We start from the raw sequence: 72,089 nt of genomic DNA, 5'->3' as shown, positions 1-72,089 counted from the left end.
TAAAGGGGGCCTACAAGAAAACTGGAGAGGGACTTTGTACAAGGGCGTGTAGTGACAGGACAAGGGCTAATGGCTTTAAACTGAAAGAGGGTGGATTTAGATTAGATATTAGGAAGAAGTTCATCACTGTGAGGGTGGTGAGACACTGGCACAGGTTGCCCAGAGAAGCTGTGGCTGCCCCCTCCCTGGCAGTGTTCAAGACCAGGTTGGATGGGGCTTTGAGCAACCTGGTCTAGTGGAAGGTGTCCCTGCCCATGGCAGGGGGGTTGGAACTAGGTGATCTTTAAGGTCCCTTACAACCCAAACTGTTCTACAATTCTATGAATTACATTTTTCCCAGGCAGGATGTCATGGCATTATGCAGTCCCAGTTGCAACATCAAGAAGTGACATGCTTCATTAGGGCTCTGAGACCTTCCCAGCTCAGAGAAGAAGGTGGTCTCAATGGGAATACCTATCAGTAAGAGCATTAATTTCTCCCTCTCCTTGGGGCAGCTGGAGGAGGATGATAGGCATGGTTTTTTTCTTTCTCTCCTTCTTGGTCTGTGGTATTTACAGATCAGGAATGACTCTACATTTGTAAAGATGTTTGTCCGCAGGACTTCCCCCACCCCATTAGATGGTGCAGGAGAAAAGGTCACATTGGAGCCAGGAATCGGGGTATGAGAAGCAGCACAGTTCTGCACTCTGACCCCATCACTACTCTCCAGCTATTACTGGTGCCTGGGCACACAGAGGGGCAACAGTGGGCTGCTCCCTTCTAGGGATACAAAGGGAATGGCTGCCACTGGAGACAAGGAGGATCACTGTGTGGTGTCCAAGGTCCGCTTGCTACTGACAGAGTTCTGCAATGGACACTGCACTGTGTTGAGCTTGTGCTCCATCTAAGCCCCTCTGTGAAACTTTGGGAATTCACTTTATCTATTATCATTATTTACCCACCAAAATCTTCATATTCAGCACTTGTTTCACCCACAGGAAGATGGAGTATGCATCCCTTTCCACAGAGCACATATACTTGGGCTCATGTCAGGAAGAAAGGTATTATACTGGGTAGCAGCTTGGATGGAAAAGCGAGGAAGGCAGCTAAGTTAATGTGGGATAGAAATCTGCTGAAGGCAGATATTGGATGAGGCACTTGGGGTACTTACGGCTTGTTATCTTGATTATTTGCCATACTGATATCTCTAGAGGTGCTGGAAAGAAGTGAGAGAAGAAACGAGAGGGGACTACCCTCTTCCCTGACAAACTAGAGGCGGTATAAGGCTCCCAAAGGGATTTGGGTGGGGGGTGTGGGGGTGGGGCAGGACACGACAGACTGGTGCTCCTCGTGCTTGGTGTGGTGAGATAAGCCCTGTTCCTCAGCACACAGACATCTCCCTCTTTTCCAGGAGAGGATTGAGATGGTGTTGTAAAGTGGAATGGGATCAAACAGAAACCCTTCACTGAGTGAAGCTATCCAAGGAGTAAATCACAAGGAGAGATTTATTCCTGGATACAGAAAAGAGCAATTCAGAAAGGAGTCTGGCAAAATCTCTGTGTTTAGCCATCTGAGGCAACACTGGCTCATGCCCATGATAGAGGAGGAGAAGCTACTCAGATCACTTCATACATCCCTCTGAAATTTATCCTGTTTTCTAGACTTCTCAGTTGAGCCAGTCACTGCAACAGAGAACAGCAGTTGAAAATCTTTAATCATAATAGCTAATGTGACTTGTAACACAATTATTACATGAACAAAGTGTATTACAAATTTTTGCCCCACTGTAGGTGTGTGGGACTGCCACAGCAATACTAAGCTAATTGAAACCTGTGGGTCCTGTCTTGTAGCAGGGAAATATAAAACCAGCTAAAATAGTTTATTTGGTGTTTTTGCCTAGTTAGAGAGAATGGGGTAAATGTTACCTAGGCAAAATGGAAGTGAGGAAGCTTTTAAACCCTGACACTGAGCCAATCCACTATTTGCAGCCAGCAAACTGCTTTAGTAGGACTTTACCCCTTGACACTTCCCCATGTCGAGTCTCCTGAGTACTCAGCACTGTTCACCTCTAGCTCTCCACACATAAAACTATGTGGTCCTGCTCCCAGTGTTGTGAGGTTTGCCCTCTTCCCTTCTCTCATCTGCAGTCAACAGGTGTCCGTCTCCAGTCTCTAGAATATATTTACTTCACATTTGTCATAATTTAATTGGCTCAGAGATAACCTATAAACAGGTGGAATAATCAGACAACAATAGAAGCTTTATATCTCTTTTAAATGTACACAGAAAACTGAGTATTGTTTATAGTTAAAGTATGTGCAACTATGGTACAACCTGCATATGGATTACCAAATACTTAACACATGCAGACTGTAGTATTACCTTGTAACCATGACTGCACAAGAAGAGAGGAGAAACAGATTCCCAGGGCATCCCAGTAAGGAGCAGCAGCAGGTACATGCTGACCACGGCAGTCTGGCATACTCCACTCCCTTTGACCACCCGACCCTGCGGGCTCCTGGGTGAGGCACTGCAGTGGAGAATTCAGGCCTCTCCCTGGTAAAGGAGACATCAGATCAATTCGAGTCCCTTCTTGGATGGCTCCTCCTGAGTCAGCGTAGCAGGAACCGCTGCAGAGAAAAAGCCCTTTTCTTTTCCTTCCCTTAACCCCTCCTTCTGTCACAGCTCTCTAAGCATCTCATTTCCTAAGTCTTTTGACCTGATGAACCAGAGAAATGAAATTTTTGTGAAAGGCTAACTTAGCTCTGAGAACACCACTCACTACACATCACTGTATGAGGTAGCAAAACTTATCACTAGACCTTTCAAGGAATCAGGGCATGAACTACGGGTCATCAAGACACAGGGGTACTTTTTCATTAGCTGCAAAAGCCTTTGGAGCCAACCGTCAGAACCAATTCCCTTTGCAGGGGGCCATGAGGCCTGCTGACTGGAGAGGGAGCTGGAGCAGAGTATGAATGGGGTGCGCACAGCTACAGAAGATGATGTCACACTTTGCAAACTGGATGGTTTTCAGCTGGGAAAGTTTTCTGAGAGAGAGAGGGGCAATGTGGGATGTTTGATAGGCTGTCCAAAGGGATGCAGTACAAATTACAAAAAGCAAAGTAAATAAAAGAACATTTTTTATTCCTTTTTCTAGCTTCTGTGGGGAGGAAATCACATCCCTGAAGTCAAGAGAACACTAGAGACCCTTTTACATTGTCTATTCTAGTTCAGCTGGCACAGATAAAAGGAATAATATATTAAGCCCTGCTTCAGCCCCTCTAATTCCACAAACACAAACATCCACTAGGAGGACAAAAGTAATATACATTTGTGACTTGGCAGCATGTCACAAGGGTGGGAAGTTTGGTCTACCCTTCCATCTGTTGCAGGTCACTGGCAGACAAAACCATAGCACAACAGATTTTTCTCTCACTTCTTTCCAGCACCTCCAGAGATATCAATATGGCAAATAAAATAACAAGCAATAAGTATCCCAAATATTTATCTTGCAGTTATGTGAAGGATTCTTGCTCAGTACTGTTTCTTATGTCCTAGTTTCCTGCATATTGTACTGGTTGATACCCTAATTTACTACTGATAATAAAAATAATAATTTGCTATTAAAGTGCAGGTTAAAAATTATATTTAAATAAAATTTATGATATCTACAACACTAAAACAATCCTGCAGGTATGCAGAGAGAGTTGCATAACTATTGAAAAAAGCCAAAAGATTAACAAGTTCTGAAAGACAATTTAGAAATAGCAATAGAATTTGTGCCTAGAGAGATTCAAGAAAAGAGTCTGCAAAGACAGGAAGGACAGATGCAGACTATGTATTAAGTGTTTCACTCATTGCACATGAGTGATGAGATACTCTGAAAGGCTTGGGCATTTTGGAAGGTGGTACCAGAGCAGGTGTTATGATGAAATTTGTTTCTCATCATGGGCTCTCACAGAATGTCTTAGAAACATGCCTTCAAAGTGCTACTTAATTAATCTAATGGGAATTTCAGGTTTTGTGATCTACTTGAAGAGGTATAATAAGGCATCTATTAAGAAGGTTTGATGAAGATTGGATTGTCATGGGAACAGAAATTTCCACAGCATAAGCAGTAAGTAATGATTTTATGTAGGGTGCTATAAATCTTAAATACAGGCATGTCCCCACTGAAAAGTGCCCTTGAATCTCAGCGTGACTGGTGTTTAGCGTTTTTCTTATAAAACTGCCATGTAAGCAAGTTACTAGGAGGTAACCTGGAGTGTGAGTTTGTAGTGCTCTGATATAACTGAGCGTACGCATGTTCCATCTCCATGGCTAAATGTCAGGTTGCTGACCCCAGGGCCAGAAGAGCAGGGTACCTTACTTTTACAGCCGGGTTCCTTGGGCAAAGGGCTTGCACAAGGACCGGTGTCATAATATCCATACCTGACTGCTGCTGTATTTGCAGCTCCCCATGGAAAGGCTCCTAGGCATTTCTGTAGACGCTGACAGAATCAGATCATGGAGCTTCCTTTGGAAAATGCTGGAACATGCTAGTACCCTCTAGGATCTATGCCTGCCTCAGATTGCCACAAGTAGGTATGCCACCATCAGCTGTAGGCAGACTAGAGGCATCGTGAGACAAAACAAATACCACAGCTATATGGAAGTTTTCTAAAATTCCCAACTTTGTGCAAAATACAATATTGGAATGAGACACCAGCAAAGGCTAGGGATACAGAGTTGTAAGAAGTTTGTGACAGCTTATAGACTTGTACCTGTGCATGAATTCCATTCCCCTGCTCTTTAATCACTGTCAGAGGCATGTATTTGCCAAAACACTGTTGAAAAGGAATTTGAACCTGTGATCCAAGTCTTCAATCTTGGTGGCATCTATACGAAGGATTAGAGTGCACTTCAGTGGTACAAATGGGAGCTGCCTCAGGATGCCTCAAGACGGTCTGTTACCAATATCTGTGACTCAGAATAATCCCTTTAAGGTGAGAATTTACCATTAACAAACATTCATCACATACATGGCACAAATGACCATAAAAAATTGCAGTTTAAGAACTTTTTTTTTTTTTACATTTCTAAGTCCACACCACCCTGACTATCTTTCCCTTCAGTCTCTCATCTTTTGTGGAAAAATGCCCTGACAAGAATGTGCACAGCTAACTTAATAAAAGGATCTGAGGGTGCCAAATGCAAAGAGATCTGCTGATGTGGAGCACTGCATCTCTGCCCTTCAAACACTGCCAGAGAAATGTGAGAGCAACCATCAATAGACAAGGACCATTCAGGCACATCCAGGGGAAGGCCCACGCTCACATGCCTCTCTTCAGTATCCAAGACAGACACATTTTTCTTCTCTTTGGAAGGTGTTGAAGGCTGTGTTAAATCCAAAACAATGCCTAACTCCCTGAATCTTTCTTTAAGAAGAGTCTAATGGGTTCTCACAGTATCCTTGAAGCTGACAGACGATCCATCCCCAAAGCAAGTTGGAGGTGGTGCTGTGCTCTGCTGTGCATCCAGTTTATAAACATTGCAGCACACAGGGAGAAGATGAACTTTGTTTGTCATTGGGACTATAGTTTAAACTGACTGACAAGACTGGCTAAGTGCTTAATCAAAACAACTACCTCTTAAAGGGGCTGTCAAGGTTTCTTACAACTCATCATTTAGAAGCACAAAAATTAACATTACATTTTTCTTTCATGCTGGTATAAAGCCAAACCTTCACTTGATATCTGTGGAGATGTAGCTCTTATGGTAACAGTGTCTATGAAAGCAAAAAACCAGTATTTTTCTGGTATTTGCATTTTGTCTATACTGCACATATTTTAATCATCAAATTCACTGTAGTGAGAAGCAAAATCTAAAACCAAACAATCATGTTTGTGTCTTTAGTCATGTGCCTTTGCCTTGGTTTGGAAATTATGTTAAGCCCCACCTTAATGTCCTCCATATGCTGCAAACAGCTATGTTCAGATGAGAAGCTGATCCTGTGCTCATAAAAGTCAGCATAACAATTATGCATATCCAAATAATGTAATTAAAAGATGTAAATGCCTAGCAGAATGAACAGCATTCAGCCAAGACTGGGTAAAGCACAGCTCTAGCTCGCTGCAGCGCCCACTGGAGGTAATGGCAAGGGGCTGTGACGCTTTGAGAAATGTCTTCATGTTTTGACTCTGAAAAAGAGAGTAGGGTAACCCTGTTTTTTCCACGGAAAGTAATGCTGGCCTGTGTGGCCAGTCACTTTTGCAAACTCCAGCCCTCCTCTTGGATTTCTCCATCACTTGTTTTTAGTTATCTTCCTGCCCATTTCCCCAGGCACAGCAACATGTCCTGGCTTTCTCAAAAAACGTCTTGCATTGCTTGAGAAGAGTTCACTCATCCTTCTCCACAGTTTTCTTTGAAGCCTTCTTTTCACATGGAATCTAGAGGAAATCTGCTAAGAAATCAGACCTGCTGGAAAGAGCTGACAGGGACTGTTTGACAGGGACTTTCCGTCACATCTGTGCTTGTACATCCAATGTGCTCACAGCTAGTGCTCTGATCTCCCCTCCGATCGGTGGCTCACCAATTTGGATGCTCGTGATCCATACCTGTTTGCATGTATACACCATACATAAAGCAGCAAGGCCCCACTACAGAAACCAAAGAGAAGGTTATACATTTAATTAACAAGGGTACATTATAGGGTCTTACAACATTAGTGAGTGTTGCTGTTGGCAGCAAAAGGTGGCTTGCTGTGTGCGCAGCAGAGTGGCACGGATTTGTGCAGGTGTTGCCTTTGTGCTCTGTTATGTGGAGCTGAAAGAAAGACTTAGGTACATTGGTAGAGTTCACAATGATTTTTGAGATTGATCTGCCACTACAGCCTTGGACTCAGAGAGGCTTGTTAACAGGCTACATTAAATGAGATTAGACTGAACGAATAGGAGGTGTTTCTTTTCCATAGGGAACACTTTATCTCCAACACCAGAAATGTTTCAGCTCAAGCTTCTCAACTGCTGACACACCACAACTCAGCTGTACCAGTGTTTCACTTGGTCCTTCCTGATAAGCTCATTCTTATTCCTGGAAAAGCTCTATGTACTAGGCAGACTTTGGAGAGCGTCATTGCAGAAAGTTATCTTGGGCTGGCGAGACAGCAGGGAGAGTGCATTTTTTCTGCCAGCAAATATTTGTTTGTTTCCCCCAACACCATATGCTGTATTTCCTTTTTCAGAGCAAGAGAGTGTGTTTGTAGATCCTCTGCCTTAATTTGAATTTTAGAGTACTTTTGAGGATCTGCTTGTGTTTGTGTGACTGTATAGTGACTTCATATCAGATCTATTCCCTTCTTACCTGAAAGCTGCAGTCTCCAGTTTACTGGAGTCTCTCCTGAAGTTTTTAACAAATTCAGGAACAGTTACTATTAATAAAGTCAAACTAATAATAAAGAAAATAATAATCTACCTAAACCAAAGGCCAATATTCTCTGCTCCAGCAGGACTAGCAGGCAGTTGAGGTTACACAATACTTTGCAGGGTACGGAAAGTGTAAGGATCAGTTCTAAATCATATTTATTAAACTGAATTGATTAAGTGGCCTGAAGGACCCTAGAGTAACTCCCAGTAAAAATATCCTTAGCTGCATTTGACTAGCTCTGAATGAAAGTGCAGCTAATCCTCGTAATATAAATGTAATATGGGAAAAGAAGCTTCATTAGCTCCACTGCCTGGTAAGGGTCTCCTTTAAGCCTGTGACAGAAAACTTAATAAAACGCAATAATCTGAAGAGTTACTAGGCAGAGATTTGAAGTATTTCCTTAATTAACATCTTAATAAATCCCTAAGTCTGTGGTAGAAAACATCGCAGAAGTGTATTTTCCCAGTAGAAAGTCTGCAAGATCTTCCATGCAAACGGAAACACACGTGAACTGGTAATTAATGTTAACATCAGAAACCATGCAGCAGAAATAAAGAAAAGCATAGAAAAATGGGCAGAGACAAGTTCTGCTCTAGAACATTTCTACTATCTAAAAGTAACTTAAGGGAATCTAAGATGCTTTTTCTATGTATTGTATGACGAAGCTGTTCAAGAATTGCTAATGAATGCCATCGTACAAAACTTTCTTAAGGCTAATCAATAACCAATTTAGAATATATGATCTGGCATTAATATCAAATGCTGCATTTACTTTTTAAAACTATTCAGATAATTTCTCATACTCTAGGATTTTTGAAAATATCGGTAGAATTCAGATTTCTTTAAAAATCAGTCTTCAAAGCTATGCAAAGATACTTAATTATTTCTTTACTCTTTCATGTGCACAATTCATGAGATTACTGATGTGCCAACACAATTGATGCTAGCCTTGTCTGCCTGGGCAGAGAGAAACCAGACTGCAGACATGTAGAATTTGCAACTTCCAGGCACTTCATCACATGCAGTGCTACAAGAGATCTTGCAAGACTTTTCTCCACAATACAGGTTTTCTAAGGAGTACCAGCGACTTTCCAATTTGTGCAAAGTGCTCCATTAAAAACAATTAAAAAAAATAATGGGAGATTATTGAACTCCATACCTTTTCATGTCAAATTCACAGTGAAAGGTCTGAGTTTTGACACCCACACTGTGTGAAAATGCCTACGCAAATGCAGTATTCTGCTTATTTCATGGTGTTTATTATTATAATGGACTGATCACTTGCATGAAAATGCAATATAAGAAGAAGTTTCATGTAAAAATATGTTTCAGAATTGTAACCAAGAGGATGGAAAAAAAAATCAAGCTTTAAATGGTGGATAGTGCAAATGTTTAAAGAGAACTCCTCCAATAAAGAGCCGTTTGTCAGTTACTTGCGCTGTTTAAGCTTTAAATAATATTATTAATAGTAAGCCAAACCTGGAACAGAGTGTGAGCAGTGATACAAATCTAAATCAAACAATGCCAAGCAGAAGAAACGGAAGTACAAACAACTCAAGCAAACAACATTTGTTAGCATGACATTCTGCCTCCTGCAGCACTCTTACATGCCTAATGCCTGCATCCAGCGTGTAATGTTGTTTGTATTAAGGAATGGGAAAGATGTTAAAAACTTGGTGGAATCGATTGATGACTTTGAGTGCAATAATGCACAACAAGAGCACTGTCTCCTCCAAGCTGCAAGCTGCAATTGATTCTTGGAGGGCCAAAACTCATGTAACAGATGTTTGAGGAGGAACGGATGTTAAAGCAAAGACCACTTGGAGTTTCTTTCCAGGGAGTCAGACACAAAGCCCACTGATGCCAACAAGGAGAGTTTTCATAACATGCCTCTGTATTTTGCCTTTAATTAATCAACCTAATGCAGCTGAGTTTCACAAATTGATAATTGTTAGGCACATTCAATTATTCTAACACAATTGCTCTGAGCCTTTTTTTTTTACAGGTGACACCGACTGCAGCTTTTCATTGCTGTCTCTGGCTGTGGCCTCCTCTGTCCCCTGCTCTATCCACAGCCCCCTCGCATTCATTGGCATCTCCATTGCTGCTACACATCAGTGGCAGAAGAAATGGGAGTACTAAAAATTTAAAAAACCTCTGCCAAGTCCTTAGGGTCTGCACACCTGTTGTCAGTCCAGAGCCAACTGGATCTGCGATGAGGATTCTCAGCGAGAAAAGAGAATTCCTATGTTTTATTGGTGACACTGCCTCTGCCATTATCTATTTGGTCACTGGAAGATAACCCCTTCTAGTGCTTAAAAATTGACAAAAAAGCAAATGAATACAAATGCTCATGAAACTTGAGATTTTTTCTCATTAAAAAGCAACAAAAGCATTCTTATCTTGTCCATCATGCTTTATTAGGTGTAAGTTCTGTGTAATTCCATATTTACCTTTCGATAGAATGTCCAGTTTGCATCCATATTTCTATAGAGGCCATTCATGAGCATTTTTAAAAGCATGATGTATAGAATTAGAAAGTGTACCCAAAAGCAAAGAAAAAACCCCAAACGAGAAGACATGCTTTCACTTTTTTACTTTTTTTTTCTTCTGTATTTCCTTCTACATGTTATTTCAAGGGAGCTGCAACATTAACATTTATGCAGATTTTCATTTGATAAGGAAATTACTTTTCAGTAGTTTTCATACCAGATTACACAGGCTCTGGAAAAGAGAAAGCAAAGCATGTTTCAAGTAAAATAATCCGCATTGCCTCTGTACACAGCAGTCCAAGACATTTGCATTCTATAGAGATGGCTGAAAGCATACAGACATTACTTTACAAAGTAATAAGTCATATTCATAGGAGATATTAAATTTACACACACTTTATGAAATATGTACAGTCTTGTAGCTCATAACTAAGCTTTTGCACTCTTGCACTTGGAAACTGATATGAAGCGGGTTGTGTCTTCAGCTGTCTTCAGGTTGCACAGCTGGTAAAGACAGTCTATGATATGTAACTGCTTCTCTCTGTCATAGTTTTTATAAAAAGCAAATACTGTGTGGTCTCCAAGATATTTTTTAGGTATATGTCATGGTAATGGATCACCACGCTTCCTGAATCGATTCCTGGCTTGTTCTAGGCTGACAGCAACTGGTCCTGAACGCACATTCAGAACAATTAGAAGCACACAATGATTTTTCCTCTAGGAGCAATCAACTGAACTGGAAATGACCTTCTGGAGCTTAGTGCTCACCTACCATTCATACAGCTCTTCTTCTTGGAACTGAGATGGGTTCCCTGTGGAGACTCCTAACTGCTGAGGGAGGGAAGTGTTTTACAGTTGTAAAATCAGAGTTTTTTTCAACCTAGACTCAACCCCTCAGATCGTACAGCACAGTATACCTCCTCCCTGAGATGCAACACAACACTTACAGGGAGAAACACATACGACTTTCCCAAAGAGCACCAGATTTCCTTCTGGACATCAATAAATTATGTTCTTCCTACAGGTTGCTCCTTTCATGGCAGACATAATATTACTGTGTACCAGACCAAAGGCCATGACTAGCCATTGCTCTTCACATTCAACCTCTGGCATAGACAGCAAAAGCGTAAGCATTGTAGGCATCAGATTGGCCTGAGAATTTTCTGCATTTGCTATTATCTTCTCCTGAATGAGTCTACGGTGATGAGACATTTTTCTTCTGAGTTTTCCTCTTGTTCAGTCTACTACATAAGTAACCACATGGCACAGGGGGGACTGGACACTGCTCTGTTAGAGTTATGATCTAAGAAAGCTGGAGTGAGATGTCTAGTTATCCCAAAAGATGACTGTGGCCATTAGGGGTGTATTCACAGCAGGTTCCCTCTGTCATGCCAGCAGGGAGACAGACAACCTCAGAGGGCCAGTCAAATGAGCAAACACCTGAATTATCTGAAGGGGTCTCCTACGTACCTCATTAAGAAGACTTGTGAGGCATAAAAGCCCCTTTCTACTTGTTAAACCATCTTAACAGCCTGCTTAACGTGGCATCAGATGGTGGTGACAGGGCTGCAGACAGCAGTTAGTAAGAACAGAAGAATGGGGCATCACATGTGCCCTTCTGCTGGCCAACATGGAGGCACAGCAGGCCAGTGAGTGGCCCTGGGCTGAGACTCAGGAGAGGTGTGGTGGGGACTTGGCTGGACAGACATCAGCCATTTAAAAGCTAGGCATCTAGCCTATGCTGGTCATCTAGAGTGGGTCTGGGTGGTTAGAGATGGGGCGCTGCATCTCATGCAAAGGGAGGTGTCCAAAACAGAAGGTATGATGTACAGTGGATGTGCCTGTTCGTCTCCATGGACGGTGGAGAGAAGATGGTGGCCTGCTGAGGCTGGGTGCCTGATTTTTCAGGGCAGCAGGTAGGACAGAGGTACCCTGCCCCTGGGGACTATGCTCAACTTTGTTGCTGACTTCCAGGGCCAGCAAGCCATCCATTTCTACTGGGTTTGGCTTGGTTTTAGGCCAGTCATAAACCACCGATAGAAACAATGCTTTTTGGGGGCCAAAATTCTTTAAACCCTTTGGACAAGAAGACTCATTTGATGGGCAGGTGTTATCATCTTCATTCTCGGCCTCACAGTGCAGAGACTGGTGTCAAACACACCTCCTGCTAAAAAGCAACTGCAGGGAGATGGCGGTGTGAACAGCAATGATATGCCATCTGGCTCCGGAGCTGAAAGTGCTGACACAAAGCCAAGGTCCATCCACTTCAAAGCAACAACTTACAAAGAGATGTTTAGCATAAGGCAGCCATTTTATCATTAATTGTAATTAATTTACATTAAGATAGATTAAATCATTTATTTCAAAGGAATTCTACGATCAAATCTCTTTAATTCATATCCACTTATGGTAAAATAGTCAAGCTAATCACAGAAATAATCTGAATTAGCTATTATCATAAACAAGCAATTAGGCACTTTAAAAATTAGTTTTGGATGTGATTTTAATATAAAATTAGATGTAGTTTTCATTGATAACCTTAGCATTAAGCTGAGTGCTATTCAGTCTCTATTAAATGATTTTACAATTGCAGTGATCAATTATTATGAAGTCCAAGGTAGACACATAAATACTCATCCAACTGGCTAGCAGTGATAGACTTTCCCAGGAGGGACTCTTTCCAAAGGGAACTCTTTCATCGCTTTTGTGGCACGACCTACACAGACACCCTACCTGGGTGAGTACTCATGGGTTAAGTGTGAATCCACATCCAGCTCCACCAACTTCAAGGTGCTGAGCCATTCAAGGTGGCCTGTGCTATTAAACTTCAGGCTTCCTAAGGAAATTATTACAGAGGAGAAATAAGTTATAGGAGATCTGTAACTTGGACCTAAATTAACTGCACTTGGGGTACCTGAAGTGTGATTTGGAGATGTGTACTGCCTCTCCTTCCAGGGGTCTGGCAGGATGCTGTGCCCCCCTCCTATGTACGCTGGCACTCCTCCCACCTAGCCATCTATAGCCCCAGCTTCAGGCAGAATGAGTAGCGGCAAAACCCTGCCAGCTCTTTTGTGAAGAGAGGGGCTGGGGACAAGGTGGTCTTCCCAGAAGAGATGTGAGGGCACGCAGCCGGCTCAGGGCTGCTGGCTTTGAGGGAGCAGTCTGGCTGCGGCCTGTGCATGTGAGCTGTACGGCTCATGTGCGAGAAATGCCACGTGCAAGGGAGGACTGCAGCAAGAGCAGCTCGTCCGTGTCACCGTCCTCTGCAGAGACCCAGCTGCAAGCTGGCTGAACTCTCTTGTGAGGGGTGTCTGTAGCTACCCAAGCCAAAATGCATTTTACAGACCAACAACAACTTTTCTGTTCCTAAACAAATACCAATTTACAGAAGACCCAAATCAGTCATCTCTTTACATGCACGTTTTTTCTGGCTTAAAAGATAGTAGCATGTGTAAAGACAGTGCCATAAAAATAATAATAATAAAAAAATATGGAGTAAGGACAGTACAAATATTTCAGTAAAGGTGCAGAAAACTTTCAGTTTTGAAAAATGCCATCTATTTCCTTGCCTCATTGAACCGCTGCCTTCTTCCTCTTAGAAAGGGCAATACAAGAAATCTCTAATGATTTATGGTGAATGATACAGGCCCATCGCCTGCTGTGGTTTCCTAGGATGGAAAGGATAAGCTACCCTGTTATCATCATGGTGCCTAGCACTAACAATGAGCCACAGAGTTAACATTCAGGGCATTGCTTACTGCTCAGATAAGCAGCACTGAACTTCTTGCCTTTAAAGAAGGCTGAAAGACAGGTTTTTTTTCCCAACTGAATACACACAGATGGTTTTCTGCTGTAAAAACAAATTGTATTTTGTCAGAAAAATGAGCAAGAAGGTATATTATTTCTGCCAGACCATGCATAAAACCGTAATCTTTCTGGTTTTTAACTGTAACATTCATTCCATATAAATCAATCTAATTGGAAGAATCAAGATTACATCTATCAATAACAGATTTCCTGTTTTCTTATTAGGTAAATAGAGGCTTTTTGAATTATTTTCTTTTGTTTGTTTAAAACAAAATAAAATTCATTACCCTATATATTATTTGGTGTTTTTTTTCCAATAAAATAAATACTTGTGTTCAACAAATATTTCCATAAATAATATATGTCTTCAACAATACAACTCTTCCTTTCCACTATGTTACATTTTTTTTTGCTTACAACTATTTTTGCCATGCAGCAGAACCACACACCTTGGATTTTTCATAATTAAACATGTCCTAAAAGGCAATATTTGGAAACACTGTAACACAAATGACCCTTGTAGGCAGAGCTGCAGAACCCTGAATTCTTCACCTGGTGTCAGTATTAGAAAGTTTCTATACTTTTTGATTCTTCGTGATGATTTTCCAAACTTAAGAGAAATCATTTTGGAGCCAAACTGCCCTGAATAACCTTGAACTAAAGCAAGAACAGCTGAAAGCTGTAATTTGCTCAACATCTTCATCTCCCACCACATTCAATAGGAGCAAAGGGAATTCAGGAATCTCAGAAAATTCAAATTCCTAATGAAGAACAATGTTTTGTCCTATTCAGTTTCTCCTGAGAAAACATGGACATAAGTTTAATATTAGTTTTGTATTTCACACTGATTCATCTAATGGCAGCTACATATTTTTAATAACCTCTGACCTGCAGTACTTTTGACCCAGGATGGAAGCATAGCTGCACTGTAGTAAATAGCAATACTCCCTCGGTGTGTAACGTACAGCATCCTGACCCAGAGACCATTTTTCCCCTACCCCCACCCTGCAGCTGGTTGATCCTGACACAGCTGCCACGTCTTGGATGGGACAAAGCAGAGTGAACCCAAAGGGTTATCTGGTTCAAGGGGAATTTCACTTGTTTCCAGTTTTGGGGAGGCTCTATGTGGACCACAACTGGAGAATACCTCAACCTCCCAGGAGCCAAGCATTTCAGAGCCCTGAAACACAAAGTTTCCCAAACAACGTGGTCTGAGATGCCACCACAACGCTCCTGGTGCTGGTGGAGAGAGCCAAGCTGAGAACCAGAGCACAGAGTCACCCCAGGGTCACAGCCAGGGGCTCTCTCCATTGAGGACTGCAAAGCTTCCCCAGACCGGGCAATATCCAAGCGTGCGTCTCTGGAGTCACCTGCCTGGCCAGGGCTTTATCTTGGGCACTTTGAAAATTTATCAAACACATGAAATGCTGTAGACAACGCTCCAGGTTGAAAGAATCGGCACTGTGCCAGCAAACACTGAGATAGCTCTAGATAAGGGATTAGACGGCTGCAGCAACGTAAAGTACATTGTGTTTTTGAAACCAAGGTAATGAGACAAGGAGCAAGAAACAAAAACAATTACAGCTACAAATACTTCAATTACATGCTAGGATATGGAAGAAAACTTTCTTGAACTCTCTCTTCCCTGACCTCAACTGCTGCATTGGGTTTTTTCATTATTTTAACACAGAGATGAAATAGAAACAATTCCAACCTCAGATTTGCTCTTTCTATGGTATTAAAAAATGAGTGTAAGTTTGTGAAGTACATTCCAAAACACTTTTTTGCCAGGTACCTTTTTTGATGGATTTTTTTTTTTCCACAGAACCACCTAATTGTCTTAAAGATAGTAAACGGGGAGCAGGGATCTGAATAAAATGAACAATGTTAATGAAAATTTACACTCTAGTTTTCATCTCAAAAGGCCTGATCTAAGTTGCTAAAAACTAAAAGAGGGTGTAGACATCTTAGCTTCTGATGAAAAGATTACATTTTGCATTGAACTCCCCTAAGATTTTGCCTATCAGCTCTGAAAACAAAGTGGAAAGGAATACCCAGAAAATCAAGCAATGGTGAGGCTATGACATATGTGGATACCTGCAGTTGCATTTTTGGAAAACACTTTTCAGATCAGAGCCAAACCCATCCTTTCTGTACCTGAAGGTGTTGCTAGCTCTGTTAGGAAGAAAAGGGTAAAATCAATAGCACTTACTTAATTCCACTGTGCCGTATCTTCATAACTCTGCTGTGTTCAAAACAGCTTCATTCTCAGGGAGGCAGGGTCTGTATTCAGCTTAGCCCTGAGGGAGCTGTAACAATGCTCTTTTCCCCATATTTAGGATTTGCTCACATTGTAGCTGTGTTTCCCCCTTTCCCTCAGAAACAAGAATTTGGAAACTATTGGAGCCTCTTGTAAAGCAACAGTAATCTCTAGTTCGTTACTGACCAGGAGGACACATCACGCAGCACAGCTGGTGTGGCTGCTGTTGAAGTCTGTAATTCCTGCTTGTCTTCAATGAAATTCTTAACAGGCTGAAGAAAATATTTAGTAAAAATAACTCGGGCCAGAAATTTTTTTTTCATTTTTAAATGTCATAAACAGCTCAAATCTTGACCAAACTCTCTGAAATGGTCGCATACTGGTCTTCTGGTACCGTTCGTGTAAAGCTCAGAGAAAGCACCATCCTGCTGAAAATTTTAGTAAATGAGGACCTCAGCCCAGTAAATTGAGATTAATGCCATAGCTACACAGTCAGCTAAGCAAGGGAATTGACTCAGCTGTAAAATAACCCCAACCACATTAGTTTTCAGGCTGATTGGGGTGTCGGGACAGGAGGGGGTGACACAGCTGGTGGTGCCCAGGGATGGTGGAGGGACAGGGCAGGATTGCCCTTAGCAGTACATCATCAGCACGGTAGTGTGGCTGCACCCTGAGCTCGCGTACCTACGTGTTGAACCTCACCCAGAGAGCACCACTCTCAAAGGCAAAAGCAGTTAAAGTTTTCAGAGCCCTTTTACAGTCCTTGGAGACAGCAGCTCCCACCAGCATCCCTGGGCACCTGCAGACACAGGGCTGAGTGTTTTTACACCACACACTTGACTTTTTCTACATTCATAGAGCAAGAGCAACACAAAGTTTTGTTAGCTCTCATTTTTCTTTTGCCGTAGTAAGGAAAAGGATCATCATCAAAGAGGATAAGGGCCATTAAAAACTCAATATTCCACTATAGTGATTGGTTTATGGCCTCATTTTGCAGCAGCTTGCTTTATCAGGTGTGCGGCTTCATTGCTTCTTCTATAGCCCACACGCTTCAAGAGTTTGTTATCTGCAGGACACTGTGCTCCTGTTTCCGGAACAGCTGGTGCCTGGCACAGGAACTGCTCTGGAGTGAACTTTACAGAAGACCTGATTCTCCAATCTGTTAGCCAGTTTTGGCACTCGGTCTCCACAGATTTCTGTGAAGATAGAAGGAAAAAAACCCCTGTGGTTTGGAGATCAGACCTTGCATGGCTGATAGCTTTTACTGAAAAACTAAGGTGTTCTACAAAGCACTAACGCATGAAAAATAGCTGTGCTTTGTTTTCTGTTAATTGCCTGCCCTTAGCCAAACCCAACTAAAATTTTGTGGTACCCTTTAGGTGATGAAACATTAGCTGTCTCACACCTTGAAGACAGGAAGAGCAAAACAGTAACTTGGAAAATGCCCTGCTGTCTCCTCTACAGCATGGCAAAAGCTCACACATTTGAAAACTGTAAACATATTCCAACTCACATTTATTCACATTACTACTTTCACATTGATGGGTGCAAGATACTGCTCACTTCAGATGGGGCCACTGACATGCCCCAGTAAACTCTTGACATCTTTTATACCATGAATTAATACTGTACTCAGAACATTAATAAATACTTGAAAAGTCTGTAAATTACCTACACTGAACTCCTTTGTAAAAGTATTTACGTTGTTTGAACGAATTTATTTTGGTGTCAAAATGTATTATATAACATAAACTGCCGGACGCAACTGTTCTGACAAATGTTGTGCACCTGGTATGGTCTTTGTCACTGCTGTAAATCTGCCTGAGTTCAGGATTGAGCAGAAAGTGATGAAGAACCTGCAGAGCCAAACTAGATTTGATCTTAAGATGCTCACTTTGCTCTTATTAAAAGCAGTGGGTCCTGAAGCAATGCTTCCCAGGGAGCTCCTGTGGGCTGGTTCTCAGTGATCTGCTGCCCAGTGATGCCTCAGCCCAGGACGAAATGCTGGATGCTTAAACCTCAGCCCAGGATGAAATGTTGGGGACTTCAAGCTACTCTGAGTTCTCTGAGCACATCAGACTTCCTTGCACACAGGCGCATATGCGTGTGTGCGTATGTGCGCTACTCACTGTCCCCACAGAACAAAACCAAGCAGCCGCGCTAGACGCGTGATGCAGCAGTCTCTGACTGCGCCCTTCAGACATAGCCTTCGTGACAGACGTGGTTGCCATTGATAAGGCTGAAGGTGGCTAGGGAATGGTTGGTGCTCTTGAGTGAGGTCATTCGTGTGGTGCTCCTGCCCATGCTCTGCGACCGGATGAGGAGGCGAGCTCTGCAGCAGAACAGCTGGTTGTTGAACTGTTTCCGAAAGCTCTTGCTAAGCAAGTAGAGAGCAAACGGGTTGACACAAGAGTTAGTGAATGCCAGGATCCGAGCGCAGATGCTGGAAATGAAATGAAGCACTGAGGTGTCCACCTCTGAGTAGTGGTAGGACCGGTATAAGTAGATGATGTGAGTGGGAAGCCAGCAGAAGGCAAAGAGGCACACAAAGACCAGTACTGTCCTGGCCAGCCGCTTACGGGATTCAATCTGGAAGAAGAAAGAGAAATGTAGGTTAGCAGCTATTCCTGGCTCAGACCAGTAGCTAACTGTTTGTCCCAGAGCTGCAGTTTTGGGGAGAGTGTAGGGCAGGTGGCACAGTCAGAGAAGGGCAACCTGGACTGCAGGTGAACACAGTGAAGAACCCTCCTTGTCTCTCCTCAAGCCCCTTCCCCTAAAACAAGTAATTCTGAAAATTTATTACATAAAGTAGTAGTATTTCCTTTCCTGTTTAGAGATAAACATAGCTTGTCACTTAGTAAAATCCTAGCTCAGACAGCAAACACGTGGACACCTGTATTAGTTATCCACCTATAATATAGGCAATCATCTGTAATTTATATATATTAACTTGTTATTATTATGGGGTAGGGGTCTGGGATATTTCACAGACCCCAGAGGAAGGACTTTCTGCCTTGGGGCCATGTGGTATATGTACACAAAAGTGCTGCCAACAGCTCACAGCCCCTATGGACAAAGTGCAGCACTCAGAGGCTGAAGGAGCCACAGAAACCGAGAGAGGAAATTCTGTACTTGGTGGACCCTCCAGCTGAAAGAGCTGGGGCCACGAGGAGAAGGCAGATGTAGGTGGTGAGTAGATGGATGACCATGTCCCTTAGCAAAATTTGAGCTTGTCGGGGAATTGTGCTTTTACCACGTAGCTAGCACACAGTATGACCTTCACACAGACAAGCCACACTTCTGTTTGACTTATGTGTACAGGCTTGGAGTCAACCCAAAGGTATTGCTGAACTGAGGGGAGCTGAGGTGAACTGTACCTTGCCTTTTGGCCACCAGTGCTGCACACTAAGATAACAATGCCACTGAAAAACACATCTTTCTTCATATGGAAGACAAGAACCAAGACGGAGGTCACCCAAAAGGAGTACAGACAGAGTTGCCCAGAAAGACCTGCTGAAACACACTGCTCCCTGGGAGAGGTTGCACAGCCAGAAGTTTGCAGGCACGTAAAGTTTAACACTGCTGACTTTTCAGGGCTTCATAGTGTTCTCCTCTCTGGTAATCCCTCTATCTCTTCCCAGACACTTCTAGGGAATTTGTTGCCACCTGCTCCCTGTATCCGCGTATGACGTGAATGGCCTGAAACTTCCCCCAGCCCCGCTGCCCTTGCTCCTGCCCTGGTGTGGCTGCAGTGCCTGGCCAGGCTCCTGGGACATTCCTCATCCTCACTCCCCTTCCAAGCTGCACAGACAAATCAGAAACTGAGCAGCTCACACAGGCTGATTCTTTCTCAGGACAGCGGCAAGCAGGGAGTAGGCAGGAGAGCCTAACAAGCCCATTTTTGACTTTATTTTGTGCCCCTCTAATGGCACCAACTGAAAATCAGCCATTGAGCTTAGGAAGGGTTGACACGTACCAGATGATAACGTCTCTAGAGAGCGGGCTGAAAATTAAATCCTTTGAGAAAGCGCTCTCCTTGGCTGAACCATATATTCTTTTAAAATGTATCCTTAATTTGATATAGGGCTATTGAGACCACATCTGCACTATAAAGAAAGGAAGGAACACAATAAAGAAATCGATACCAGTTATCTCAAATGGAGACCTATATCTCCTGAACGCACTGCAGGACAGGAATGATGCACTGATGGTGCTAGACTGCAGCCTGGCCTTTTGCTTTCTCTAGAGCTCTCTCCCCAAAACCAAAGGGGGAAAGGACTTCTTTTACTACTCACTTTATCATCACTAATCAAAACACTCATCGAATCAGCAGGAAAATAGCCTGCAGGGGAAAAAGGTTTACGCACATTCAGAAGGGGAAAAGGATAAGGATTTCAGGGATTGCACATCATTTAGTGGGCAGAAAACACATCTTTCCAGCCCTGCTGTTTCACCTTACCACCTGATGGCTGTGTGAGATGATTGCGTTAGGTCAGCCTAAGGTGGAGATGTCAGCTGGGTGTAATTGTATGGACTGTTCAGCTGAAGAATGGCTTGTGTCAGTTTAGCTTAGGTTGAAGCACACCTCAGTTGAAAGGATAGGTAAGGTAAATAAGGTAAATATGTCAAGGTAAATAAGTTGTTTAGAAACAAGTTACCATGCTGTTGCTTTCTTACTTGGACAATCTAAGGTGCAGACGCATTCAAATTTAAGCACTGACCTGAAATACCCAGTTGCTCATGCAAGATTTGGATTTCCCGCTGGAGATGACTTTTTCTCTCTCCAGCTGCTTACAAAAGGAGAAGACAAGAAGAAACAGTCTCCAGGTGAAAGGCTGCGGTTAGGCTGGCCAAATCCTGGGTAAATCCCCTCACTTGGTTCAGGACTCACACATTTTCAGCCACATATTTTCAACCAGAGCATGAAACTCACTTGAAATACATGGGTCCCAGCTGAGCCAGCCCAACCGTGAGCTCTGCATTGGGATGGTTTGGGGAGTTTTATAAAAAAAACACTCAAGACTGCCAGTAACAGAAGCAGCTCTGCTTTCAACAGTACAAAGGGAAGATTAAAAGACTATATTATTCTGCAGAAAACGGCCTACTTATATAAAGACTGTCTTGAAGTGAAACCTGAGGTTACCAGCTATTGGACCAGAAGAAGATTGACTAGAGGGCAAATAAGAGGTGGACTGGTTATTTTGTCCAACACCACTCCCCTCTGGAGACAATAGAAAAAGAGGTGTTTGTAGAAGGAGAGTCATAATGACCAAAGGGTTTAAGGGAAGAAGCCAAGACTCCTTTTCTCTTGAGACTTCACACTGCAGAGATCACACCATTGACAAGACATGTAACTTCAGTGCACCTCTGAGGATCCCACACTGTCCTGCTCTGTCCTCCTTCCCAGGGACCCTGTGCCCACCACTCTCCTTCTCTGGTCTCCACTCCCCGAGTCCCTCTCTAGCCTATACTGATCTCTAAACACGGTGCAGAACCAGCAGAGGATAGCTGAGGTCGTGGTGAGCACAGGAGGCATTGCCTGCTCTCCAAGAGCAGCTGTGCACCTCCCACCCTGACCAACCGGTACCCTGGGCCCTGGGGGGCCCTTGCAGAAGGGGCTTCCCCCACCTCCACTCCCCCATTGCTGTGTCCCATTTGCTTTTCAGTCCAGAGGACTGAATTACAGAGCCAGCATTTCATTCTGTGTGAAGAGCGACTGCTTTGCAGAGCAAGGTTTTATCCAAAGTCCTCTCTCTGACAAAGCAACTTTGAGAAGTTTTGATTTTCTGCTGTGTCACCCCTCAGCTTCAGTCTCCAAACGAGGTCCCCAGCTCTGCCTCTTTGCCTGCATCCTAGTCAATACATTCCCAGGCTTTGGCAATGGTTTCCTGCTGTGTTTGCCATGGTAACCACCCAGCCAAAGCCTCTGAACTTAGAAACAGGAGAAGATGCTTTAACTCTTTAGCACTGTGATATGGCTTGTGTCAATCATTTTAATTCTTTTAGCCCACCCAATCTATTAACATTAGCACAACACATGCAGTCTGTCCCAGTGTAAGCTTCCCTGTATGTGCACTCTTTACTCCCAGATTCAGAGAGAAAGTGGATTCTTAAAGAAAGTCAAGTCTCTACCTGTTTCCTCACATGCACGTTTCCTTCCACAGGGATGTTGTAGGCACTCCGGATCAAATTCTTAGCAATGAAATAATAATATACTGAAATGACAGATAGGGGAATAATATAAAAGATGAGAAATGATGCCATTGAGTGAATTTTGGGATGCAGGCCATCAGAATGCGGGTAAGGAGCACAGCTGATGAAGGTTTTGTTAGTCCCTTTGTCATGGAAAGGGTGCAGATCTGAAAATACTGCTTCAGGGATGGCAAGCAACATGGATACAATCCAGATTACAGCAGCTCTCACACAAATCTTCATCAGTGCATGGGATGCTTGGATCTCCATTGGCCTTACTATAGCTTTATACCTAAAAAATAAAAAAAAAGAATTTATTGACCTCAACACTCAGGCATTTTTCTCTTGCTCGTCCCTTCCATTTAAAAAAAAAAACAAACCAACAAACAAAATCCTTCTTTACTCAAGACTGAGAATTTTTTTCTGGTTTTCAATAGATCTCTCATTTTAAACCAGAGACACATGCAATGGATCTATTCAGTTTCATGTGTACTGATTCTCATTTCATTTAATTTGTAATCAACCCAACAAAGCATGGTGCTGCCTGATATTAATATGTCTGTGTCCAAATAGCATTAAGATAGGAGATGCAATCATAGACTTCTCTTCAAAAGCATACAGCAGTTTACACCGCTTCACAGAATAGCGTTGGTGTTGTAGCTTTTGGTAGCGTAGATGGCAATTAACAGCTGTCCATAACTCAATGCACCCCGGCTAAGTAGTCAGAGCTGCTAACGGATTTTCTTGAAGAAAAAACATATTATTGCTTGCTATGCTAGATATGTAGAAGACTTTTTTTGATTCGCGATTTTGTCTTTCATGATTTCAGCCTTTCAGAAAATTATACTTTAGAAACCAAGAAAATGAAAGAAGCAAACTTATTAGAACCTGATGTGTGCAATGAGAGGACCAGAAAATAGAAGAGCTTCCTATCTGCTGGAGCCCTGCTCTGGAAGGAGTGTCCACTCCAAGTAAATCATGATTCACATATGTGCTTAAGGAAGTCAGTAGAAGAAAAAAAGGTAATTCAGAAGGAATATCTACAGGTTTCTTAAATTATTATTTAGGGTCATGATCATATATGTGGATTATTTTTTTCGTTAATGGACTGCAAACACCTTGCTCAATAGTCTTCTGTTTAACCACTTATTCTCCAAGCTCTCCAGCTTCCCTTTATTCCAGCTATATAGCTGCAGCAGCCAGACACAGTACTTTTCAGGCTTGCTTAGCACCTCTTTAATTTGCATTCTGAAGCTGGGGATTAAGTGGTGTCATACTACAGAGCACAATCTTCCAGTGCAAAATCATCATCTCAGGTGAAGAAAACCACAGCATTTAAACAAATATGATGTTATGATTATTGCAGTAATAAAATGGAAGAGCTAGGCAGCTTACTACAACAATGTAGCTGAAATAGCTCAATTTATAGTCTGATTCATCAGTTATAGATTATTGATGGAAACAGTAGCTGACTGAACGTCTTCAGTAAACCCTAAGGAAGATAAATGCAAAAGGAAATTAATTACATATCGAGATATTAATAAATCTAGTTTATTCAAAGGTATTTCAGCAGGTTCTTATTGTATGCTTATCAACATGGCACGTTAGTGTAATTATTTCAGGGATTTTCTTACATAATAGAGACAGTTGAGAGAATATTTTCCAGTATTAATTTCCGGTAACATGAATGAATTGAAAAATACGGAAAATGAGTGATTCTGTTTTATTTTTATTAGCAGTAATAGAGTAGGAAGAGTCAGAAAATGAATCCGTTTTAAGACATAAGTACATTTTAATTAGAGATGGCATTTCCAAACAATATAATTTTCAAAGAATGTAATTAGAAATGGCTTGGAATGCTGGCAGTGATTATTAGGCAGTTAGTTTAGTATTTAAAGCCTGCTACAGCAGAGATAAAAGAAGATTTGAGAGATGGTTTGTTTGCAAGGGGTTCAGTGTAGACCCAGATCATGAGGTTGAAAGCACAAAAAGATAAAACAGAAAAAAACAAAGTTGGAAAAAGGTTTTGAAAATGTAAGTTCTCAGAAGTCGGAACACAAGAAGATATATTCTTAAGGGCCTGACAATTGAATCGAATTATTTTTCTGACAATCTGCACGACTTATTTGATGGTGGGCTAACTTACTCAGAACTCTTTGGTAATCTATGTTATCCTATGAGTACTAATATCTAATTGATCAGTATTGATCTGGTGGGAGTCTCCGTTTCCAGCCGCCTTGCTCATGTGTTGATGGGTCTCTCCCCAGCTTGTGTCTCAGCAGCTCTACTTTCTCACACCAGCTTGGGTTCAGGACAGCGGCTGCTGGGGCTGCTCTGTGTAAGGGCATGGGGGGGCACACACGAGTGATTGGACCCCCAGGCTGGGGCTTGGGCTGGGAGAGCACTAGAACATTGTCAGTGCTCAGGGAGTGAAAAAGCTGCACCTCCTGGCTGGTTTCTGAGTGGGGCTCAGAAACTCCTTCACTCCTTTACTTTTCCATACCACTTTCCTGACAGAAATTTATTTGGTATTTCTTAAGAACTTCAGCAAGGTATACTGGATTTGAGCAGCAGCTGATCCTGCTTTTCAGCATCTACATTTCTAGCTTGTGTGTCAAATGTTATTTCAAGCTTTCCACAGCTTTGTCCTGCACAACTTCTTTTTCAATGAGTTAGACTGAGGGACATAACTTTCCATATTTAACATCCAGCATTTGAATAATTCAATCCACTTTGAAGGGGATGTTGATGAATAAGCCTATATACCTCAGCAGAGCCATGGACTGAGGTGGACAGCTGAGTGAGACCCCATGCAAAGGTCTTACAACAGCATTATTTTCAATCTGTGCAGAAACACGGGCTCAGAGGGTATGTGGCAGATTGCATGCTCAGCTTGTCCACAGTAGATTCGGACATGGCCCTGGATTTATCTCCTCTGCTTGCTCTCACATTCAGTCTCTCCAATTATTGTTCGATATAACTTTTTTTCAGCTGAACTCCTTTCCCAACCCACATTTAAAGACATTTTTGAAAAAGATTAAAAAACAGTTATGATTCATGCCCTACAACAAAGGCCAAAACTTAAAAAGAAAAATATGCCTTCTGAAGATTCAGTTGAATAAAAAATGGTACAGTCAAGAACTTGTGTCAACTCCAGTCTCTCTCCAGTTGTCAAACGGCCCAGATGAAAATGATGGGGTTGACAATCTGCTAGGAAATATGAAAGAGACGCTGACCTTTACTACTCCCCAGTCTTTGAACTTCTTTGTTCCCACTGCACTTGTGAAGCAGCAACCTGCCTCATGCACAGCAGCTACCAATGACCTTCTGGCCAGGATGGATGCCAGTGATCTCTGTGTCTTGCAGTCTTGTTCAAAGAAGCTCGTACAAAGAAATTACACATGGGGCTATCTTAAGTGCAATTAATATAATCACAGTTCATAAGGCACCGTGAGGATTCATCCTGTAGGGCAATCCTCCCCTCCACCAGCCATGGTGACTCATGGTGCCATCCCTTTTCTCCAGGTCAGTCTCCAGGCCTCCAAGAGGAGCCTGGTGAGAGAGTTGCTTCAACCCAGAATGCCAGAATTCAATGACATATAATCCAGGATTACTTCTCAAGCTAATCCCCAAAATTCATTGGGGATTGCTAGGAGCCCCCCTTGAATCCTGGAAAATGTCTTATATGTCTCTTAGGATCTCTGTTGTGCTAACTGAATAATTGTTTCTCACAACCAAAACTACTGAAATGACCATAAACCACTAAAATGTGACACACACAACGTTCTTCTGTGGTAAATACTTTTCCCACTGAGGTTAATATGCCAGGGAGACTGGAAAACTGTGCCATTATCCTTGTGTTAATGTAATGAACGATAACACCACTAATGTACTCTAAAACTTTGACTATGCAAACATTGGTTAATACCGTACACTTAGCCCCAAAGCCACAACTTCAAATATAAACACAGAGGTAGCTTTATAATGAAAAAGACAGTTACAAATACACTTTCCAAAGACACAGATAAAAATAAGGCCCCAAAGGGATAACAAAGTCTCTTAGATGCAGTTTCTCTGCTGGTGCAAAATATTTTAGCCATCTTTGTGCTCCTCAGCTGAGCCAAGAAAATGCACAGCTGAAGTATGAACAGACTTTGCCCTCAAAGACATATTGCCTATACATTCCTAAGCATAGAGATATGAAGGGTTGCAATTTTGCTCTCACATTGGGGAAGAAAGGACCTTATCTCTAAGGCTGCAGCTTCAGCGCATCCCTCATGTTTTTTTCCTGTCACCTTCATCCACGTACTTATGCCTGTTACGACATCCACAAAAATAAAATTAAAACAAGTAAAGCATGGGAGGAAAATCAGATGTTTCCCTTGGATTTTAAATTCATTTGTCCATATGTCTCACTGTCTGGTTTTTGGTGTTTTTAGGGAGATAACTTCATGCTGTATGGGAAAGCTATGCTGTAGGCAGCCTTAGCTTGCTTTCCTCTTTTATGATCACTTTGTATTAATGCCTTTCCCCTTTCCCTTACGTCAGGAATTGAAGCTAATACAGGTGGCCCATACAACAGCCCCCATTGTATAACTGGTAGGTATGGGTTGTGAAAAAAGAGACAGGCTTTTTTAAGCTGGGAGATATCACCTTCTGCAGCATTTTTACAAGTGGTAGGTCAGTAGAACTTAATCTCAGCCGAAATAATTTGTCTCCCCTGTAAAAACTGCAGTTGCTGCCAGTGGCAAGGGGAAAGAAACATCCCTCCCTCACGGCAGTAAAGGCAACTGGTCACACAGGTAGGTGGCTGTCAGAGATGTTCCTGGTGACCGAACACGACAGCAAGGATTATACAGCAGCTATATGCCAGCCATTACATCTCTCATCTATTGAATCTGACTTAATAAGAGGCACTAAGTTGCTTCCATAACTCTTTCTTCCTCACTTTTTTCAGCACTAGGAGGGTAGCAAGAAAAAATGTCTGAAAGAAGCTCTGCCACAAAGTACTGCCCTTTTCTTATCGTGGTTCTTCCAAGCATGCTTGTCTTCCTTCAGCTGAACCTCATGCTTGCAAGGAATGCAAGAAGAGAAAAAAAATCCTCTCCATCCTTCCTACAGGGAAATGGAACACTGCCCTCCAAAATGAATTTGCGGAGACCTTCAGTTTCAAGGAAAGTTTCCTCCAAATAGTATCACGCATTACTATGTCCTACAGTGTTTACATAAAAAGATCCTAGGCCCCATTCCTGAACTTCTGTAACAGTTTAAAAAAACAACTGTGTTAAAACCTGTTCAATCAGAATTTCAGAAGGCTTGCCCACCCTTGCTTCATTACCAGCCCCACTGTTTACACTGCATCAGGCTGATAGAAAGATTTGCCATATTGCCACTTTCTGTTTTTCCCTGAAGTGAGAAATGCACTTACAAACTTTTGAATCTGTTTAAACTGAGCTCTATTTTGAAATGTTGGGCTAATGTGAACCTGAAGGTTAAATAAAAAAAGCAGGGATTAGTTGGAATGGACTAATGTCTTACAAAAATAGTCATGTAAATTGCCATGAAGTGAAAACGCTGAGTTCTTCCCAGCTCTAGAAAATGAGTTCCTGAAATTGCTACACTTCCTATTGTAATGATGAAAGAACTGCCTCTCAGTCAGCATGTCCACATATTTCTTCTGTTCCCACCTGTAGCTGAAAGAGAGAGAAAAGATGTGCAACCCATAGTTCCTCTGATCCTCTGTTATCTGTTCCCCTTTGCAAGCTTAACGCACACACATTGATCTGGTCTTGGCCCATGAATAGACTGAATAAAAATCTTCTCATTAAAATTTTGTAATTATGTTCTACTAGTATCACATTATTGTTTTGCCCACATAATACGAAGGAATGGCTCAATTACCATGCAAAAAAGCTTCAAGCAACAGAGGAAAAGTTGACGCTATGCAAAAACTGCATAAATGAAGCACATGGAACCTTGTTGATTGTGAAGCTCCACTTGGAAAGCAAAGAAAATGTCTTACTAAATATCTGAAGAAATTTATGAGAAATGCAATGCCCCAAACTTGCTTTATTGTTTCCATCATGAATGTTATGAATATTTATAGCTCTGAAGACAATTCAAATCCACAAAATTGCTAGACTGTCTAACCCATCAACACACTCCAACAATCTATTCTGGGTCTATTTGCTTTCCGCATACTTAGTTAAGATTATCATTATTATGCATGATTCTTGGGTGAACATCTGTTATTAAAATCTTAAGTGAATTGGATATGGGCACAAAGACATCTCTAATGGGCTAGTCTTACATACATTGGCAGGTACTGCTTACTTTTTCTCTCTTTTAATTAATGAACATTTAAATGAAAGGAAAAAGGAGGGATTGATGGAAGTGGCATAGTTCTCACTTTTTGAGGAGTGTGTTCAAATTTCAGTCTGTATACCTGCATACTGTTACATCATCTTGGAATCTGGACAAATGGAAATTTCAGTCCAGGAGTGACTAAGGTCAAAATTGAGACAGAGTGTTTTAGAGATCATTGTACTGCACTACACATTGGGGAAGGAGAGCTTAAACAGGAACCATTTGATAGTGAATGTGCTATTCCTAATTATGACCATCCAGAGCATAAAATATTTCAGAAATTAACTATACATACGGAAAACAATGGATGTAAAGGTTACTGCAGGAAATAGTGGCTGTCCCATGGAAGATGCTTTCCTTATTAGAAAGATCCTCTTTGCACTCAGGGTATTTATTCCCTGTAGATGATCTTCAGCCAAGTCTCTGAATGAAACCCTGATTCAAGCGAAAGATTTCAATGGGGCCAGCCTTGCAGTTTGTCACAGTCCTTGCAAACGGATGTGAGATCTGCTGGCTGAAGGAGGGGGGGCACTCATTAATTTTAAAATATCCTTTGACTTCAAAACCAGCAAGTTCCCACAGACAGCCAATGCCCCAGCTCCTCAGGACCAGCTAATTGCTGTGTGCATTTCTACATGCTCAGCAACCAGTACAGTCAGAGAGATGTGCCTGCTCATGCCATGTGGCACCAGATCACATGCCGATGGAGCAGCTGGCAGGTGCTGGGGTTGCAATGTGGTGTGCGTCCAGAGCAGAGCTGGGAGGGCTGGTGCTGGCAACCAGGCCACCAGACATGGGAAGGAGCAAGTCCTGGTGATGATTTCCATCCAATGCTTTGCTGCCTCAGCCCAAGTCTCCAGGGCTGTCAATGGCATACACATATGTAAAAAAATTCAGTAAGTCAGGCATACACATAAATGGTGAAGATATGAACAATGATGAGACAAGGTGAAAAGCAATGGCTAGATATATGTCTTCAAGACCAAATGTGGAAGAGTTATCTATACCATGTGTGCAGTGTTATAGAGGCAGCAGAAAACTTATCAGCTGTATAAGAGAAGATGTGTGCCAACATCTGCTAAAACAAACCACTTTTCACACCAGCAGGCCTGATTAATTTACACCTACGAGTATTAAAGGAACCATCTGAGGTCTTATTCTTTTTACAAATCCTAAAAAAGTGGAGAAATTCCCCACAAGTGGAGGACTAGATGCAAAGTTGTGAAGCTCAGAAAGCTGGAAGGTGTGACCAAGAAAACTGCAAGTATTTGGGTTTCCCCCAAGGTCAGCTGTAGATAGAATAACGGAGAGGATAATCCCACAGATGATAATTAATATAAGTCTGTCTTGTCTAATGCACGGCAGATTTAGTATTTTTTTTAATATTATTTATTTATATTTTTATATTGTCACAACATTATAGGTGATGTAAAAAGGGTGTGGGTCATGCTGGCATACAAGGGAGGTGCAGCCTGCATGGGCACATTGGCATGGGTGAGCGTGCATGTAGATATGCACCCATGTGTGCCAGGGCACGTGTGGTCCTCCCTCCCCTATCCATGACCATGCAATCCCTGCCCCCCTCCCACGGGACAAAGGTTAAAATTAGCAGTCCTGGACTGGGAGGAGGGGGCCGTTCCAGGTGGGGACCCTGAGCCCCATGGCCTCCCCAGCAGGTCCTCAAACATGCCAGTAAAGCATAAAGCAGTAAAGGTAGCAGTGTGTGGAGCCATTTCTAGCCTGGGTCCTGAGAACCTGCTCTAGCTGCAGGGTATATCAGCTGTCTTGAACAGGCTATAAAACCTTTGCTGGGAAAGTTTGCAGATGACACAGGAGCTGGCCAGACCGTAATGTATTGTAGAGTCATTGGGATAAATGGCCATAGTCTAACAGAAGCCACTTTAACTCAGCCAGGAATAAAATAGTATATCTAGGACCCAAGTGAGCAGATTATGCCAAAAAACCAGGGATCATTCAAGGAAAGAGGAAACCAAGATAAGACGTTGGAGCACCTCTTCTGCACCTGACAAAATAAGATATCCTATCCCATTCTCACCACGTCATGGCTTTAGTGCAATCAGTATCTGAGCTAGCTAGTATAAAGTCAGTTATATGATGATTAAGTCCTTTCTGTGGCTTCAGTAAACATAGGTGTCATAAGAGACTATTACCTTCATATGAACTTCCAGTTGCATGTTGGGGCTGAACAATCCAGTGCTATCCTTGACTGCTCTTATCATAGAATCAAGAATGCTTTGGGTTGGAAGGGACCTTTAAAGGCCATCTAGTCCGACCCCCCTGCAGTGAGCAGGGACATCTTCAACTAGATCAGGTTGCTCAGAGCCCCGTCCAGTCTGACCTTGAACACTTCTGATGATGGGGCATCCAGAACTTCTATGGGAGCTGTTCCAGTGTCTCACCACTCTCATCGTAAAAGATTTCGTCCTTATGCCCAACCTAAACTACCCTCTTCTTTCAGTTTAGAACCATTGCCCCTTGTCCTGTCACTACAGGCCTTGGTAAAAAGTCCCTCTCTGTCTTTCTTATAAGCCCCCTTTAAGTACCGAAAGGCCTCAATAAGGTCTCCCTGGAGCCTTCTCTTCTCCAGGTTGAAATCACCCTTTCGATTATCCTATTAGATTATTTGCAGTGGTTAGATGTCAGAAGAATTTTTATTGGAAATATCGCAGAAGTTCTAAGCAGTGAAGATGACTGGATGCCGGAGACCCATGAAGGGTACAGGGTGGTATGTGCACCTTTAGTCTGAATACTCAGAAAGTTGCTTAGTGTCACTGAAAAAATCTGTTTTAATCCAAATCCTATGAGATATTCAGCAGCCTCTGTGCACGGGTGCGGGAAAAAAATGCTGCTGAACTGTCAGTGCTAGTCCAGCATCTCCATCTCTGGTTCACCCAGGTCGTTTGACTGCCCATGTCTACATCTCATGTTTCAGGGCTGTCTGCCGGTGTGAAGAAACATGTTTTCCTCACAGGGTGTCATGGAACTGTTTCTGTCACACCTTCCCACAGAGCTGCAGAGACTGGCTGTAGCTGGACGGCAGGTAAGGACAGGATGGAGAGACTTCTGACAACACTTCTCCCTTTGATGCTCCACAGTCTTCTGCAGTCAGGTTAAACTGATCAATAGCCTGATGTCAGGCAGGGAGTCTTCTGGAAGGGACTCCAGCCTTCTGCCTTTCTCTACAACATAGCAATTGGCTTGCCACTAGAATGGCTTCTGGTGCCTCAGCACTGCAACAGGCCCAGGCGCTGTCCTTGTTTTCTGCCCCAAGGCACAGGATGGTCTTCTGGACACCAAAATCCCCTGATCCACCTGAGGTTGTACACAGCAGGCAGCATGTGGGGGAACTGAAGAGCCAGCTACGGGCAAGAGCTTGGACAGGATCTTTTGGCCCCTGGTGTCCCACATAGTATGGGGTGAGGTAGGCACTTGGGTGCAGAACTGGTGAGGAATAAGGTGAGGGGACTTTGCAGGGCTAGCAGAGGAATCTCTTTTCAAAATAAAAGGAAAACAGATTATTGCAAGGGCTGTCTGTAAGCAAAGGAGCTCCTGGATGTTTCACCGCATATACAGGACAGGCTGTGCCTGCTTCTCCCTTTTCAGCTCAACTCCTTTCTAGTCTTCTCAGCCAGGCTGTTGTCCACATCTGAACACCAAGTAGTAACACATAAGCCAATGGGACCACCATGAGCTCATCTCCCTGCAGCGATGCTGATGTCCCAGCCCACCATGTTCAGTTTGACACACAGCCAGCAAATTCTCCGTGGCCAGTCGCCCTCCTTATTAATGGTGTGTACAACACCTCGTACCATGAGACCATGACAACTGATTGGGGTTTTTATGTTTTACTGAAATGTAAACAATAGGTAATCCAACATTTCTTCCTTTTGATTGCTTAAATATTGACAGTCTCCAGCACATTAGCACCGACTCTAACCTCAGATTTGCACACCGGTCCCACTGACATAAACAGGAGCTCTAATGTTCCTGGTTGTAGAAGTGCATCTATTATGTTTTGGCCATCTGCTCCGGGTAATCAAGATATTCAGAAAGTTTGTGCTGTTTGATCTGTTTCTCTTGGTGCAGATGGATGCAGTTGCTGAGGAAATAAGAGCTAAAACCAAGGGTGTTAAGAGTGTTTATATTATATCGACACAGTGGCCAGCAACACAGGATCTAAGACTTTGTACATCAGCTGAAAGTGATACGATATGTGTATCTTTCTTTGCATGTACCCTGTGCCATCAGCACAGGATAGCAGCGGCATGGACACCGTGCAAGCACCAAGGGTTGAGGAGGGGCTGCCTGGTACTTCAGATGGAGGGGCTTTGGGCTGGGGTCCAAAGCCCCTCTGGTTTTCTTCCCTGGCTTGGAGGGACCAGTGTTCTGGCTGAGATCACGTCAGTGGATTCAAAATGTACACATGGGGCTATCATTCCGCCAACTCGCATCAACCAGATTAGAGGCTGTCTTGGTAGTTCAGAGAGCGGCTTTCTCTGTAACCTTCTCAAAACCTTCCCAAGGCTGAACAGTAAATTACAGCACAAGTAAATTGCTCCAAAATAGTGCCTTAGTGACCTGAAAGGATTTCATGAATGCTGTGACTAGACTGCTCAGAATAAATTCATAATCACTATGACACTTTACAACAGATGGTATTAAAAAGAAAGGTGTTGCTCTGTAAATCAACCCAATGGAAACCCAGTTTGGCTTTATTTTAGGGTCACACACTTTCCTTAATCCTCTTGTGGAGACATAATCCAGTGATTGTAAAATAAAACAAATGAACTGACATGTAGATACTCCTCCTCCTCTGATATTGTACATAATATTAATAGTAGGGGCTGAAGACATCCAAATCACAGCAGAGATGAGTCCACTAAACAAAGATTTTTGCATATTCAAAAGTGTCTTTCTAGAAATTCTGGATTTGTTTCTTTCCTTCCACCACTGCTTTTTTGGGACAGAGGGTTGCTTGAAGTTTTTATTTCAGTCATACGAATTCAGACGAACGTCAAAAGTTGTGGCTGTGACCCACTGCAAGTGACCCAGCGCAGCTGGAAGCACCGCAGCATCCCTGAATCCATCCCTGCACCCAAGCACTAAGGTCGATATTTCCAAAACTAACATACTCATTTCAGGTCTCCCACATGACTGCAATTCCTGCTACCTGCAGCTGGCCTTGCCAAGGTAAGCCACCTAATGTGCCTAATGTCACCCCACGTGTCTCATGACACTGTCACTCCCTTCCACCACCAGCCAGCAGGCAGCTCTGGCTGGCAGGCGTGGCTGCAGTTTTCCAGCTAAAATCCAGATAATCCAAGGTGCTTAAAGTAAAGATGCTACTTGTAAACAGCAATTACGCTTTCACTTACTCTGCTGTGTGCTTGTAAAAACAGCATTACTTCAGGAAGGCTTCACTGCATGAGCACCAGGGCATTTCGATTTTTTTACTATGTCAGCAAAACAGTGGGAAAGTATGATCAGTGCCTGACAGCTTCGGTAATTCAAATGCAAATGTATAAACCCTGTCAGTCATGGGAGAAACAGTCAATTAAATAAAGACATCTCCCATGACAAGGGCAATTAAATGGGCTGCTTTTCCTCTCACTGCGCAAAGATTTTCCTTAATTTTCTGACACTTGCTGAGCCAGCCTTGGCTTTTCTGCTTGGGCTAGCAGCCCGGGTGTGCTCTCACAGGCACCTCTGTACGCCTTCCCCTTGCACCAAGGAGGAGGAGGGCGGGCTGGCAGGCAAACCCAAACTCCCTCTTTGCCGGAATGAGCTGAGCAGCAGCTGAAGAAATTGGCTGCCTTGACAGAGCAGAGCATCAGGGCAGACAGATGCCCTTCCCCTGCCAACCCCATTTATGGCCCTTCTAAAATACACAACCACACATGCACACACATCAACTGCTTGTTTCCTTGCTCTTGTATACTCTAGCCCTGGCACCTTATCGCTTATGGAGGGTGGCTGCAAGCACACCACAGGCCTTAACTCTGTCCTGGCTGCTCCGCAAATGTGCCAAGGTCGCAGGAAAACAGGTCTCAGCGACAGCTCCCACTGCTCCTGCAACTGCAGCTAGGCAGGTGCGAGCACCCTGCAGCCAGCAGAGCAGTCCCACAGCAAAAACATTTCTAATATTGTTAACTCTTTTTTGCCCTTTCTCATACACTCGCCCAAATAATTTAACTTTACCCTGATGCGATGCCATGATTGTACACAGAGCCGGCCTAAGCACCGGGGGGTTCCTTTGGCTATGCCCTACCTAACCAAACGTGTGCAGGTGTGCTTGTCTGCACCCATATGCACGCAGAGCACCTTGCAGGCTGGGAGGCTCCCACTGCAGGAAAAGCTGAGACCGGCTGTTTGTCCCTCTGTTTCTCCTCGAGAAAAGTTTGCAAGTGAGCAGCCAGTCTGTTGGGCAACCACTCAGTCTTGCCAGGTCAAACCACTGAGCAGCTTTAGGTGCTCTGTGTTGGAGGCTGGCACTTCGCTGAGTGTTTGCAGCCACTAGCAGATGATAGATTTGGTATTATTAATGCTGTCTAACACATGGGAAAGTGCAAATGGCAATAATAAAAGTGTACCTTGGGAAGGTATACTTTTGCGCCCATTATGTGGGCTGTGCATAAATTTATTAAAATTGGGCCCCTCGTTTTCAGAAGATGATCCAAAGCAACCGAGGTGATTTGTACAATTGTTATAACATGTAGCGTGTGTGTCTCACCACTCTCTCACATACTGTATCTGCCCATCATACCTACTCACTGCCCTTCATCTTGTGTTTCAATGGTCACATCTTTGGAAATGATCCTGTTGTATCACTCCGTAAGGCTTTTCTTTACACAGTTTTCAGACACATGTGATGCCAGGTCTCTCTAGGCATCACCATGATACCTTCAGTAAAGCCAGCAGTTGTTCCCACTTGTTTTTGTCAATGGAAGGACACTGGAACTGAGGGGGGTTATTGTTAGAATAATTCTTTTGCAGAAGATGAATTATAGACAAAAGTTCTGTAGCTCACTGACAAGTCTCCTCTTCCTTGGAGACAGTGCCATGTGACGCTATTCACAGCAGATGTTTTAGGAGGTTTTTTCTCTCCCATGGTGTACGGTTCTGATTCATGAGAACAGGGACATTCACATGCCTCATGTGAGCATCTCAGGTAAGGTTCACATCACTGAACATTAGCCGTCTCAAATATGAGCATCTAATCTGTGCTGAACAGCAAGGCTTCCTCTATACCCAAGGACAGAGATAGGTATTCTGACATGGTGATTTATCCTGTCTCCTCTGGAAGCATCTGTTTCCATGGACTAGGGGAAACCTTGCTGACTATCGTGGAGTGGCTCCTCATCTCAGACAGCAAAAGACAAATGAGATGAGCCATGCCTGAGCAGTGTTACCTGCTGGACTCCTGAGTCCTCATGTTACCCTGGTCTCACCACTATGCCCCTGTCTTCTGCAGGTGTTTTCCTGCGGGGCTGAGCTGCCATTCATCCTTCATGCAGTATCATGGAAATGGGACCATGAAGTCTTCTTCCACATGCATACCTGTCTCCCTTAAGCCAAGTGGCATTGAAAAGTGTGATAATGTTTGATCACCAATGCAGCATGATGGTTAACAGAATCCAGACAAAGTTGAAGTTCAGAATTTAAAGTCACCAAACCCCAAGCTTTCCACAGCTGCTGTTTTCTGTCCTGTTTGCTCATTTCCTGCAAAAAATGCTATTGATGTGCTGCTCACTAAAAGCATTTGCGGTGTTTATTTTATGTGGCACATGATCAGATAGCAACAAATCTCCCTAACATAATCTTCTTTATGATGCATTTTGCTTTTCCTGACATCCCTTAAAACAACTTACATTACAGCTTTGGAAAGATGAGTTTCCTGGAGAAGTACTCATTATTTTCTTAACATTTTCTTCAGAGCAAGCAGGTAGGTTACCATTCAGATATACAGAAATACTGGAGTGTTTTTACTCCTACTCTCAGGAGTAAAAGTGTAGGTGGTCCTTTACTAGGGGATTTGTGCAGTTTTCCTATTTCCCCAACACTTTTAGAGCAAATTGCTTGAAGACTTTTGTCTACACGTAGGTCTGTTTGTCATCTGCTATCGGGGCAGACAGTGCTATTTTTATGCATACACCAACATGGAGGAATTAACATATTGACTCGCCTGTCTCTGAAACACTACGGACTCATCTGCTTTCATTCAGACCACATACTGTATATTGAAATATGTGTGTGAACTACCTTGAAAACTGAACAAAAATAGTCCAATGTTTCAAAGTAGGTTAGAAGGAGAGACAGAGAGCATGCAAGGGACTATATAAGCAAACGTAGTTTCATTTCTTTGTGATCAAGAAATACAAGCCCCAGGTCTTTTCTGAGCAAAACAAAACAAAAAGTTTTTCTCATTGGAAATCCTAGTACTCCTGTGAGATTTTATAACTTTAGCATGGTGACAATGCATTCCTTAATCTCTTTCTGAAGCATCCAAATCAGAAACAAAATATGCTGGCTTCTCTGATGCACATAGGAGTTTCTATAAAAGCCAACAGTCTAATAAAACCTTTCCAGAAAGGTAGGCTTCATCCTTCCAAACAACATTCAAATTAAAACGTCTTTTGAATTTAAATCTGACTGCTCTGAGACAGTTTTCCAAAGCCTCACAGAAATCTAAAATAGAGCTGGCTTGTTAGAAAGACATCATTTGTTAAAGTCAAACTTGTTTTCACATATTTTAAAATAGCATAGCTATTACATGTTATTTTTACCAAATATTATTGGAAGACAAAGTTTCTGAACCAACAGCACAGATCAGTTTTGATTGGACAAGGAGGAAACAGTTTAATCAAGGGAAATATAGCACCTATAGCAAACTGAGATTCCTGGCTTCAGGCATCCTCATTTGAATATTTGGAACATACTTCATGAAATATTGCCTCATATGTAATTAGCCCTGAGGAAGCAAGCCACTAGAAAGAATTGTTTCTAACTGCACTTTAAATTGCTGCTCCAGTGCCTTCACAGTTCATGAAATACGGATCAATTATCTTTTTGGCAAATACGGACATGCCATCTTTTACCAGAGCTGCATTAATGGCATTTTCTCGCTGGTCTTTAGCTTGATCTGCTCTCGTTTTTCTTTTAATTAAGCTAGACTATTACCTAAACTGCACAAATACTTAGTTTAGCCTAGAAAAAGTATCGTGTGTTGAGTCTGCATCCTCCTCAGGTGGTGTGTTAACCACCAGAAATTAACTTAAGTTGTTCTTTTTCCCTCATTAGGTTTAAAACATACTTGTTACCTGAAAATATGCATCTGTAATCGTGCATTTTATGGAGGCTACAGCTACAGCAGCCAGCTTACCTGTCAGCTGAGAGAGCAGTGAGAGTGAAGACTGACACCCCTACAGAGGTGAGCTGTATGAAGGGGATAAGTTTGCATCCAGTTCTGCCAAACAGCCACTCGTCAGCAAGGTACCTGCTGGCATCCACGGGCACACAAGTCACTAAAAGCAGCAGGTCTCCCAGAGCCAAACTAGAGATGAACAGATTAGGGACATTTCTCATGGATTTCACAGTACAGAAAATCTTAATCAAAGTGATATTGCCAATAAGGCCTATCAAAATGATGATCCCATAGATCGTGGGGATAGCGTAGAGGAACGCTGGGTAGAACCACTCGTCACCAAGGAGAGAGAGGTTTGCAGTCTGGTTGAAAGAGATGTTGTAGAGAATGAAGTTATCTGTTTCTAGGTCTAGCAGAAGGCACTCTCCAGATGCCATTGTCCTACTTTGCTCTTCTCAGGAGACAGCTTGCTTCTTTGAAAATCTTCAAACAAATTGCTTGCTTTAATTTTGCTGCTGCTTGCTGGCTTTAAACAGTCAGGAGAGTTGAAAAGTCATACCCTTTGTGACACATCTTGACCAAAGCAAACCAAAAAAGCAACTGCAGCTTGCACAACAGCTCTGTTTCCATAATGTGAAAGGAGAACACCTTTTAGCATAGTCTGAATCACGAAACTTGCCTTTTCCTTGTCTCGCCGTTAGGTATTCCTCAGCTCTGGAAGGCTGTTTATCAAATTCAAAGACCAGTAAGTGGGAGGCATTTTCAAAATCGAGGCTTGTTAAATTCCCAGCTTCAGGTCTGCCCAGCAGAACCGAGTCCAAAACAAGGGACTTGCAAAAAACAAGAACTTTTGGTAGTTGCCGTCACGCTGCATTGCCAACCTCCCCCGGCTTTCAGCACCTGCGCTCGCCAGCTGCATTTAAAGTGAGGAACAAGCAGGGCTCCGCCGACGCCTCGGATCCCATAGGCAGCGCCTTCGGGACGTCAGCGCTCCCGCTGCTCCCCGGGATCCGGCCGGCGCCGCGGCGGCGGGAGCGGCGGCGGGAGCGGCGGCCCCCTGCTGGACAGCCGCGTCACTGCCCCGGTGCGGCGGGAGGGGAACCGCACCGGCGCCGGGCTCAGCTCCTTCCACGGAAAAAAAAAAAAAATAAAAAAATAAAAAAAAATCTGCTCAGTTACAGCTCGTGAGATGAGGTTCGCCCCCTTGCCAAAATAAAATAAAATAAAATAAAAAAATTAGTTTATTTCATACTGCAAACAGCGTGACCAGAAAAATCGCGCTTTCTTAAACAGCAGCGCACATACTTCGCTCGCACTCCAGCATTCAGTTGTTGCAATGAAAGAGAATAATGACATGAAGCCAAATTCATCCCCCAGGGCAAATGAACTGAATAAAGCCGAGTAAGATAAAATCAACGTTATAGTTAAGGTAGGCAAATGAGTGTTAGCACTACGCACCTGCAGTTAAACAGGGAAGCCTGGACTCTGCACCTTTTTTTGTAATTGTTTGAATTTGGAGGTAACAATAACAAGGGACAAAGATTCAGTGTGATCATTTCTATTTATGAGGTACCTGTCATACTGGCATCTATAGGTAACCCATGTTTAGACGCAGCAGAGAGAAACTTGCTTGGCTTATAACAGTGTGAAAATGCTCTTTCATAGAGCTTAATTAAGATAGAACTATTACTGGTGCCTTACTGCTTTATAACAGGCTATTTATGATTATATACAAGGACTTTCCCGGCTGCAGAGAAATACAGTTAATTTGGAAACCAGCCTGCAGAATTAAATGAAGCTGTAATTTGCATTTCCCCTTGCAACTGCTCATTTTTGCAGGCAAAAGAATGTTTCAACAACTGCTAGAATTACTCGGAAGTGAGGGGGGAGGTGATTCAAATCAGGCATTAAAGTGCGATCACTGGTTTCTAGATAAAGGAAGCATTTCAGGACACGATCTGGAAAATCTCCAGGCACTCATGAGCCATGTCCTGGAGTGGGATTCTGAGCGGGAGACTTCAGTAGCTGTTTTTCTGCCTCATTCTTGTGACCTGGCTCAGTGTTTTCAGCTGCTTTGCCACAGTTCACTCTAAGTCAACAAAGGACCTATGTGTACCCTTAACTTTAAGTAAGGCTACTTACATTTTTTTTTTTTCAAGCCAAACACCAGGGAGAGCGCTGTGCTGAGAGCTTCTGGGAACAGAAAAGAAGCCACACTTTCTGGTGTTCCTTTCAGACAAAAGCCCACTTTTAAAAATAGACCTGATGTTGCCCCCGTTAAAAGCAGAGGACATGGAGCCACTGTGCACAGTCTGACCAGGGCACACAGGCAAAAGCCCTTCGGTGGTCAGGGCCAGCTCTGTGCAAGGCTGCCAGGTTGGGTAGAGGCCAACCAGAGGCAGAGCTGTGTTTGGCACAGCAGGATGAACCAAAGGCACGGAGAGGCACCGTGGAGCTACTGAAGCAGCCCCGCCACAGTGCGTGGTGGGACAGCTCTACCAGAGCTTCCCCCAGGATATTTGGGAGTCTGGTCAGAGGGGCTGCATGACAAAGGGATGCACGCTTCCCCCCATTTGCTTTATGAGCTTTGGGATAAAGGCGCAAGGACGTTTCTTGAAGCAAAATGAAGAAGTGAGAGCAGCCACTCGGTGTAATCCTGGGCTTGGTCGGCAGTTGGCAGTGATCTGCTCTGAGAAGGAGGCAGAATCAGAGATCTCCCGTGGTCCCTTCCCAATGAAATGTCTTGGTGACTCTGGGATTGGGATTTGTAAACCCACCACTCAGAGACGTAACAGCTGTAGCTCTCATCATGAGCCTTTATTCTTCCAGATGGACAACAAAATGATCTGTTTGCCAAAAACCCTCTAGTAGAACCACTAAGTCATCCTTCATTACCTTTTAAACTACACTGAAATCTCTCATACTGTTAATAGAAAACTATGTGGGGTGAGCAAAGCAAGGAAAGGGAAGTAATGCTGGAAGCACTTCTTATCTTCCAGCAGATGGTGGTGTTGATCATGCTTCTTTTGAGGTTAGTGTAGGCAGATCACCTTGTTCCAGGTGTCTCCATCAGTGTTGGTAGGGGCTCTCAGGACCTCTGCGAGGATTCACTTTGCCTTCACCTTTGCAAGGCTGAAATTTCGTTCCAGAAGACAATTCAAGTGTACAGTTATAGCTTTCTAATATTTGGCTTTGACAAACCCAGGCTTCAGGTTTTAGGACAACTTTTTTTTTTGCCAAGGAGAATGAGAAACTGAAAAAGCAAATGCAGAAAAGGGAAAAAAAAAAAAACACAAAATCTGTAAAGTTTGAAACTTAGTTTACATTACGAAAACATTCATTATTTATGTCAGATATAATAGAATGTTTCAGGGCTCTTGACTACTACCAATATGAAGGACACAGGTTGTATTTGCAATTGTCTAGCCTGTAGACATTCCCTAGAAGTAACTTAGAAAGATTGAGGATGCTTCCTAGAGATGTTTTTGTCTTGTCATAAATTGCACATGAGAGGTTTTGTTTATTATAAATGGCGTCCCTTCTTCATAACATCACTCTAAAATTTGTCTACCCAGAGCAGGCAAAATGTCGGGGCATTTGTACGAGCATAGCCAGCTCCGCTGTAGTGTCCCAAGCCTCTCTCCAAAGGAAGGTAAGCATCCATACCCGTATTTCACCAGTGGAGTAACCTTCATGAACACACACACACAAAAAAGTGACTGGCTCACAGTTACTTAACAGGCTGTTGGCAGAGTTGTGAATAGAATAATGCAGGTCTCCCGAGCCTGGTTCTGCATTTTAATGGTTTTCTGTTGGACAATGAAAGATTCCACAGATACTTTCAATAGACCCTTTTTTTTCATCTCTCAACCTTTATCCAGCCTCTAAATGACAGCTGCAAAGAGACAATCTTCTTAGTCCTTAATTGTGCACAATGGGGGAGATTTGTAAAAGAGCTCCATGGGTAAAATTTTCAAAAGCAGTTAAACCTATTTGAAAGGTAAGGAAATTTAGGATCCCACATTGCTCATGAGCTCACCAGCCAGAAATGGAGCCACAGTTTCAAACAAATGCAATCTGCATTGAGAAAGGTACACAAGGACCCGTTTTTCAAAGGCACTTGGAGAGTGCAGCTCCCACAGTGACAGCTACAGGCAGATTTTCAAAGAGCCCAAACACCCAGTGTACTGAGGTCTTTTGAAAGACACTGATCATTTATTCTACATACCTAAATGGACTTCTTTTGAAAGTCTAGTGCAACAGATTGTTTCTGAGCCCCTATGATGTCCCATAGGAGATGCTCTGGTGATAAGAGCCAGAGGATGCTGCTGTGGCCACCTGCAGACCCTGGGGCTGGCCGAGGCTGGCACTTCCATTGTCTCGGCAGGCAGGAGGACTCTGGCTGCACCAGGGTGGATAGCCCATGCAGCATCCTCCACACCAGGCATCTCCAGCACCCAAGGGACAGGGGGGTGATGAGGATCATCTCCCAAAGAGCATTGCTCTTCACCAAGGGTGTCATATGTGTTATCTTGCCACAATATGACCTTCCTTTGTAGTGACCTTTTGCATACCACCTCAGAGGAGATGGATACACTCCCTTTCACAGCCAAGTGTCAGAGAGAAGTCCCTGCACTCAGGGCTCCGCTGCTTCCTGATAACCAGAGTACAGGGACTAGGAGCCAGTGAACCCAGGATTACTCCCTGCTGAGCTTGTGGAGTGCCACATCTACTGATTTACCAAATATTCTGCTTCTGCGAACTGTTTATCTCCCAGAGGAAACAAAGTAGTGGAAAAGCATCCTGCCTATAATCTCTTCAAGCGGATTCTTCATTTCTATTGCGGTCACCCCTTGCTGTTCATGTCACACTCCATGTCTCGGTTCACCACTCTGTTTCCGTCACCAAAGTTAACAACAACTGTTCACAGAAGGGTAATTTTCTAACCCGGTCCATTCCAGTGATCTGATTTAGAGCAGTGCTTTACAGACAGTTAATTACATTAATTTTTAAGGGTTGTTTTTTTTTTTGAGCAGTGATCTGGGCTCATACTGGTGTGACTGGAGGTCAGAGGGGTCGAGGTAGGAATTGAATATGACTCACAGTATAAAAGTCCCCTGAGTAGATACTATGTGCTGGTTTCTTGCATGTGTAAAAATGGAAATGAAGCATAGTCAAGTTCTCTCCTTCATCACGCAGCCTTGCTGATGCACAGCTTGTACAGCAGATGAAGATGCAGGCCACACAATGTGAAGCGCTCTCATTGTTCCTTTGAAAATAGCTTATTCATCCTAAATTAGACAACTCCATCAGTTTGTTATTGAACTTCGTAAATCCCCTACTCACTCCCAGCATCTCATCATGACACATAGTCATCAAAAACTGACACAGCTGGAAGGGATGTCTGAACTGCATAACACCTAGGATGTGTGCTCACAGAGAAGGAAATATTTGAAGGAGAGACCATGCAGATATTAATTTACGAGAATCTCCTGCCAGGCTTGAACAATAACATACCCAAAAGCATAATGGCATCTGAAAACACAGCAAGTGTGAGTAAGGTTGCTTGATGGGCCAGTAGGAGCAAGGAATCAGCCTGTGCCTGGCAAACGAGGGATGAAAAGGGACTTAAGAACAAAGATAGCTGCCTGTGTGAGATGCTTTCAAGGAGGGCGCATCTGGAAAAGGTGCAAAAAGAGTGCTGGTGTGAGCCGATTGCAAGGACCTTGGCAGCAGCTCTCAGCACAGATCGGAGGAGCAACACTGCATTATTTGAGAGCGAAGATAAAAGGGATAGCAAAAGCTACATCCCACATACTTTACACAGAACCCTCCCTGCAAGACAGATAGACCTGCGGATGCAGAGAAAATGGGCTTGAATGTTAAGCAACCAAGAAAAGTGCTGCCATCTTGGTGCAGAGAAAATATTAACATCTGTTAACCATGCTGAGCTCCTGCTGGCAACTGATCGTTCCCAAGGAAACACTGAAGGACAAGCTTCCCACCCTGATAGATGGAGGCAAAACAAAGTCACTGAGATTTGAGTGTCATCTGCATGAACAGAAGACATAAGTTTGTGGATGGGGACAGCTCGGAGGGGCAAAGAAGAATACAAAGGAAGAGCATCCCAATATCCCACAAACAGGTGAGGGGAGATGAAAAGAAGCCATCAAAGATCCTGTGTATGGGAAAAAGTTGGCAGAAAAAGAGAAGGTAGCTGAGGAAAGCAGGGGAAGCCAAGATTTTGTGTTAAGTGTACAGTCCAATATATCATCCTGAGTAACTACCTGGTTAAGGAACGTGAGGCTAGTGGCACGGTTTAGGCTAGATTGGGCTAAAAAGAAAGAATTACAGACTATTGTACAAGAAATTTCAGTGTAGTGGGAGGAAGCCGGATTAAAAGCTTGGGCTGGAGCTGAAAAAGAAGACACTCTTCTTCCTTATAGTCTGTTTTCCAGGGTAAGAAAAAAAAAAGACAGAAGCTGTGTGCAAGGAGGCTGGGGACAGCAGCATTAGAAAGGGTAAGGAAAGTGCACATACTCCATGCTTAGTACCCTGATTCTTCCTGGAGGGCACTTCATAACAGGGCACATTGGTTAAAAGTTCCTGAAAGGGATACTTTTGCTCTTGGCTATCAGCAGAGCCAGCACTTCCCTGCTGTTGCTAGCCTTTAGCAGGGATGTGGAAGTATTTCCCTGGAAAGACAGCTGAGGAAAGCAGAGTGCAGGGCAGCACACATGCTGCAAAACACTATGCTGCCTGTAACAGCAACCTCAAGGCTACAAACCCATCCTACTAACACATTTTTTCAGGACCTACTGCCAGAGAGCACTGAACGCTACTGGGACCATTACGGGTTACCTCAGTACCAATTTAGAAAACTTTACTTGTGCAGAGTCAGCCTGAATGTTCAATCAAATATTAAATCTGGAAAGGCCAGACAGGAATGCTAAAGGTAGTAACATCTATGTTGAGACCTCAAATTGTGAGCATCAGGCCTTAGATGTATCACTTCACAGGCATCTGCAGATGATGATTTAAATCTTGCCTCCTGGCCCCTGGCACGAAGAAGCAGCACTCAAGACCTGCCAGCCCTTGTAGCTCTTTCCCTGGGCTGAGTGGTGCTGATGTTTTCACCCCTAGTTTTGCTCCCTTCACTGATGGATCCCAGTGCCTTCCTGTGGGCTCCTGGGGTTGGAATATTTTTCCTTCCAATGCTGCCACTGACAAGCAGCTGGCACAATAAATTATTGCTGAATGCATGCTATTCGTTGCCTTTTATAAGGAAATATGTACTGAAGGTGTAATTCTCTTCTTTTCTTCTCAGTTGTCATGGGAGAGGACAATTCTCCACCTAATAAGAAAACAGACAAAAATGGCAATATCGTTATTATTAATAAAAACTGTACTCTGGGAGATGGGAACAAGTGAAACAACACAGCATCAAATATATATTTTAACAAAAAAAAACCCGTAAAACTTGTTGTCAACAAAGCTGTTCAAATTTTTTTTCTAAACAAGTTATTCCAAAGCTATCTGGCAAAAATCACCAAGAAATGTACTGGAGAAACACAGCAATGTACTATTACCATTTACCATCTTTGTATTGTACTTGAGGGATGTTTCAGAAAGAAAATCAAGTAATATAGAGGCATTCAATAACGATAACTCTGAACAAATTGCTTTTCTCTACATCTAGCATCTGATTTGCTTTCTGTTATCTTCTCTCACATGAGAAGAAATGAGCCAGCAATGCGCCCTTGTGCCAAGAAGGCCAATGGCATCCTGGGGTGCATTAAGAAGAGTGCGGCCAGCAGGTTGAGGGAGGTTATTCTCCCCCTCTACTCTGCCCTGGTGAGGCTGCATGTGGAGTGCTGTGTCCAGTTCTGGGCTCCCCAGTTCAAGAGGGACAGGGAACTACTGGAGAGAGTCCAGCAGAGGGCTATGAAGATGATGAGGGGACTGGAGCATCTCTCCTATGAGGAAAGGCTGAGAGACCTGGGGCTGTTTAGCCTGGAGGAGAGAAGATTGAGAGGGGACCTTATCAATGCTTCTAAATATCTAAAGGGCAGGTGTCAAGAGGATGGGGCCAGGCTCTTTTCAGTGGTGCCCAGCGACAGGACAAGGGGCAACGGGCACAAACTGGAGCGCAGGAAGTTCCGCCTCAGCATGAGGAAAAACTTCTTCACTCTAAGGGTGGCAGAGCACTGGAACAGGCTGCCCAGGGAGGCTGTGGAGTCTCCTTCCCTCCGTATTCAAAACCTGCCTGGACATGATCCTGTGTGACCTGCTGAAGGTGAACCTGCTTTATCAGGGGGGTTGGACTAGATGATCTTCAAAGGTCCCTTCCAACCCCTGCCATTCTGTGATTCTGTGATTCTGTAAGAAGGAGAGCAGATGTCAGATGAGGGCAATGATTTGCCTCCTAAGTTGCCAGGGAGGACGGCTGCAGTTGCGACAAAAGAGGACAGAGCCGGCCGAGCCCCCAGTGATTCTTTGGATTAAGCCCTATGTCAATCCCAACACCAATCTCGCATGCCTCGTACCAGGCCTGCATCCCTGCAGTGTGCCACAGCAGCTTCCCACAGCAGCAGAGGGGAACACCCAAACCCTTACAGAAACCTTGAGGGCAGAAGTTTTTCTTGAGAAAGTCCTTTGTGATTTATTCAGGCTGATCTGATGGGACTCCATATAGAATTTGGGTTGGCGGGGCCAGGCTCCTTCACTTCACCCTGTGGCTGGCAGGTGGAATGTTGCTATCCCTTGGGGGAGTCTGGAGCACCCCAGACACCCCTCCTCACCAATGCATGAGCAGGGCCACTGTAGGCCAGGTCTGAGAGGGGCTCCTGGCTGAGCCCCGCTCCACTGAGCAGGGCTGGGGCCAGTGGGGGTTGCCAGCCTCCCTCTTGGTTCATCTGTTGCGTGTAGGCTGGTGTGTCCCCTTGCTAGTGGTGGTAGGACATGGAGGTGGCTCCCTCTGCTCCCTGGGGTGGCTTCTTGCAGGGTACACATTTTCTCATCAAGGAAAAGGCACTGCAGAGCACAGACTGGTGTTTATCTTGGGGACTTTTCCTTCCCAGCCACAACAGCAAACCTAGTATCATCTGACATAGGTAACAAGAGCTGGGGGAGACTGCAAGAGTGATGATTAGAGACTGCCCCTTTTTTGCAGTCAGTGTGTCAACAGGAGAGATAAGCCAGCAAGGAACAGGTAGCAAACCATAAAGGACAAAAAACCTTTAATAAGGTCATAAATAAAGCTGTGTAAGAAGGATGGAGAGCCAGATGTGAAGGTGTTTGGAAGGCATCCTACATGAGCACTTGAAAACCAGTCCACACTCTGTGACAGAGAAACAACTAAAGAGGATGTCACTGTGCTCTTGGGGGGGACACAGAGAAATGGTAAAAACAGATGCCAGAAAACCACTCCATAGCAATCAGCTGTGCTGATGGATGACAGATTTGGAGGATCCTCCTACAGCAGTGAAAGAAGAGGCAGAAATAGGGCAGAGCTTCCTTTCTTGTCTCAGATTAATTTATCTCTGGGTTTAATGCGGTGGGCTGTACTCCCTTATCCCCACCACCCATTCGCAGGATTTGTTTCAGTGGCTTTGCATATCAACAGAGCGTCTGTCTGACTGGTTCCATCCTTATTGCTTAACTGTAGCTGAATTTGAATTTAAGATATGAGCGTGTCTGAGGAGCAAGGGAAGAATGGGCTTTTCTGGGAAGCAAAACCACCTAACATTGTAGTCTAGTTTCTTAAAACACCTCCTATGAATTTGGCAGTGCTAGGCTTTGTGCCAAGAAATGGGTTTGCTCTGAAAAAGGGTAGCAGAAGGAAAAATGGTGCGAATGTCACATGGATGTCCAATAAGTGTGGAGAGAGAACTAGGGTGCTGCAGGACAGACACCTTGCTTCTGGTGTCTGAAGAAGACTATATTAAAAAATAAAATAGTAGCTATGTGGAGAAACACACAGTATCAGTGAAAAAATCAACACAACTTTCATAGAGGTGAGTCATAATTCACAAACCTAGTACTGTTAGTTAGGCATCAGTGAGCTTGTAGGTAAGGGTGATCAGACGATACAGGTGTGCTTGGAGTCTCTGAAGGCTTTCAGACACTTATGGTTTATTAGAGGTTAACAAAATAGGAAACCAAGAGTAGGAGTCACTCTTTGCCGAGGAGAAAGGCAACCAGGGGTGGTCTGGAGAACAGCCCTGCACTGTGCAGGCCAAAATATTTAGAAGTGATCTGCAAAAGGGAGTGAGCTGTGAGGGACCACAAGTCTGTTGGTGGTCCTGAGATGCTCAAGGCAGTAATAAGGAAAGCTGATTGCTAAGACCGGCAGAAAATTTGGTATTTGGTCTGGGGGGATGGTCAATAAATGACAAGAAACACAACGTACTACTCACGGGAATAAATGACTTGGACTGATGATACCCATATTTGATAGGATCTAAACATCTTGTTTCCAGTAAGAAAAGCAACCTTAGAATCACTTTGAATAATTTTCTGAAAACATCAGCTAAGTGTGCACACAGACCTAAAGATAAACAATGAGGAAGGAGTGAGGAAGGAATAAGGAGGGAATGAGACAATTATTTTAATGCCTGGGCTTCCTGTCCCTTACAAACTGTAGCAATTGCATTAAAGACTGGGAACTGCTCTGCGTGGCATGAAAGGCCTTAATCTGCATTTGCCAGTGGTTATCGCATAGTAGCATTTGAGGCTGCTTGGACATTCTTATTTGCAATATATCAGAAAACTGGACAATGCTGAAGCATTGGCTGGCAATCTTCAGTTTTCACTGTTTTCAAATGAAAGCACTTACATTGTCTTATGCTGATAAACTAATTATGTGCTACCAAAACCATGGACATTATCGTCCATGCCTGCAGAATTCATTTGCAGGCTGATCAGAAAGACATATAACCACCATTGGCCCAGATCCACAAAAACACTTAGGAATATATGTCCCAATGTGACCATCGGGAGTTAAGTGCCTAAATGCTTTGTGAATCCAGTCTTCTGCAGACAACTTCTTATTTGGTGGCTATAGATCAACAGAACTGATAAAACATGGATGAAATTTGAAATAATGATCCTTGGATACTTTTGACATTCTTGTGCTAATTAACATATTGAAATACCCAAGGCTTACGTTCTCTGATGGACGCTCTGGAGTGTATTTGTATTCGTATTTGTAAATCTATCTGTATTTTATTTATAAAGACAAGATATGAGCCCTGGGCTCTGCCAATATGCTAACCAATTCATCACTGTCAAGAATACCCCAATATCATCAGAGTTCAAGCTGAGATGAAGGTTGCGGTCTATGAGTACTCATTCCTGTTTTCTGAAGAGGGAGTTGATGTTTGATGTAGTCACCCCCTTAGTGACCCCTGAAAGAGCTCCACAGCTCTGCTCATCAGTGAAGTTTACATAGTCTACCAGAGGTGCAATAAGTTTAAGAAGTCAAAATATTAGAAAAAAAATTAAAGTCGGTATTTGATGTCACTATTATTAGATATTCTAATTAGCTAGACAGAAAGGCAATGAAAGGGAGCCACAATTTCAGACAAATATGGCTTTCTGTGATAGCAACCATGCTTTTAGTTTCACATTCAATTCCCCTGAATGAAATCCCAGATTCCTCCATAAACTGGGATAGCTCAGTCTTTTTTTTTCAACTCAAATGAAGAAAAATGACAATGCATTCAAAACATTTAATTTTACTATTCTCCAATAGGCTCAAATTATTAGTTTCAATTCAGTTAAATAACTCATTGCCTTTCCCGTTTTGTGACTTTACTGTATGAAAGTTTCATTTAGGCAGGCAACTGTCATAACTTTCTCCTGTAAACCAAAGCTTACAGCATCCTCTATGGTGCTGCATGTGGTGGGTTGACCCTGGCTGGATGCCAGGTGCCCACCACAGCTGCTCTGTCACTTGAGAAAATGTAGCGAAGGGCTCATGGGTCGAGATAAGGACAGGGAGATCACTCAGCAATTACCGTCATGGGCAAAACAGACTCGATTTGGGGAAATTAGTTTAATTTATTACCAATGAAATCAGAGAAGGGTAGTGAGAAATAAAACCAAATCTTAAAAACACCTTCCCCCCACCACTCCCTTCTTCCTGGGCTTAACTCTATTCCTAATTTTCTCTACCTTCTCCCCACACAGCAGCGTAGGGGGACCAGGAATGGGGGTTGCTGTCGGTTCATCACATGTAGTTTCTGCTACTCCTTCCTCCTCAGGGGGAGGATTCCTCACACTCTTTCTCTACTCCAGCGTGGGCTCACTCTCATGGGAGACAGTCCTCCATGACTTCTCCAGCATGAGTCCTTCCCACAGGCTGCAGTTCTTCACGAACTGCTCCAGCGTGGGTCCTTTCCATGGGGTGCAGTCCTTCAGGAACTGATTGTTCCAGCGTGGGCTCCCTGTGGGGTCACAAGTCCTGCCAGCAAACCTGCTCCAGCGTGGGCTCCTCTCTCCACGGGTCCACAGGTCCTGCCAGGAGCCTCCTCCAGCACGGGCTTCCCACAGGGTCACAGCCTCCTTCAGGCACATCCACCTGCGCTGATGTGGGGTCCTCCACAGGCTGCAGGCAGACATCTGCTCCACTGTTAATCTCCATGGGCTGCAGGGGGACAGCCTGCCTCGCCATGGTCTTCACCACAGGTTGCAAAGGAATTGCTGCTCGGTTCCTGAAGCACCTCCTCCCCCTCCTTCCTCACGGACCTTGGTGTCTGCAGAGCTGTTTCTCTCACATGTTCTCACTCCTCTCTCCTGCTGGAATTGCTCCTGTGCAATATTTTTTTCCCCTTTCTTAAATACCTCTTAAACACCTTTCTCTTTCTTCTTACCTCGGAGGCGCTACCACCATCACTGATGGACTCAGCCTTGGCCAGTGGCAGGTCTGTCTTGGAGCCAGCAGGCATTGGCTATCAGACCATGGGGGAAGCTTCTAGCAGCTTCTTACAGAAACTACCCCTGTAACTCCTCTGCTACCAAAACCTTGCCACGTGAAGCCATTACATCCCACATCACTGACTTCATATAAAGAAACACATTTGCACTCTGGAAAATACAGCTAGATCCATAAAAGAGAAGAGGGCCGTAAATTACAGCTCTGTGCAGGAGCAAACTGATGTGGTATGTAACAATATTTTTTTTATAATTGATGCAGAATGAGACATTTCTAATCTGTTCAGGAAAATGGAGGATTACACTTTGAACCAACCCAAACCAAAAGACTTAATTTGGAGTTTTCTGATGGGAAATTTGCTTTTATATTTTCAGTCAGAAAGTCATTCTTACAAACACAAGAGCCTCTGTAGTATGCCATGTATGTCGTGCTGTCCTTGTCCCTCCTGTAGACTGCATAGTCATCATTCTGCTCTTGAAAGGGAAGAAGATTCAGACTCAAATAAATAAAGCTAAGCCATTGTCCCTTGAAAAATAAAGCTAAACTGACTAATGCAAACCAAATGAACAGACTTGGATTGCTTTGTACCTTATTTAAATATAGTTTACAACAATACCATTTTATCAGTTTATGAACAGTTGAAGGAAATATTTTATGACTGCACCAAATCATAATGATGTAGATAAGTGCATCTGACGGCAAAACTGTCAAAGAAAATTGCAGCTAGAGATCTGCTTGTTTCTGTGGGCTCCATTAACAAATGAAGACTGCAAGAAATGATAGGGGATTCAGGACTATCTGCAATTTAAAACTTCAGGAAGTGAAGAGGTTAAAAACAAAATAAAGCAAAAAATTGGAGGTTATGACCAGGTGAACAGTTATTCAATACCTATGCTGTTCAGTATAGAACCTATACTGTTCAGCAGTCACATATGGTGATAAGTTGCCAGCAGGCTGGAGGATGAAATTATCTTATTTTACCTGGATGGGCGTGCTTTCTCTGACATAAGATCCAATTCAATAGCTCTGTGAGAGAGGGCTTTGAGGACAGCTGAGGCTTAAATAATTCCCCTCTCGTCTCCACTAGCAAGAATGTTTCCTCCACCATAGTGCTGAGAAGGAAGAGAAAGGTAGATGAGGAAAATGCAGCATGGCCATGAGGCAACACGCACTGGTGCAGGGCTGGGAGCAAGCATCTGGGAACTGGGACTGAGTGGGACCTTCTCACACCAGGACCTCTGCTGCAGCCCTCCCCATATGAATCATACCCTTACTTCAGGCTGTGTGGTTTCAACTGAAGGACAGACTCTGTTGGAGGAAGGCAAGGCTAACTGACAAGGAGATGGGTTGACATATGACACACGGGTTGACAGATAATCTGAATGGTCTTGTGATATCTCTGAGCATCTAACATACGATGAACTAATGAAGGAAAAAAAGGGGAAAATCAATCATTTGCAAAAAGCAATCAGATTAGCTACAATGAAGACAGAGAGAAGGTGAAGCCTTTGAAATAGAATTACAAGGCTGAAATAACTGAGCTTTCATCCCCAGAACAGATATTGCATCAGAAGGTAACCTGAAAGTGTGAAACTGGTCAACATTGGTCTTATTTGGAATGTAACTTTGCTTGCAATGAGACAGAGAGCCAATTCTGAAATCACACTGGTTTTCTAATGGCATAACTTCCCTGAACTCAGCGGTTTACTGTCTTGGTTTACCACAAAAATGCATGTAAGAGTGTTCAGCAGATTCAACTTTGCATTTATAGCAACTGCAGAGAGATGCAAGGTTGAGATACAGAGCTATGACTGCACTTGGAAAAGCTGACCCTGAATCAGGAGAAGAAAACTCACCACCCTTTGCAAACAAGAAAGGCACAGTGCGCAACTCCCACTCCATCTATGGAGAACTAATTCATAAACATGTTCCTAAACTTCACTGGGAAAGCAGATTGCAAAAGCATTGTAGAGAATGTGCCAACAGATATGATTTACCAAGACCTCAATTCAGTTATGTCGTTCCACTAAAATACAGCTCTTTGGCCACAGCTTCCTGCACTGGATGTTATCTGTATGAAATAAGAGAGACGAGAGATCCCTGGAGTTTACAGCCCTAACAGTGTCTGTAATGCCTTACTGTGAATGCCATAGGGGAAAAACATTTCAGAAAGATGCATAAACCCTCAGCTAAGACTAAATTGAAGTCAGCGTAAAACGCTATCTGTATTCATGTATGTATTGACAGCTCTCACCACTCATTTCTAAGTTTTGGCAAGTTGGTGTCCCATCTTATTTAACTGAATAAACAAATTATTAGTTTTCTGGGCAGAGAGACAAGTGTGTGGAAAATAAATGACTTTGAATCATTTCCTCAGCATAGTATTGGGCTTCAGCAAACATCCTATTCATAGAAATCCTAAATAAGTGGCTTCTGATACAACAAGTATAACTATTGCTTCTTCTGCATTTCATGGAAATAATCCTATTATCTGTCAGACTGCAATATTAGATAAGATAGGAATTCAAGTACAAAGTGAATATATCACCCTGGAAGTTCAGTGAAACTTCAAATAAAGGAAAAGACAAAAGCATCTGACAAATGCTTAATGGATCCTCTACAAGAAATGATTTTATGCAGTCATTCAACTGGAGCTGTAGTTGTGACACCTTGCTTTTGATTCCTTTACTTGCAACATGTGCACGGAGGACTTTTACTTACTTTGGGGTGATTTTCATCCACCACGCAATTTACTTATTAGCATACTTCTAGTTTGCCTGTGTTGTTAATTTGGATATGATATGCTGTGCTAGAAAATGCAAAAGAACTATTAATAACTGTCAGTAAATTTGTGCTCATAGACATTGTTTCCACCTGAATTAAACTGATTTGACAATAATATGCTCCTGTAGTTGTATGTCATTTCTAGAAGAGCTTCATGTTTTAGCAGCCATAGGGCAGGAGCTACAATGTTAATACTCACCAACACAGGGCTCGCAGGTGGTACGGGATACACACTTTTTCACTCAAATGGCAAATATAAAGTAAACACCCTAAGTAATTCATGTTTGTCGGTAGTTTCCCTGCTGGTTGAATTCCCTCTCAAACTATCCCTGACCCTTACATTGAAAGCTGGAGTGGAAGAAAGAGCAAGGAAGTTCCCCATCACAAGCACATACACAGTATCTTCCAGAAAGTCACAGGTGAGTAGACTGAACAACAAAGATATAAAGTATGCATAAACAGCCAAGAGGCTTATCTCTCCCATTCTTTCCCAGATCCTGGACCACTGATTGTCCATGCTGCATAAAACATGACTCCAAAGCCGAACCAATTAATTTCCTCCCAAACAAAACCAGGGACCGCTCTCAACAGTCGATGAGTGAGTAGGCTTCCTCATGTTTGCCTCTTTTAACCCAACACAGTACTCCAACACTATTTGTGTGGGTCTGACACAATTATGTGTGCTAAATAAGTTCTTAGGACACCACATGCCAAAGCATGTCTTACATGGTCTTTGTGTCCCACTGCAAAAATACCATTCTGGTGGGCTGCAGCCTAGACCTTCATGTATTTCAGACACTACGAACTAAGAAAACATATGACAAAGTATGTGAGTATTGTATTGTGAGTTGGGACCCAGAGTTCTGCATCAAGTGCTGTACAGTTCCCTCTGCAGGGCAGGCTTGAACAGAGAGAGTGAGACCCAGTGAACCCTGGCAGTCAGAAACCACTTTCCACCAGGATCAATTTGCTAGAAAAGCAAAAATTTATCTTTCATACTCATAAGAGGCACATTACCAACTATAAATACTCATTGTCCCAAAATGGCTGTGTGTGTCTTTTGCTAAAATTAGATCAACAGCAGAAATTCTTGACCGACGCATACTCAAATACCAGTATCGGGTCTGGCTGATATGCAGCTGGAGCTAAGTTGTTAATTTCTTTTCAGACAAAGGAGTTAAAATCTTACACAATATGAACATTTTGTGGACTACATGAAGAACATGTGGGGCCTCAGCTTCTACCTAACAAATCTGACAGGAAAGACAAGAACTTCTGTAGGCATTTATTTTGCAAAGATATTGTCAAGAGAAGTAAACGAGAATAGCCACACTCAGAAAAATAACTGTTCTGGTGGGGTATTTGACACACAGAAGAAAGCCATCAGAAGAGCTTGAATTATCAACATCTATTACACACCAGTTATGCTGTCACACTGCAAATCCTTTCTAGGGACTTGAGCAATGGCTGAGAACAACAGCATCCTTCACTCCCCTTCTGTGAGATTAAACTTTTAGTCTAATCCATTCTGATCTTCTGGATGTGCCAAAACACAGGTAACATACTAATGTGAAAAATGCAAGGGGAAGAAGGAGTAGAAATAATTAAATGCTTTGCCCTCCAAATCTAAAAATCATCCAGTCCCTTAGAAAAAAAAAATCAGTAGTACTGAGAAGACATTTTACAGCAGTAATAGTTCAGGCTGCTGTCTAATGTATAATGCAAATGACTCATTTCAATTGTGTTAAATGTGATGCAGGTAAAATGAGAACATGTCCATGGCAGTTATCTAAAACAATTTTCAGACAGACCCAACCCAACATAGCTGTAAAGCTTCAGCCACATCTGAAAACTCAGTACAGATTTTGTCTTTCTTTTTCAAACTCTCAGTAGTCAAATGGGAGGTTTCCCATTAATGCTGGTAGGCTGAACTGTGAACACTCTCTGCCAATGTCTAGCCACAGCCGTATTCCCGCCATGAAAACCTTGCCTAAACTGGAGACTAAAAAGTATGAAGTTACTTGTACACAGAAAGATACCTTACATTTCCCACCTGAATGGCTCTAATTTGAGACTAAAGAACCAGAAAAGGTAGAAAATGTTATTATGAAATGCCTGTAAGGGAACTGATAGACGAAAATACCTCTTTTTGACAGTGACCTCTGTGTGTGTAAAGGCAATTTGAAGTGCTCTTTTTATCAGGGCTAACACAGCAGGTAGAGGCACTTCACCTCACTGCCCAAGCTGTTCTTTCACTTAGAATGGTTATTAACAGTGCTCATTCAGTGTTTCATGAGGATAAACTAACCCACAATAAAAAGCTACAGGCAAAAGTCTTCCACTCTGAGAAATCATGTATCACCTTGTCCACGGTGTTCAAAGACTCTTGAAGTTGTGAGAAATTTGCTCAGAGTTTCAGTATATGTCTGTCAGTGTTTCCAAACCTGTAAACTTTACTCTGAAATGTGTAATTTCAGCAAATTAGGTTCATAAAACTGCAGGATTCCTGAGGGGCCAAGTCCACCCAACCGAGCCCTGAGAACAAATGCAGGTTCCAGTGGCAGGTGCGAGACTCCTAAATGCCACCAAGCTCAGCAGTGGTGGAGACACAACACTTCCAGAGAGACTTTCTCACCTGTAACCTCTTCATCTCTGAAAAATGTGGCTTCCCACCTTCTACCCCAGGAAATGATTAGCAATGGTTGTCAAATTTTGGAAATAAGCATGGCTGGTGAGAACATGGACCTACAGAAACTAACAATAAAATGCACGCTGACTTCAGCACAGTCAGGATTTCAGCCCTGTGGGCTTGAGGAAAAAGCACTATGTGGTGACAGAAAATGAAGATACTTCTGTAGCTTGTTTTTTTCATCCGCAGCACACTGAAGGAGTGAACAAGTGGGAATACAGGGAAGGTAAGCAGGTGTTAGTGGGGCAGGGCTCCCGCTTCACTCCCAGGACCAGGGCACAGAGCACCAGCACAGCACTGCTGCTGTCCATCCTTAGGTTTCTCACCCTGGCTTTTCATCTTCCCATTCTTGAGCCTCGCACTCTCTGTTAGTGCATTTGGCTCTGCACCTTCCCCGAATGCAGCGGCCATTGCTCTAACCAGCCCATCAATAATAATTTCCTTCACTTTATCCTTCCTGTAGTTGGTTCGATAGAGTCGTTAACATTTTCACTGGAGTTGGCCCAAATAGCCCTAATTAAGAGGAATTGGCATGCTGGCAAACTCTCTGCAGATACCTGTCAGGAATGAAGTACTATCACCTTTTCTGTAATAGATATCAGGATTTGAAAAACCACCCCTCTCCTTGTCCCCTCCAAGTTCATTATTTATTAGAAAAAGAGGAAAGGATTTCAGATTTTTAGATTATTGCCACAAGCCCCCACCCTGCAGCATGGGAAGAGATACAGGATATGATGTGATATTCCTTTACATAATTCTTGGGGTTTTTTGGTCCAAAATGGGTCGATGCTTCCTTTTAGGTTCAGGCATCACAGTCTATAAATCAAAAGGTAAACATCTGTTTGCTAATGGGTTATGCCCTGAAAGTTAAGTAACTTCTCTTACAAGCACAATTCTTATCAAAGGAGAGGAAATGTTTAATTCTGGAATTGTTGATATTTACTAATGATTTATAGAAACACCAGCCTAGCCAGATAAGCAACTCATTATCAGTGTAATCATCCAGCAATTTCATGGCTGCTGGAGTAAAGCCCTGTGAAGTATGTGGTGACTCACTTCTCTCTCACTAAAGAGACAAACAGACAATGAGGATGGACTGAGAGACAGCTGAAAGCTAACCCATCTCACTGCAAGACAGTTGTCAAGCTAGATGTGTTACCTTTGGCAGAAATGCTTGCTTGGAGCAGCAATATGTATTGTCTGAGGGATTCAAAGGAAAAAAATAGGAGTGAAGTGCTGTTATACAGTGAACAGAATGAAGTAATAAATAAAACTCTTAACCACTCTGGAAATAAAGATTCTTCTCCTTAAAAAAAAACCCAAACCAAATAAAAAACCAACCACCTGTAAAATATTAACACAATCCATGCTCTATCAAGGCTCTCATGTTGTACTGCATCATGAGCCTCTGCCAGTTTTGTGCCCAGTGACATCCCCTCTCTCTGTGTTTCAGTGACTCCACTTCAGCTCGTTGAACACTTCTGCTCCTATTTACAAGAGCAGTCGTAGTCTCTCTGGACAGGTTTTAAAGCTTATAAATCTGATGGATGTGAGACAGTATTTGAGTTGACATGTGAAATGAGAAGTATGCTTCTTAATAGCTATTTATTTCTCCTTGGAAATGCTGAATTCACTTGTGTCCATGCTGACAATGATTTGTTTTTATGAAGATTTACAAGTGAGTCATAGATACTCTGAAATAGCCTGAGTATCCCATAGCAAGTGTGTGACAGGAACGTGTTCAGGACTAAAGAGGATTGGACTGGGAATAATAAGAACTTTCATGCTGACATAATAATACCTTGATATTTTGTTGCTCTTTCTGCTATGGCTACTATTGCACCTGGGACCTTGCTGCACTATCTGTACCAAAGCTGGTCAATACCTTATTCCATAGGTGAGATCAGTGAGACTACTTGTGATTTAAGATGCTTCTCCCTGGTGTTGTGGTCCCTAATGAGTTTAAATTATTTAAATAGTCTTCAAATGACAAGTGTGGAGAATATAGTATCAGACTGGGAAAATGAGTTCGATTGTGTGTGTAAAGGTAAATACTTTTCTACCTTTATAAGGCTAAAACATTTATGAAGGGAGCTCAAATTATGAATTACCCAACTGCTAAAGATGGAGAGTATACCCTCTTACCTGCATCACACACTAGAATATCAGCAAACAGTGTGTTGTCTTCAGTGCCTCATGTGCTCTGACTCTGGCTGCAAGGTGCTTTCCTCCTGATCCCCATGATGGTAGTAGGGAAAAGGTTTCATTGCAGTGCCCCATCTAACTGTGCAACAACACGTGGACGCCTGCAGCTTCTTCCCAGTCTCTAAGCTCCTGTTCCTTCAAGTTTCTTTTCCAACAGCAATTATTCCTCTGATAAAAAGCAGGTTTTGTAAGGACAGGTTTTATTTTCACTCCACTGCCTTTAAAACAGGGCTATAAATCATACTAAATGCCTCCACATTATGTAAATTGGCTCCTTTGCAGATCATTTTTCAGTCAGTATAAACAGAGCAATTACACCCTTTGACATTTGCCCAAAATTGCTGTTTCTTTTACCCTTTCCAAAGGGGGACTTTTCATCTGTGTCATCTTTTCTCTTCTGTTATGCATTAAATGAGAATGTGTTGCAAATGCTTAATCCCAACTGTCCTTTTCAAAAAGTAGCTGTGTTTGATCTGCTTTCTCTCTAGCCCTCCTTCTGACGTGTGTCCTTTCCACTGGTCCACTCAATCTCCTTTGCTGTTTGTGCATTCCCTTCGTATATTAGGTGATATTTTCCCTTTAATTCTCTTTCTTTTCTGAGCGTATTTTATGCTTCGATATTGGGCATTTAAGAAGTGGCCTCTGTCACCATGTCATGGCCAACTTCTTAAGGGCCTTCTTTTATGTCAGTTCATTCATGGCTTTGCCGAAGCTTTTCTAGGTTTCTGTACCATTCATCCAAAGGACGTCCTTGACACAAATGGTTGTGTACTAGAGAACTTCTGCTTCAATGGAACACTGATGTTGCATTATGTGCTGGCTTTGCATTTTGCATCAGTTACCTATAACAATGAGATTTTGAATCTAAAGATCCAAGAGAGTCTGAACAAAATAAGGACAATGAAAGCAGCAATTCCAGAATATGTTTTTTAGGGAAAGGCACTGGAGCCTCAAAAATATAGCAGAGCTCAAATTTTCCCAAGGTATCTAGAGAACAACAGAAATAAACAGAGATGGATATCCTCAGTGACGAGTTTATCTAGTAAATTATTTTTCTAATTAATTACTGATAATTAAGATCATTTTTGTGTGCTGTTTTTATAAACTGAAGATGTAAGTTAAGGGATGTCTGTCTTTGAACATCCAAGATGATTGCTGAGTTGCTCGAAGTCTAAGTTACAGTGCAGTTAAGAAACTCTGACATACTCTTCTCTTAAAAGATTAATTTTGGTGCAGTTAAAGTCAGACAGATCTTCTTTATCACTGTAACTATTTCAGACACAAAATCCATGATGACAGGTTGCTTCTCTATATAATTTATTTTCTTAATTGTTTTCCTGCAGTGCTTCTTTAATAACAGAGACACATGGAGTCAGACACCCTGACAAAGCACTCTTTCAGCTAGCAGCATTTGTCAGGCTGGTCCCTGTAGGTACTGCTAGAAACTCACTGTTAGTTTCATCCCTACAAGTGTCATCTTTCTTTGCCCTTCTGTCAGTGTTTTTGTACAAAAAAAGTCAAGTAATTCTTCTGCAGCCAAAATTTTTTAGTCAGATTTATCTGCAACCTGTAAACTCTTCAGCACTCCTGAAGTTAAAGCAATGAAGTGTATCAGTTTTTCTTTTGGCCAGCACCTACAGTGCGTCTTTAGTTGATGCAGACTTTACTGCCATTTTCTAGAGAACGCTCTTTATGATCTTAGTGGGAAGCTTGCCGCTGTACAGCTATTTGAATGTTTCCAGTCTTAGATAATTGACCACACTGACTGTAGAATTTACCATAGAGTGAATTTTTGCTGCCACATCTAATCCTCCCTCCCACTTCTTTTTTTTTTTTTTTTTTTTCCATCTAACTATTTTTTCAATGGCTGGAGGATGAACTCACTTTGTCAATCAACATCATAGCTCGTGATAAAAATGTTGGTGCCTCTGCAAAATCAGGGCTTTGCTGATGGAGGATTTGTTTGCTTCAATATAAATGGCTGTTGAAATCGCACCGGGCTTCCAAACCAGCTGAATACTTTCAGCAAACCCCCATTTTTTGCTTTTACCTCACCAGCCCCCTCACAGCTGTATCATATAACTTTGAGACAACAAGCTTCTCCTTAATCTTCTACCAGCTAATTCTTTATACTTAAGCAATCCATCAAACATCCTATGGAAACAGCTGATTTTTTGTTCAATAACACACTGCTATGAGAAACTGTCCACAAACGATTCATGAGAGATATTGGATGGTTTTCATGCAGTGGGTAAGGCAGACTGATAGCATGCTTAAAGCAATTAGGATCAAGATCATATTGTTTTCTTATGGATTGTTCCATCTGTATGTTCTTTCCTTTCTATGACCAGGAGCAATTTTCTTTGAAGCTGTCTTCCTGCTTGAGCTGTCAGCTTCCAAACACAGTCCAGTCCCATAAGAAGTGGAGGTGAAGGGCAAGATTTTGCCTCAAGCCTCTGGCAGCTGCAGTGAAGGAGTTTGGCTGGATCTTCAACTGTTCTCCTTCAAAATGAAAAATTACTTGCCTACTTACAGTAAAGCTGGAGACATTTATAGCCACTGACCGCTTCTGTGTGTGTGATCCTGTCCATGCTTTACCATTGCACTTAAGCGTTTTACATGACGTGTTTACCACAGCCTCCAAAGAAGATTAACAAAGAAAAAAATCTAAAGCTTCCAGGAGCTGAGGCTCACAAACTAAGAAATCATCTTCTGTGAGAGTCACTGTTTACTGTCTCCAGTCACAGAAAATGCCTCGTGACTAGAATTGTAAAAAGTGTTTATTTAAGTGTTTAAACCGGTGACAGTTCTTTCATTCTCTGTTAGAGAAGTTTTAGTGCGTCCTTTATTTTATTTAAACAAGCTGTAGGCAAATCATCCTTGTTTGCTTCTGTGGCAACCCCTTCTTGCTCTCCTTTTCAGTCCTCAGAAAGGGAAATCTTCCTTTTTTTTGGGCCTCCTGAAAGCTCACTGACAGACCTGGACACCGCTTCGACACTGTTCCCGAGCCCTTCCGATTCATCACAGCCCCACGTGGGAGCTGTTACACACTGTTCTTGGTGCCCATTGGCTTTGGGTGCAGAAGATGGGAGAAGTCCTGACCTGTTTATGTAAAAAAACCCAACATTACCTGCCTTCACTACACAGGGTCTAACGATGCAATGACTGCACTCATCAATGTCGCAGGACATCAGAGACCTTATCTGTCTTGCAGAAAGCAGTGACGTTAATTTTACAACACTCTATCATGCAGGAAAAAAGGGACAAATTTCTGGCCACATAAGTTTGCTCTGTAAGACACCCTCCAACGCAAATGCTGAGGACAGGTGGAGAGTCTTCATGCTGAGTTGGGCTTGACCATGCTTTTGGCTGGATGATTTGAGAGGAATGGGCAGCTCATCCCTGTGGAGCAGGTGGAAACACAGTTAGAAAGTCGAGTAATAAAAAGATTTCCTGTGGGGCTTGCTTTGCACAGGGAAATCTGAGATGTGCCACAATGCCAGCATCCCCACTTAGAGACTTTAAAGGCCAGCAGAGCTGCCAACTTTATTTCCCATGCTTGCCTTATAAATCATGCCTATTTCTAATGTTTTGGCCACCAGCAACGATCCAGAGTGTCAGTGTAAGCCGTATCTCCAAGGAGCACAATTTTTTCAGAAGAAAACTGCACCAAGTTTTCTCAAATGGAAATGACACCGCTTTAATCCAATCTTTTGGTGTATGCTACGGGGGTGGGCAAGGGCCATTTAGTGAGGTCTGAAATCTCATCCTAGACAAAGCCTCTAGCAGCAGATGGGAAGCATGGGTATTTCACGCCTAAAGTTTAGACACTCCGGATCTGCTAGACTGTAAGTATTTAATCTTGACTCATTACTGTGAGTGATCTGTGAATATTCTGAGGAATAAAAGCAGTGATTTACTTTCCATTTATTTTCATAACAGTATTTATCATTTATAGTAATTAGGAAAGCCTCCTGAAATTTGGGAAAACCTTAATGAATTCTTACCTAGTGTAATGAATCACCATGGAGCCCATATTGCATTTTAAACACTTGGAGTGTGCTAGTCATTATTCACCTGTCTCCAACTTCCAATCAACAGCTCTGGAAGGCAAAAAAAAAGAGAAAAACATCCGTTGAAATATACTCAGAGAAAACATTTGCTATTGCTTACAGAAATTAAATGTGTTTACAGAAAATGGAATGATTCCGTAAATGCTTCGCAACAGGAGTAAATTTACTACCAGTTTTATTTGTAATGATTCAGTCAGCAAATAATAGAAGTAAGCACTTGATGATAAAAAATTACTGTTATTTAGAAATACGATTTTGACATTGATATAAAGACAGTCTTGATATAAAGTCTTGCCTTTTTTGCATTTAAAGTGAGGGAAGACAATTGGAGACCAAGGTCTCTTGGATATGTGACTTAGTGATTGCATCTTATGTTGAGAATGGGAAGCTTACTACAAAGGTTTATGAAAAGGACATTGCAAGGTCTGAAATTGCAGATCAAAGTCAGCAAACACGCATGTTTCACAGCATAACATTACCTCAAAATCCCATATAAAATTAATAATATCCTCCCGAACTGCTCAACACCACTAAGTCCAATTGATGCTATGTATAACAAGGACATGTGTATTAACCAAATATAATTTCTTTTCTTCTCTTCTTTCTCATTGCCAGTGGAGGACAGTAAATATGGAAATAAAATCTCAGCACAAAACAAAGGCCGGTGCAGTTTCTTATTTGATGTTCTGAGTATTTTAATTTATTTCCTGAAGTTCTTCTTTCCCAAATCTTTCTATTAAATGTAAATGAAACCAGTGAAAATTGTGCTGAAAAAGGTGTGAGCGAAGTTTGCTCATGGACGTTGTGACATTCTGAAAAAATGTTGCATAGTTCAAAAAGTCGTTAGTGTCCTCCAGGAAATCTTTTCGGTGCAGAGTGGGATGGACTGTGCTTACCTTTGTGGAAATTTATGTCACGTTAGCTTCTAGCAGGAGAATACATAGATGGCCAATGGTTGTATGATGTGTAAGGGCATATAGAAGAAGGAACTTCAAAACACTTAAGCAAATTTGGTCTGTACAATTCCCCATCAAAACTATCAGTTCCATGCTTCTTTTCTGTCCTTTTTTCTTCCTATGGAAAATACTCAGCAAATTGTACTGACTGCCCCAGAAACATCCTTTGCCTGAACTCTCGATCATTAAACAGGTCTTGAAGTGCCAGCCACTTACTATGGTCATGCTGTTAGCTGAGGACATTCTGAATAGGTGGAGTAAGGCAGAGCTAAATCTTCACTACGCTCTCACAACAGCGATCAGCTGGCTCATGGTTTTGTGCTAGACTTCATCGCTTTAACAAAAGATCGCTTTGGGCTGTTTTATGACACAGCTCCTTCCTTCAGCGAGGAGGGTGTTTATATTTTAGTTACAGGGCAGTAATCCCTCTTTGCAGTATTTGTGTCTGCTGTGGCTTTGCTTCTTTAAAAGCAATCACTTTCAAGGGTGGGATAAGCCTTACTACTTGGTAGTCACTTTTAATATAGATTAGGTTTTAATGGACTTTGCCAGGAGAATACTTTTAGGTCTACAAAAGGAGTATGCAGATGCTTTGGGCCATGCTTCCCCCTGCAGGAGTTTGCACTGTGGGAAAGCCCAACCCCAGGTAGGCGAAGGGCCACGGCTCAGGTCCCAACGAAAATGCTGGGAGAGGGCTTTGAATGGTCAGGCAAGCCCAGGGGCTGGGATCATAGAATCATGGAGTCATTCAGGTTGGAAAAGATCTTTAAGATCATCAGGTCCACCATCAACCCTACTCTATCAATCACGCCCCTAAACCATATCGCCAAGCACCACGCTGCAGCATCGCCTTTCTCTGTTTGACGAGAGAGAGGTGATGCTGCAACCGCACCTCCCACTGCTCCTCCCGAGGCAGTCAGCCTTCCTCTCACCACGCTCATCTTCAGCAAGGCTCTGTGGCTGCAGCACTGGGTGCTTGCACCCCTACACCTAAACCTGGGCTGATACCCTTGCCTGCTGTGCCACAGCTGTGCTGACAAACAGGCAGCTGCTCCTGGGCATGTTATCATTTTCATGAGATTTCTGCCTGTTTGCTGTTATTGGTCTGTGCTGGGGCAAGCCAGGGGTGCACTGAGGCAGCTATGTGTGACATGAGGAGACAAAGAGCTCCTTTACCTTGACCGTTAATAACATTTTGGCTTTTCCCTCAGACCCCCTCCTTACGTAGGATGTGCCAGGTGCCATTTGTTGGTACCTCTTGAATAATCCTCCTCTGAAGCCAGTTTATGAAGAGGTCATCCTTAAGGTGGTTAATGAATTTTAGCAAAGGGGTGCCCCTTACAGCTAACTACTATGTGTTACTGCCTTAGCATGAAATGCTAAAGGAGTATGAACAAGGATGACATGTGACTGGATGCAAAATTCATTAGCCCGTGAAAGGCTCCAAATCACATACAAATCAAGTCTACAAATCTCCCCCGTCCCCCAAATTTTGGTGTTTGTACATCTTGAGAGAAATGTTAAAAGACATTTTCCAAGGTAGCATACCAAGAATAGAGAGATATATACTCAGTCTTCTGCCAGGTTATCTCTTCAGACTTGTGTCAATGCTTATATATATTTGAGACACATACATGCCACCAATTAAGCTCTCTGTGGATGTACCAAGACACTTCCAAGAGCAGACCAAATGGATTAGGTCCAGGATGCGCTAGAAATAATTCTGTCTCTCTCCCTCTCTCAGCAGTATCTGTTAGCCTGAGCACTGCGACAGGCTAACATAGCTAGAGCCCTAATTAAGAGCAGGGGTCTGTCCGCACTCCACAGTGCAACCTGCTCCCATTACTGCTCTGAGTTCTTGTAAGAATGAGCTTCAGTGTTAAAGCAAGATTAAAATTCAGGAGAAATTGCATGAAGTAACATACAAAATCTAGCAAAGAATTACTTACTAAAGAATACCATTTTCATCAAAGCTTTTCTATCAGTCTCTAGAATACAGTAGAAACCCTACTAAGCTTTGTAAGACTTAGTCTGCTGAAGCAACTAGAAAATATTTACCGGGCTTTGAGGTGTACTTATACCAATTAGGGAATTCTCTCTTCTCTTTGTTATATTGTCAGATTTTTTTTTTTTTTTTTTTTTTTTTTTGATGCAGTTCTCCAGAAGGATGTAGTCCGGGCAGGTTATTACAGAATTAAAGCCAGTTTCAATTTGCAGGTCTAGAGGAGCAGTTCTTCATACCATGCAGTGAAACATGCAGGAATTTAGCCTGAGAGAGGCAGAAATGTAAGTAACTGGGAGCCTGATACTTATGAGCAAGCATGCATCTTTGTATTTCAATCTACGTATGCAAAAGTTACTCCGCAACTGACTAGTTTTGCATCTGAGCAGAGAAGGGAGCAGTAGTTCAGAAGATGACATGACCACTTAAATTCAGTTTTAAATTCATGCCTATTTTTGGAGCTGTAAGAAAGAGACACTTCAAATGTAAATCACTGCCAATTGAACACAGCTCACGAGAAACATTTCTGAGCAATTGGCTCAGTTTCTCTCTCAAAGAGGCTGAAAGAAAAAAGAGTGGATTTTTTAATTTTCTTTGTGATTATGAGGTTTCTTGCTCTACTCATTCACCGTGTAATATAGATGAGTTTTCAATCTTTGTGAAAAGATAGAGACTTTGCAGGGTTGTTCTAATCCTCCACGATGTTTGAAAGGCTTCTTATTTACCAAACCTGTTTTGGTGTTATGATTTCAAAGTATTTGTTACATATTCATAAAAACATCAATAGAATAGTTTGTAGTATGTTATTACCTCGTGTTTTTCTTTGTGCAGAGCTGGTTCTGGGAGGTATTTCCAAAGAAACACTGCTAATTTGTCGTCTCAGTTTGAAGACCTTTGTATGACGTTAACGTATAATCAGGGGTAAAGCGTGGGTCTATGTATTTCTGTCACATCTTACAATAAAATATGCTGCTTTCCTTCCAAATACCCTAAGGGAGGAGTCTTATTTTCAGTCTGCAAGTGTATAGACTTTTACTAGGTACTGACATCACACTGTAAAATCAAGCAAAGAGGGAGAGGGAGGGGAGTAAGACCTGCTAACACATTGCGTGGGAAAACCAGTCTCAATTTTACACGTGGTCTATGTCTACACATATAAATCAAACTAGTGTGAAGCAGCCTGTGTCCACAGCATCAGACACTTTTGGGGGATGCTCCAAAATAGGACAGCACTATCCAAACCACCAGCTGTTGTAAGTGGCCTTGATAGGTAGTTTCTTTCTGGGGTTGTTGGTACCAGCTGGCACAGACCAGAACTCCACCTGGGACCCTTTTAACAATTTGCTAATTGGGGTGAACAGGACTCGGTGTCTGCAGAGCTCCCCAGTACTGCTTTAATTTGCAAATCTGGAAAAAGAAACTCTCTTACCAATTGTGTTCCAAATCCCAAGCCTTTGTTTATTGTGGCTAATACACTCTGTAACAAAAGTACAATTCTTTGCTCTCTAGAGCAGTCACGAACACCACATCTGAATCTATCCCAGTGGTATTTGTAGCCAAGGCTATCTCTGACCTTGCAAAGCAGCTAAATAACAAGAACTGGAATCTGTAAGAACAGCATGATGCTGTTACTACTTTGGGATCAGAGTGTGCATCTCTGGAGCTGTTGCACCTCATAGTCGTTTGCTTTAATGAGCCTTTCCTCTGTTTTCATCATGTGAAGTTGCCTCAAGCTGCTTAAAATGTACTTGGTATTGGGATGCTTTTCAGACTTCATCCAAGTGTGAAAAAGTATAAATTCTATTTCTTAAGCCTGGCAGAAGTCCGGCTACTTGAAACTGGCAGGGCAATACAAAATGCTTTTAATGTCAGTGAGAGCCAGGCTGAATGATTTAATTTTACCATTAACTACCTGGGCACAGACTCAAACCATATCGTGTTTATTTTAAAGTCACAGAACCCTCACAGGAATCATTAAATAATTTCTTTAAATTGTGGTCTAAACAAAATATCATTTGTTATATTGCTTCAAGCAATAACTGTTTCCAGGAAAACTACCTTAATGAAAATATTTCCCTTATTTCTCTTATTATTCATAAATTTCTCTTGTTATTTGTAAATTTCTCATATTATTCACATCCTCCTGTGGATTTGCTGACACTAGCACTGTTGTACACAGCTGATTTATGGCCATTTCTTTGGGTTTTTTCTTGTCAGTTTTATCCCATCTCTTAAATTGCAATGAAACAATAAAAATAAGCAGAAAGTAGGCATTTACACCTACAAATCCAAAGATTACAGGTCATTATGGAAATGATGGCAAAGAGCTGAAATAGCAAAGACCTTCCTACGTTCCAAAGCTGAGTTAACCTGGATGAGAGGACACAATTGTATGCCTGTAGGGATCTCTTGCATTTTAACAGTTTTTTCTTGGATAAACCGACAAACATCCACCTATGTTTTCACCCCGCCCCAGAAAGTGCAACACATACTTTCAGTTTGATATGATGAAACACAGTATGACAGGCTACCACATGGCCCCCGCATTGCTCCAGGTACTTTGATCATTTCAGAGCTCTGGGCCAGTTGGCCTCACATGCAGGGATTGTTCCTTGGTCTTATCCTTCCTTTGTGTAGGTACGGCCAAGGGGGTTCCACCAGCTACAGGTGGTCCTGAATCATGGACACTTCCTGGGAAATAAGAATGCTGTCCGCAGTTAAATGCTACAGCTGTGTTTTAAGCACACTTTCATTATTGCCATACCTTTTATAATGGCACTAATACGCTCGGCAGGTTTCTCATCTGCTGTAAAAAGTGTATTTCTAAACGCTAGCATTAGTTGGACAGCGAGAGCCAGCACCAAAATCTTGTGTGATGGACTAATCTGGGAACAGGGACTGACCAGCATGTTCCTGGTGGTGGTGGGGAAGCTCTCTCCAGAAGCTGACTTTCACCTTGTAAAAGGCTATAGACTCCTTACAGCCATGCAGTCATGTACAAAACTTACAATGAAGCAGAATAATTCAAATCGGTTACTGCAGCATACAGTAAACAAAACTAAAGCAAACCTCTGTAGCCAAATATGACCAAAGATGCTTCTTCCAGGCAGGCTGGTGGAATAGTGCTAACCATCTGTAAGTCTGGACCATTTGGCACTTCCAAAGCTGGTCAAACTGTACTAAAAATACTCAGACACTTTACCATATGCAGTATGAATAAAATAAAACAAGCTGTGGTGTCTAACAGCTGGTATGTCACAGATAACTAAAAACAACTGAAAAAAAATTGTAACTATTGACACAAGAGATATAACTGCCTTAGGCCAGATGGTGAGTGCAGACTGGCATAGTTTCACTGAGGTGAGTGATTTTGTGCTGGTTGATCCCAGCTGATGTGCTGATCCTGAAGCATTACTGACTGAAGAGGAGTGGGGTGGCTGCAAGTCATGCAAAATTAGAAGTAGCAACAAGACATATTGTGGTGATGTGCAGATTCATCAGAAGTGACATAATGGCGTAGTTTTCTCTACAAGCTTTCTTGATGCTTCCATAAAAGGCTGTTTTTATCAGGATTTTCAGTGCAAACAAGACAGTTGTATTGGGAAATGACCACTGGGGCACTCAGTAGCATTTCTGCTTCATAAGGTCCCTTTTTGCGAAGATACCCGAGCCTTTACAGAGTCCCGAGCCTGTTTTCACTTGTATTGCTCTAAATCACAGGCAACACAACTGAGATTAATGGAGTTACATTATAAGCTGATGTCTGCTTAACAGCCAGCATATAGTGGCAAGTAGAATAATTACAGCAAGTAGAATAATTAATTTCATTGAATATAGCTTTGAATAATACCAGAAGTAATGGAGCAACCCTGCGTAGCTGAAAGGCAGGTGGCTGGTGATGAGAAAAGGCACAGGAGTGCCAATCCTTGTCTTGAATGAGGTGCCCGTCACCTGCTCCCTGGGTGGCTTTGCCACCTCCCTTCCTCAGCTGTGTGCAGCCACTGCCCATGCTGCCTCCTGCCTGTCTTGCCCATGATGGCATGGCCAGCCTTTGGGCTGCACGTGCATCAGCTGCTGCAGAAATCTGCTGAGAAAAAATAACGTGGATGTGACCTGAAGTTCATTTCTGAACAGCGAACAAGCCAAGTGAAATCATGCTCACGGGCGAGCGGCTGGGACAGCTCACTCCAGCACAGCAAAGCTGCGTGGCATCGGCAGCTACTGTCCTACGACCCCTCGCTTTCGGGTTTCACTGCTTGCACTTCAGTAGACCAGAAGCCTTTCACAGCACAGCCAGATCTCTCTCCCCGAAACAAGGTGGCTTCCCAGCTGCTCTCGGAGCTTTCAAAGTAATCTCAGTCCATTTGGTTCAGTTCTATATATCTTAACTCTATCCATCCGTACACAGGTAGATCTGGCCTCAGTGGTCCCCTCTGTGCCTGCTCATTCCTGCTGCTGAAATGAATCTAATTGCTCCCTTCAACTTGTTTCTGTACTAAACCAGAACACTGGAATAATTTGGGTTAAGAATATTCATGCACAAAATGCACTTGGTGAGAGTTATTTTTAGCCAAGATGATTTCCCTTGTGTAATTCACATTGCAGCCTCACAAACACGTGGACTGCCTTAATTAAAAGGCAGCAAATTAATCCATAGTAGCAGAGCTAAATGGTCAGAGATAAGAACCTCTTCAGCCAGGAGACAGTACCTCAGGCAAAATGGAAATATATCTATCATTCTGCATGTTTTTGCAACTGAAGACGGAAATTCTCACTTCTGTTTTCCTTCTGGCATCACTTTAGCATCAGACAATTATCCTTGACTGCTGTTCATGATAGAGTAGAAAGAAAATTAAGATTTTTCACAGGCAGAATGTCTGCCACTTATAAAATTAAACATCTGGCTTTTAAGTGATTTAATACGTCTTATGTAGAGCTATATAGATATGTGTCTCTAAGATATATAGAGATATGTCTTCTCATGCATACATAGATACAAATATATGTATACACAGAAATATATATGCATACATGCTCACACACATAGCAGTAGCCAGAGATACTTATTATATATATATATATATATGAAATATCCTGTTCAGTCCCGTTGTCTATGAAATATTCTTGATTTATTTTTCCCTTTCAAATATTTTGAAAAGAGCTTATTCTTCTTTTGGGCAGTATTAGCACTGTAAGTTACTTCTGTATCCTTTTTCCTCCAGATATTTTGGATCATCTACTTAGAATGAGAAACTAAATGTCAGTATAATTAAAATTTTTAAAATTCAATCAACTTTACCCCCAATTAAAGAAAATATCAAATAATTTAGACTTGAGGGCAAGACCAGGTAAGATGAAGTACCAAAATATCAGATTGCCCCAGTTCTCTTCCAGTTTATCTGCCTTTTCACTCTGCTTCCCTCTGACATTTTTCTCTCAGCAGTGAAGCAGTATCCATATCGCTGATGCTTAAGTAGCTCTGCAGAAGATTTTTGTAGTCTCAGCATCCTTGCTGCACTTACTCATTTTTGTTTCAGTGAATTGAGTTATTATGCTGATTATTCAGTGCAGAAAAAAACAACCCCAAACCCCCCAGGAAGAATGGATGAGGCAATTTATTTGCTATTTTGGAACAGGCTGGTAGATTTCACCACTAAAATACTCTGATGACCTCTAATGACCCTATAAAATGAACAACTTTTTTCCCCTAAGTGCCTTTGAATTATTAGTTTGTGGGGTTTTGAACATTCTTTTACAGTTTCAGTGCTGTCACCAGCTGACTTAATTTCCAGGTGCTCAGGTGACTTCACTGGGGATTGCAGCAAGCACACAGACAGAGCACTCACTGGTTCTGCTTGCTACAGCCAGTTTGCGTATGCTGTCAAAATCAGAAGTAGCATACAGCTTCTGGTCCCCAGAAGGAGAGCTTTTCCACTAGACTGTGTAGCCCTCTGCCCCAACAGCTGGAGCAAACAGAAGCTATGACAGACACATGAACTGTTCTGATTCTATCAATTTTTGATCAATATCATGCATAAAAGTCTGATAAATCTAAAACTACATAAAAATCCCAGATATGTAATTATTTCTCTGTCATTTGTGTGTCTTGTTTTTTTTTTTTTTTTTTTTTTAAATTCTGATGACAATAATAAAGTGATGCTTTGGTAATATTTATATGATTTATATCTAAGCCAAGCTGTACACAAGCATTCATTTTGAAGCCCACCAGAACACTAAGCTATTCCTAATGAGATAAACTCGTTATTCAGATTACTTCCAGCCCATCTGGAATTGCTGAATCAAGACTAATTTAAACTAACCCATGTACCAACTTTTTTTTTTTTTTTTTTTTAAGAATAAGACTGTCAGCAGCCACTGTTAGCTGCAGTTAGAGGTTTACCAGATAAAGAAAACGATATGCACAAACGTGTATGGCACAATTTGATAGCGGTGAGTGATTTTGTCTTGAACTCACAGCTAGTGTGTGATAAGCTGTTGTGGTTCAAAAGAAATGTATTCTGCTTATACAAAGACCATTATTGCACAGAATACAATGAG

At 42.6% G+C, this 72,089-nt stretch overlaps 1 protein-coding gene across 1 annotated transcript; it reads right to left on the bottom strand.

Moving 5' to 3' along the window:
- Positions 1-18,141: 18,141 nt before the first annotated feature.
- GRPR (gastrin releasing peptide receptor) lies at positions 18,142-38,322 on the bottom strand. The gene is made up of 3 exons (XM_009961940.2): positions 37,904-38,322; positions 22,078-22,429; positions 18,142-18,534 (listed from the first exon to the last, which is right to left on the bottom strand). Exons 1-3 carry the CDS (start codon positions 38,320-38,322, stop codon positions 18,142-18,144), a joined length of 1,164 nt encoding a protein of 387 aa, XP_009960242.1.
- Between the last annotated feature and the right edge of the window lie 33,767 nt (positions 38,323-72,089).

This window comes from Leptosomus discolor, chromosome 1 (assembly GCF_034619465.1).
Source record: "Leptosomus discolor isolate bLepDis1 chromosome 1, bLepDis1.hap2, whole genome shotgun sequence".
NCBI lineage: Eukaryota > Metazoa > Chordata > Aves > Leptosomiformes > Leptosomidae > Leptosomus > Leptosomus discolor.
Note: the sequence above shows the minus strand (reverse complement) of the source record. Positions and strands in the feature narration are given on the sequence as shown.

Coding starts and splice junctions, on each gene's coding strand:
- GRPR (XM_009961940.2), bottom strand. CDS start 38,322: ATGGCATCTGGAGAGTGCCTTCTGCTAGACCTAGAAACAGATAACTTC. Junction 22,430..37,903: donor ACTGCTCTCTCAGCTGACAG/GTAAGCTGGCTG, acceptor TTTATTTTTTAG/GTATAAAGCTATAGTAAGGC. Junction 18,535..22,077: donor ACGTGCATGTGAGGAAACAG/GTAGAGACTTGA, acceptor TTCTTCTTCCAG/ATTGAATCCCGTAAGCGGCT.